This window comes from Mixophyes fleayi, chromosome 5, assembly GCF_038048845.1.
Source record: "Mixophyes fleayi isolate aMixFle1 chromosome 5, aMixFle1.hap1, whole genome shotgun sequence".
Classification (NCBI taxonomy): Eukaryota; Metazoa; Chordata; class Amphibia; order Anura; family Limnodynastidae; genus Mixophyes; species Mixophyes fleayi.
In genome coordinates, this window is record NC_134406.1 from 165,171,176 (window position 1) to 165,228,182 (window position 57,007).

The 57,007-nt window shown below is 39.1% G+C and overlaps 1 protein-coding gene across 3 annotated transcripts; it reads right to left on the reverse strand.

Annotated features, from left to right (window-relative positions):
* Positions 1-20,967: 20,967 nt before the first annotated feature.
* KDSR (3-ketodihydrosphingosine reductase) lies at positions 20,968-45,480 on the reverse strand. Of its 3 annotated transcripts, none has more exons than XM_075212963.1 (11): positions 45,420-45,480; positions 44,801-44,933; positions 42,923-43,012; positions 39,201-39,257; positions 37,420-37,485; positions 34,668-34,763; positions 31,008-31,199; positions 29,661-29,744; positions 27,883-27,966; positions 26,706-26,807; positions 20,968-26,303 (listed from the first exon to the last, which is right to left on the reverse strand). In XM_075212963.1, exons 2-11 carry the CDS (start codon positions 44,906-44,908, stop codon positions 26,184-26,186), a joined length of 999 nt encoding a protein of 332 aa, XP_075069064.1. In that variant the 5' UTR covers positions 44,909-44,933; positions 45,420-45,480; the 3' UTR covers positions 20,968-26,183. The 3 variants fall into 3 exon arrangements, with proteins under 3 accessions (XP_075069064.1, XP_075069063.1, XP_075069065.1); XM_075212962.1 differs by having other exon boundaries at positions 45,334-45,470; XM_075212964.1 differs by lacking the exon at positions 45,420-45,480 and adding an exon at positions 45,395-45,413.
* Positions 45,481-57,007: the final 11,527 nt, after the last annotated feature.

The window sequence follows — 57,007 nt, forward strand, 5'->3', positions numbered from 1 at the left end:
GGAGAAGAAGTGATATGTATTTGTACTGCCTTTTAACAAGGACTGTATAATTGTATATATCTGTTTAATATTCAAATGCCTCTGTATGATATGTGTTAGTAAAGTTGAAGCAAATATGATAGAGCTTAAGGTATAATGCTAGTGATAATTATTGTGGGTAGAGAGATATTACAAGACAGTCATAAGAAGGGCTAGAGGCAGGGGTGGGCTGGGCCGGATAGACAAAGCCTATTTTGGGCCGGTGCAAAGACCGGCCCAAGTCTCTTTTGCTTGGTGGCTGGCCCCTCCTCCAGGACCAGCCATCTTACATTATATGTCCGCCTCGGATCTGGAGATCCGTCCCTCCCCTATGCATGGCTCGAGACACTGGAATCACATGGGACGTGCACCACGTGACAGGTGCCGTCCCATGTGTGAGGAGAATATCGAGCGAATGGAAGTAGGTAAGTGGTGGGGAGCATTATATGTGTGTGTGAGTGTGAAGGGAGCATACCAGTATTATGTGTGTGTGTGTCTGAGGGGGGGAGCATGGCAGCATTATGTGTGTGTGGGGGGGGCATGGCAGCATTATGTGTGTGTGTGGGGGGCATGGCAGCATTATGTGTGTGAGGGGTGGAGCATAGCAGCATTGTGTGTGTGTGTGTGGGGGGGGGGGGGGAGCATGGCAGCATTGTGTGTGTGTGTGTGTGTGTGAGGGGGGGGCATGGCAGCATTGTGTGTGTGTAAGGGGGGGAATGGCAGCATTATGTGTGTGTGAGGGGGGAGCATGGCAGCATTGTGTGTGTGTGAGAGGGGGGCATGGCAACATTATGTGTGTGTGTGAGGGGGGGAGCATGGCAGCATTATGTGTGTGTGTGTGTGTGTGTGTGTGTGTGAGGGGAGGGAGCATGGCAGCATTATGTGTGTGTGTGAGGGGAGGGAGCATGGCAGCATTATGTGTGTGGGGGGGAGCATGGTAGCATTGTGTGTGTGTGTGTGAGGGGGGAGCATGTCAACATAATGTGTGTGCGGGGGAGCATGGCAGCATTATGTGTGTGTGGGGGGGAGCATGTCAGCATAGTGTGTGTGTGCGAGGGGGGAGCATGCCAGCATAATGTGTTTGTGGAGGGGGCGAGTATGTTAATATAATGTGTGAAGGAAGGGGATCTTAATATTGTGTCGGAGGTTGGCTATTTAATGGTGAGGATTAATTATTTAATGGGTTCTATTTTATTTGTGGGGTGATGGTAGGGCTATTTAATAGTGAGGTCTATTCATTTAAGGTGAGGTGATGGGACCTTTAATTTAATGCTGGGGTGGTTTGGGCTATTATTTGAATATGTGGCTGAGTTTGGTGAGGAGGGCTATTTATTAAATGTGAATATGAATTATTTAATGCCGGGAAAGGTTGTGGGAAATGGTTATATTTATTAAACATAAAAATAGGTTTATATATTAAATGGGCATACTATTAATTTAATGATGGGGCTTATTGGAGGGAAATAGGTCTATTAATTAAATGTGTTTGTTATTAATTTAATGTCAATGTTGTTTTGAAGGAAATAGATCTATTTAGCAAATGTGAATATTATTATTCTAATGTTAAGGCTGGGCGGAGTCTTCTAAATTTTATGTACCTATTTTATTTCTAAATAGGGCCTCCAACATTCCAGGATCCAGACAAGCAGTAAATGAACCAAAGAAACCAGCAGCCACAAGTGGTGACAGTGACAAGAACAAGTAAGAGAGAGAAGGACAGTCTGCCAAATGTCATGAGTCTGGTGGGACAGTCCTGTCCCACCAGACTCATGACAGTCTGCCAAATGTCATGAGTCTGGTGGGACAGTCCTGTCTTGCTTAGTCAGGATTTGGTCCGACTGCAAGAACAGTTGGTAGGTATGTCCCGGTTCACAGTGTACTGTTTGTGAAGGCAGAACTGCATGCGCCTAACAGTAGTGCACACAGTATTGTCTGTGCATTTGCCTAAAATGATAACCATGTTACATCATAGGACCCCCCCCCCTCCTGTTTAAAGTGCACTGAGACCTCCACAGCCTTAATCCAGCTCTGGGACAGGGTGTCAGATTGACACCTAGTGCTCTGCTTCTCCTCCTAGTATCACCCCTAATATTATTTGGCTTGGGTTTGCCCTAAAACAATTAATAACCCTGTTAGTATGTAGGGCAAAGCAAAAACAAGTGCTTTTGCTGACAAAAACACCAGGTTTTTAAAGCAAACAGGCTTTTAGCATTTTGATAAAAGTGCTGTAGGGAGAAGGAACATATAAAATGCAATATAAAGTGAGGTTTGTTTTTTGTTGTTTATTTATTTAATTTAAGATTTATCATTTATACTAATAAAGTATCGCTGGATTAAGCAACACTAAAATAGGCTCTATTTATATTGATGACTATATATTGTACCAAAAACCACCCTTTAAGGTTGGGCTGCTACTTATGGGCCAGTGTTTTATGCTTGCCCCCCGGGCTAAGGTCTGCCAGCCAGCCCCTGGCTAGCAGTATAGAACAATTTAGGCCTGTATAAAATGCGGATTAGATATCAGTTAGTCTTGTTCTCAAGATACCTTGGAAAAGTTTAAACTTAGATTGTTGGGTACTTACAGGGCCTGAGTAACTAAGGAGAGCAAAGCAAAAAAAGAGTAAGTTTTGCACCTGGGCAAAACGATGTTGCATTGGAGGGGGAGGTAAATTTAAAATGTGGGGACAGATTTATAGTTTTGATAGGGCATGGTCAACTAGATCCTAGATCAAATTCAAATTTCAGTGTAAAAAAAGCTATGAAATATTTGTGTACTACATGAAAAAACAGCCAGTATTTAACTTATGTGCAAAATAATAAACTAGTTTGCATCCCTTGTATTGTAACATGGTTTGTCTAGGAGCAAACTTACTCATTTTTTACTTTGCTCTCCTTAATGACTAGTCCCACAGTGTTTACTGCGGTGTTTACTGCATTCAATTATATCCTTAACTATTGTTTGAAACAAAAAGATATATTTTTGATATATAAAACTTAAAAAAAAACCTTTGGGAGCCTGCGCCACACTAATAAACGTGCTGGTGTGGCTTCTAGAGATCAGCCTGGTGCATTACTATTTTATTTGTGTGTGCCTATGGTTCTAAATAGGGTGACAGAGGGTTCCCTAGTCTACCTCTGGTATTGTTCATTTCCAGAACAATACCCTAAGAAGATCCTACCATAAGTTTACTTAAATACACACAAATCCGTAGACACACCCGCACAGAAAAAAGGGGTGTTACACATATAAAAAAATATAAATAAGATAGAAACGTGAATCATAAACCACCTGTCAAATATTTTCTCCAGGTTAGATCTCCAAGCAGCGTAAAACTTTTTTTGTTATATTATTACTAAAGCCAGTGTACAATTGTTTATTCTATTAGTATATAAGTCTTTTAAGTCTCAAATTATAGAAGTGTTTAGACCAGACTTTTCAGTTAAAAATCAGAAAGCTCACAAAAGGGAACTTTCATACACTACTCCTAGATTTATATGTATCTTCTCTTCTGTTTTGAGACAAACAGTTTTATTCACAGCCCATGATTTAAAACTGGCAGGTTATCCAGATTTTCATGAAATACTGCAAATTGTGGTGTATTCAGTGGCCTATGTCCAGAACAGATGTTGTTATTTGTGCTAGATGAAAGAACACTGGTCAGTTGATTACTTTGTCTATTCTTTTAGATCCCTGGGCACATCTTTTAACGGATTGGAAATGAGACCATGCTTTCTCCAAGGGTCATTCTGTAATTTGGTTAACACTGAACATACTTACAAAATTAATCATTCTGTCCCTTTGCTCATTTACCCACTGTACTTCATATTATCAAATACCAGGGGATATATTTACTAAACTCCGGGTTTGAAAAAGTGGAGATGTTGCCTATAGCAACCAATTAGATTCTAGCTGTCATTTTGTAGAATGCACTAAACAAATGATAACTAGAATCTGATTGGTTTTTATAGGCAACATCTCCACTTTTTCAAACCCACAGTTTAGTAAATATACCACCAAGACATTCCTACAAATATAATCTCAAAGGCTACTAATACATTTTCTGGTTCTGGAGTTTTTCTTTCATTTGTCTTTTATTCACAAACTAATTGCCAGACTGAGATAACACATAATCATTCACAACAATAGTTAAAGCTGCACTACCACCAAATTGATTATTTTTACTTGCCTATTTCCTCCCCTAGCCGGAGCCTTGTGGTCTTCTCCATGCAGCTGATTTTTTTGGGTCTCCAGATCTGTGATATAATTTGTCCACCACTTGAAAATTGTAGCGGAGGTGATGTGAATGAAACGACCAATCACAAGCTGTAATATCTTGTGTAGATGGTAATTCAACTTTAAGATCTTATTCTTATTCTATGTAGGCCTCTTTAGAAAGAGGGGATTTATGTCTGTCCTTGAGATCATTCATTTTTAAAGAGTAAGGATTCTTTTCATGCTTCTCATTTTTTAGAAGGAATCCATTTGAAAGCATTTATATCACATCACACATTTATGGGCTTCCCATATTATCTTTGAGGCTTCAGAAGAGTTGTTAAAGGTAATGTATTCATCAATTGTGCTCTCTACATTGGATTTACAATGAATATCCTGAAACAGGAACGTATTTTTACACCACAACCACTATCTGGGGTTATGAAACACATCTTACCATGCAGTGTTCATGTATGTGACACAACCTCACAGTACCAGACTGTTAAGTGCTACAGTGCATAGGTTATAAAAATCATCTGTCCTCGGTTGCAACACACATTACTGGGTTCCAAACTGCCTTTGGAAGCAACATCAGCACAAGAACTGTTAGTTGGAAGCTTCATGGATTGGGTTTCCATGGCCGAGCAGCCGCAAACAAACCTCAGATCACCATGCACAATGCCAAACATAAACTGGAGTGGTATCAAGCACACCACCATTGGACTCTGGAGCAGTGGAAATGTATTATCTGAATCACGCCTCAACACCTGGCAGTCTTATGGATGAATCTGATTTTGGTGGATACCAGGAGAACACTTCCTGCCCGAATGCATACTGCCAACTGTGAAGTCTGGGGAAGAAAGAATAATGGTTTGGGACTGCTTTTCAATATTTGGTCTGGGCCCCTTCGTTCCAGTGAAGAAATCTTACAGCATACAATGACATCTACAGAATTGTGTGCTTCCAACTTTGTGGCAAGAGTTTGAGGAAAGGCCTTTCCTGTTTCATTATGATAATGCCACTGTACACAAAGTGAGGTATGTCAAAAAAAGGTTTGCCAAGTTTGGTGTGGAAGAACATGACTAGACTGTGCAGAACCCTGACCTCTACCCAATGGAACACCTTTGGGAGAAATTGGAACGCCGACTTCAAGCCAGACCTTATCGTCCAAACACCAAACATCAATGCCTGACCTCACTAATGCTCTTGTGACTGACTGGATCAAATCCCTGCAGCCAGCACCCAAACATAGTAGAAAGCCTTTCCAGCCTATACGTTGCAATGACACATAGTAATGTGCTTCTTGCTCACTTTTAATCTATATCAATGGGTCCTGAAGTTTTCAATATACTTCCACTGATCAGTACTTCAGTGCACATTACACTGACATGCATATTCAATGAGGTTTCCTTGCCCCCCCTCTCTCAGGTAGTCCTTGGTGTCTTACAGGGTGAGGGTTGTGAGGCTCCTGGCACTTTGTCTTGACAAGCATGCAAAATTAGACCCTTTACTACCATGCATTCTATCTCAAGTCTGTTGAGCGTCAATTTGTTCCCTATATATTTGTATAGCGACACATCTTTTGTTTCTTGCTATAAAAAAAACAGGGCATCATTTTTCATAGAATATTAAATGAGTAGCTACTTCTAGTTCTTGGCACAGTGGTTAATATTGCTTACTCACAGCGCTGGGGTCATGAGTTCAATTCCGACCTGTGTGAAGTTTGCATGTTCTCACCATGTTTGTGTGGACTTCTTGCCACAGTCCAAAAACATGTTGGTAGGTTAAATGGCTTCTGACTAATTGGACCCTAGTCTGTGTGTGTGTGGTTGGGAATTTAAATTGTAAGCTTCAAAGGGACAGGGACTGATGTGAATGACTACACATTCTCCATATAGAACTGTGTTATATGGTTGGTGCTATATAGACAAATCATAGTACTTTCTGTAGCTTTAGTATTTAAATTGTATTTTAGGTTTCCCTATTGTTCACAGAGAATGCTAATCAATAGATTCATTATTTCCCTCATTATTGGCTTAAATTTAAAAGATGTTGACTCCAACATCTTGAAACCTGGTGTCAAATGGCTTTTGTCCAGCACACTACAAAGAAACTACATTCCCAAAAGTAGCCAATGATCTCCTCACAAAATATAAAAAATTCCAACTTTTCCTTGAGCCCTCATTGATTCTCAATAAACCCAGCTTCTCCACACTCCATACTTGTGGAATCCGCGATACTGCGGTCTCCTGGTTTTAACCAGTAATATGTTGCTTTTTCAACGGAACCTCATCATTTACCAGACCTCTTCCACCGAAAGCCCAGTACTGTTTTTTTTTATATATAGTCTTTATTTACCATTTTTCAAACAAAGGTTACAAAATAAGTGAAAAACAGCAAGTAAAATACTCGAGGTAAAGGACCAAAACAAACAATTTCCATCTCTTATGTGCCTTTCTGCATACACACCTGAGACTGGAGATAATATGATATCGTGCACCTCAGTCTGGAGAAATTGTTTGGTGCATTTCTTTGGAAAATGAAAATCAATTTGTTAGCTAGTGCCAAGGCGGTCAAGAATTAGATATACAGTGGGATTTATAAGTGGAAGTGTTTTTGAACTCCAGCCATTGAAACCAAATGGCAGAAAACTTATGAAATTTATCTACCAACGCCAGGGATAGATAAAAAATCTATATGGTCAAACCATTTCTTAAGGGTAGGAGGTGAGGGAGACTTCCAATGCACCGCAATGAGTGCCTTAGCGCAATTATTAGAAGATTTAGGAATTCAAAAGGGATGAATTACAAAGAGAAAGAAGCCAAAAGTGTGGATCTACGGGTACATCTGTCCTAGTTACCTCCCTTGAAAAACTAAAAACTGTGTCAATATGCAGTGAGCTTGTGGCAATCCCACCATATATGGAAAAAAAGTCCCTGTAGCCGAATTGCATCTACAGCAGGGAGCCGATACAGCCGGTCAGGATTTGTGTAGCAGACTAGATATCATATACCATCTCGACAAAATTTTAAATTGTGTCCCCACAAATGAGATATTGAGGTCACACACATGGGTCATTTGAAATATTTTTGTCCATTCAGTGTCCATTAAAAGTCAAGGTAGATCTCTGTTCCAAGCACCAACAAATCGGAGTGTGGCTTGAGAAAGATCTTCCTGAAGCAGTTTATAACAAATACCAATGGTATCCCTCGAGGCTGAAGCAACCGAGCCTAATGACTCAACAAGTGTGAGATCCCTCTTAAATTGAGATCGTTGGACAGGATTTGATAAAAAATGTCTAATTTGCAGATAGACCCAATGTACCTGAGGTGTTAGAGAAGATTCCTCACAAATCCCAGAGAATGAAAGTATGCACCTTTCTACCCCCCAGCTGGCCAACACGTCTTTGTCCATGATTCTAATGTCACGGGAGGGAGGGAAATGTCGGTTGTGTATGATGGTGGTAGTGATAGGGGACAATGGAGAATAGAGCTTGCTGCGACTAAAGAGCTGTTTCCAACACCCAAATGTGGGCCTAATTTTGGGTGCGAGATTTCAGGATGCGTAGAGAGCCAAGGTAGTATATGAAAGGGAGTTTGAGATTATAAGGTTTCTATCTTTGTCTGTTGCTTTGAATCCCCAAATTGAGTCCATTCTAATATTCTCCTAAGCAATATTGCCTTGTGGTAGCATGAAGAGAGGGACAATTTTAATCCATCTCTATCTTTGCATCTATATAATAAGTCATCTACATATGGGTTTTTTACCTCACCAGACAAAGTCATGGACTATAGTTTGGAGATATACTAGAAATTTTTGGGGAACCTTAATTGGAACCGACTGTCAGACGTAAATAATCCTCGGGAGAATGTACATTTTTACAATAATAACTCCCCCTAGCCAGGAGAATTTCTGAGTTTTCCATTGTTTGAGATCTTTCTGGACCTTGTCTAAGAGAAGACAGACCTGAAGCCTTCTTTTCAGGAATGTTCATGTAACATTCTTTTTTTGCTTGGGTGTGTCTACAGATTTGTGTGTCCTGTCTTTAAGTAAACTGTTTATCTTGTTTCATTTGTGGCGCAGTGCTTGCACCTTAGTATGAGCCTGGAAATGAGCAACACCAGAGGGAGACTAAGGAATCCTCCGCTCCCCTACTTAGAAGCATAGGCACATACAAATTAAATAGTAATACACCAGGCTGGTCTCTCAAAGCCACACTGGCACATTTATTAGTGAGGCGCAGGCTCCCAAAGGTTTTTTGTAAGTTTTATATATCGAAAATACATCTCTTTGTTTCAAACAATAGTTAAGGGTAACTTTAAATAGAGTAAATACTGTAAGTAAACGGAAATCTAAGTGTAAACATTTCCAAGGTATCGTGAGAACAAGAATAACTGATATCTAATGCATGATTAATACAGGCCTCAATAATTCTATACTGCTAAAAAGAACCTCTAGCCTTCTTATGACTATATTGCAATATCTCTCTAACCACAATAACTATCACAGCAATATCATAATAATATTATTAATAATAATAATAATAATAATAATAATAATAATAATAACAATAATACAATAATCTCTATTGTAGTTGCTTCAACTTTGCTAACACATATCACACAATGGCATTTGAATATTAAACAATTATGCCGTCCATGTTAAAATTCAGTACAAATACAGATCACTTTTCCTCCTTCACAGGTCAGACAGAAATTACGGTTGAAAATAGCATGGAGCAAAGTCACAGTTTACTGTATTCCTCATAACTGGCTTACCACCGACAATTCCACACAGCAGCAATCTACAGTCTTACTATTCTCCAATAAACAGTTACTTTCTCCAGTCAATTTGATACAACATACTCCCTTGTCTGTCTTTCCTCCTATTTGACATGAATGTAGAATACAATTTACACCCTCCCTGTTCCCTCTATTCCTATTAGGCGTGAACATAAAGTCACTTTAGTACAAGCTGGCTCCTCATCACACAGTTAGGGCTTTCCCACAGATAATAAATAATGTTAAAGTGTTTGGTGCAATTTTCCTCCGTTTTATAGTCAGTATCTATCCCCAAACTATCTTTCCCTAGAATTCACCCTTGCTACTAAATCACAGTCCCACAAAAGGGTATTATAAAAATTCTTCAGGTATTTCCACCTGTTCCTTGACCAGTAACAAAAATACTCAGTCCAAGTAGATTAGTAACAAGGTAAACATGGGCTCTTCTCTGCTCAGGTATCTGGTAAGCTCTTCCACTCTCCACTGTAAAGTCTTCTCTACTCTCTCAGGGTTTCTCTCTCACCTTAATCATTCTGTCTCTCAGATTTCCCAGACTCCTGTTACTCTCACAGGATGCAGCGGATTCCCTCAGGATATCAATCTCCCTCAGTGCCTCTCAGAATCTCCAACTGCTATTTGTAACGGATCTTTCACACACACCTCCTCCCCTCTGCATGCTGGGAGATCTAGTTCTCTGCTGGCAGGGGAGGTATGTAAAGTGTATGTGCAGCCCGCTTGCGTCGCTGTTGCTACGTTCATACCGTAAACCACTGATTTAGTACATTTTATTTTTAAGTTAGAGAGAAGTCGAAATCTCCTAAATTCAGCTACACGGATCAGTTGGGTGTTGACTGGACATGTTGTGATGGTGAGAAGATCATCTGCAAACAATGCTAATTTAAATTCTTCTGTGCCCAAACATATAACCTTAATATCTGTGTCAAGGTGAACAGATCTAGTGAAGGCCTCCATACATAATACACACATTAGACAATGTACAGCCCTGTCTAGTGCCATTAGAGATATGAACAAGTTCCGAAAGACCACCATTAATTCTGATTCTGGCGGACAGAGATCTGTAGAGGACACACATTTTTTGTAGGCAGGAAGGTCCCAGGCCCATGTGCTCCAATACCCCAGTTATGAATTTCCAATCTACTTGGTCAAAGGCATTTTCTGCATCAGTAGATAAAAGCAGAGTCTGGGCCTTATGATCTGAGATATAGTTGATAAGCTCAATTCGTAGGCCCGGGACAAAACCCACCTGGTCACTATGGACAAAATCTGGTAAGAGAGGCTTACATCTACCTGTGATTCATTTTGAATACAGTTTAACATCAATATTTAGTAAAGATTTGGATCTGTATCTAGAGTGCTGGGAGGGATTCTTCCCATCTTTAGGGATTACAGTGATGTAGGCTTCTTTAAGACTGCTTAGAGAAATTAGATTCATTGACCTCGTTGAAAGCCTGGAGTATAAAAGCGACTAATTTGTCTTTGAAAGTTCTATAATAGGCGTGAGAGAATCCATCAGGACCAGGGATCCAATTTTTGGATAATAAATTGTTATTCTAAAAAACTTTGTGTCTCTTCTGAGGTCTGAGGGAAGCCACCGTTTTGGAGATATTGAGTGATATTGATGTTTTTCCTCGATGTTAAAATGTTATATAGCTTTGTATAATAGCATGCCTTAAAAATCTCCCTGTCCAAATAATGAACTCCAGCATTATGAAAATATCATCAGCAGCAGCTATTTATATAGCACCACTAAACTCTGCAGCGCTGTACAGAGAACTCACTCACACCAGTCCCTGCCCCTTTGGAGCTTACAGTCTAAATTCCCTAACACACACACACTCACACACAGCCCGAGAGAGACTAAGGTAAATTTAATCGCAGCCAATTAGCCTACTATGTATGTTATTGGAATGTGGAAGGAAACCGGAGCACCCAGAGGAAACCCGATCTCTGGGCTCCGTGAGCTTGAGCTAACAATTTGCCTGGTTTATAACACCATCAAAAATATCTATTTCTACATTTACAAAAGGGCAATTTCAGTCTGTCATCCAATAGCTTGTTCAAGGCTGCCCTTGTCTCCTTCTATTTCTCACACACTGACTGGGACATGTTGCACTTTATGCCCATTTCTATATTTTACATTTTTAGGAGAAGAGCATCTTTCTGGGCCTTTTTTTGTTTTTTTTTTTATTAATGTTCCCAAATGAATACACTTCCCCTGTATTAGACATTTATGGGCCTCCAATTCAGTGACTTTGGAAGTATCAACATTGTGATTAAGGGAGGTGTATTCTGTAAGGGCCTCTTCCAATTGGTACCTACAATAAATTCCGTAGCTCTTTACAATTGGGAACAAACAATAATAAAACAATACTGGATAATTCATACAGAGAGGTAAGAGGGTCCTGCTCGCAAGCTTACATTCTATGGGACAATGGTTTGATACACAAGGGTAAGTGCTACATCATATTGCATATTTGTGAAGCTAGAATGCAAAGGTTCCAAAGTATTTAGTGGGCTGTATGCTCAGTCACACAACTATGTTGGTCAGAGGGTTGTTTTCTTGTGTTAGCTGTGTAGAGGGTGGTAATAAAGTAAACTAGGGAGATTAAGAGGGTGGTTGAAGAATGTTATAAGCTTGTCTGAACAGGTGGGTTTTCAGAGAACGCTTGAAGGTTTTGAAGACTAGAGGAAAGTCTTGTGGTGCGAGGGAGTTAATTCAATAAAGTGGGTGCAGCTCGACAAAAGTCCTGTAACCGAGAATGGGAGGAAGTGAGAGTGAAAGAGAGACGCAGATCTTGTACAAAATGTAGGTGTCAAGTTGGGAAATATTTTGAGGCAAGTGAGGAGATGCATGTTGCTACAATTTTGTTGATAGCCTTGTAAGTTAGTAGAAGAATTTTATATTGTATTCGTTGAAAAAACAGGCAACCAATGCAGAGACTGACAGAGTGATTTAGCAGATGAAAAACGATTTGCAAGGAAAATCAATCTAGCCTCTGCGTACAAAATAGATTGTAGGGGCTCGATTTTGGGAAGACCAATAAAGAGGGAATTGCAATAGTCGAAGCGGGAGATGATGAGTACATGAATTAAAGTTTTTGCAGTGTCTTGTGTGAGACATGTATGTATTCTGGAAATGGTTTTAGATGAATGCAGCATGATGTAAATATAGAGTTGATGTGGGGAACAAAGGATAGTTGTGAGTCAAGGATTACACCTAGGCAGAGAGCTTGCAGGGTGGAATTTATGGTCATGTTGTCAACAGAAATAGAAATGTGAGGCAGGAAGCTTCCATTGTTGGGTGGGAATATTATTAATTCTGTTTTTGAAAAATTGAGTTTGAGATGGCGAGAGGACATCCAAAGCAAATCTTTAACTTATCTATAGGCCATCAAGGAGGAGCGTTCTTTGCTTTAGTTCCTTTAGAGGATCAGGATTCTTGCTTATCCAGACTGTTTTGTGACATCCAAGGATCTGGTGAGGAGGTAAAGACAAAAGGGACAGGGGGGAAAAGGGAAAAAGAAGAAAGGAGGTGGAAAACAAAGGGAAAGGAAATCAAACAGAACAAACATGCACTGTATAAACCAAATTAAATGGTGGGGCTAGAGGAGAAACTCTCTGCTTGTTGTATCCTGGCGTTCAACATAGGTTGGGTGAGTGGATTCGGTACGAGGGGTAAGGTGAAAGGAGAATTCATCAGAGGCCACAAGGTATTCATAAAAAGAGAGTAAAAGTAACTGGATTAAGTCGAAACCAAGATTAATTTAAGCAATTAAAGGAAACAAGATGAGCACGGAATGCTTCCTTAATATATGGTCAGGGCTCACTATGTATCTAAGTATATATCTAAAATGAGCTAGAAACACAATGGGGAATTTCAATAAGAACTAATTCCAGTAGTATAATACTAAAAGCTAGAAAACACATAAATATTAGATGATACTTGGGTTCTCGAGGCTAGCTGCTGCATTTAACTGTCTTTTGTTTCTTCTAACGGATTGCCATTCTCCCCGTTGAGGAAGCAGAGGAGGGTCGAGATAGACACCTGCTTTGATTCGGTCTGGGAGGGAAATCTTCTGCAGGCCAGGGTGTATATTTACTAAACTGCCGGTTTGAAAAAGTGGAGATGTTGCCTATAGTAACCAATCAGATTCTAGCTGTCATTTTGTATAATGTACTAAATAAATGACAGCTAGAATCTGATTGGTTGCTATAGGCAACATCTCCACTTTTTCAAACCCGCAGTTTAGTAAATATACCCCCAAGTGTCTTGCAAAACATACAGATACGCTGGAGTTTGCAGTGTTGCTGATTTGCCTTTGTGCAAAGTCTGAATGCTTAGAGGAAAGCCCCACCAGAACCTAATATTCTTTTTTAAGTTCATCGGTTAGCGACTGTAAAAGGCGATGTTGTTGGAATTTTATGACTGATGCCCTCGAGCCTTCTAGCTTTTTGCATAATATCTTCCTTAACTTTTAGAGTAATGGAGGCGACAGATAATATCCCGTCACTGTCCAGTCTGAGCTCTGTGTGCCCTGTAAAACATTAATATGATGTTAGGGTCAATGTCCAGTTTCTTGTTATTTTCATGTGAGCATTGACGACATCCTTCGGGATTCCTATGAAACTCAGGTTGTGTCTACCTCTATTAGCTAGGTCATCTAAGAGTCTTTGTACTTCACACATGTCCTTTGCCTGGTTGTGTACTGTAGTGTTCCTCCTGGGTATTCTCTAGTGTTGAGACCCTGATTGAAACTTGGAAGAGATCTGATTGGACATTCACAAGTTGAGAATTGACGCCTTCTTGAAGACTCTGTTCAAGATCCTGCATCTTGTTTCATTGGCAAGGTGCCGAGATGTCGAAGAATTTCTCCCAAAAAGTCATTGTTTGAAGGGGGAGAGACTCTTTGTTGGAAGATGATGTATCTGACATGGTGGGTGAACCAGGAGTCTCAAAAGGTGTGTTTGTGTATGCTGACAAAGCACTTGGGCTAGTGAGAAAATGAAGCAGGTCTGACTGTAGGAGGGTCTGTTGATTTTTTGGTGGCTTTCTTAGTTGACTCCTTTTTGTCTTTCCTAATTGAGAAAACACAGATGTGGCACCTTTCATTGTGTATTAGATCAGGGGGTAAATGTATGAAGCTCCAGGTTCTTCAACACCCGCGAGTTCGGCGTCTTCAGTGCTTAAATTTAAAGCGGCACTGCCTTGTAAAGGGAAACTTCCCTTTACAAGGCAGCGCCGCTTTAAATTTAATCGCCGAAGATGCTGAACTCGCGGGTGTTGAAGAACCTGGAGCTTCATACATTTACCGGGAGGTCTAGTTAGTGTGATGAAGTTAGATACTGGAAGTCACTGTCCCCATTAGAGTAGAAGTCTTATTTCATGGAAGTATTAAAAAGTCTTTTTTTCATGGAAGTATTAAAAATAAGTCATACATTATGCCATGAGTTGCTCCTATTAATTGAAGAATGCACAAACTCAAATCCAGGAACTGTTAGATCTATCCTTTGTTATGGCAACCAGTGCGGCATAAACTTGTAGAACTATAGAAGTAGAGGTCTTCACCTATAGTAACCGCCTTTCCCGTAGAGACAGGTTATGCTCACAGGTACTCAGATGCCCCCAGGACTTACACTCAGTTTAGTACATGTTTATGTTGACATGGCAGCGCACAGATACAGGAGGTAATACACGGAGTAGGGACCGCCCAGAGATCTGCGGAGTGGCAGAGCACAGGTGGAGATGACAGGTTCTAACTGGATAAGGGCCACAGGCAAAGGTTCTGAGTCTGGGTACAGGCAGAAGGTCAGGGTCACAGGCAAATATTCAGAATCCAGGCATGGGCATACACAGGAGAACAATCTAAGGTTAAACACCAACACAGCACAGAAGCAGGCAGCAATACTGAAAACAGAACGCTATAACCGACAGTGAGGCACAGTCCTCACTGTCCTAAATAGTGCTAAGGACCAATCAGGGCAGAGCACTGCAAGTGCTCCCAGGTTTTGTATAATGAATTATTGGCACTGCTTCCAATGAAAAAGCAGAGTGCCCAGCTGTGTTAACCTAATCAGCCATAATTGGCTGAACTTGAACAGCCCTGCGAGCTTGCGGCTGTTTGACAGCTGGCCGGGCAGGGCGGCAAGGAGCCCGATGCGTCCCAGTTGTTGCCTAGGCAACCAGGACGCAAGAACCGGAAGGGACAACTCGGTCATCATGGAGACGGCCACCAGCAGGGCACGGAGAGTCGCTACGGTGCCTGCGGCCACCAAGACTGCTGCCATCCTTAATGAGAAATATGTGTTCAGAAAAGTTGAAATATAAGTTTATATATAATAGGGTCTCTCTGAAGTAATACTGGTGAGGATAATTGCATATAGATTTCATCAGAATCTCACAATAATCATGCACCATCAGGCATCACTGTCTGAGAGTCACAGGAATTAGAAAGTGTGTCAGCACTGTTACCAAAAGTCACAAGATGGTGTCCCAAGCTGATCAGTGATGATACAAGAAAGGGAGGATGAATAATGTGGATGATTGTGCTGTATTTTAGTTTCTCCCTCTTTTACATGTTGATAAGCAGTGGTGGGTGAATTGCAGTTATACACTGAGTTATCAGTGAGAGAAGTACCCAGTAACCAGGAACAACCTGGAACAAGAGTATGGTACCTAAATGGAAGTTTTTGGTCTGCAAAACTCACTCAGAAGAGCTATGTTGGTGGGGAAGGGGGGGGGGTAGAACTGGTCCCCAAACAGTGGATCCAGAAGCCATCTAGCTCAGGGAACAGTGGAGTGGCAATCTAGTGTGAATCCCATGGCAGCAGAGGAAAAGTCAAATGGCGCCAGTCAGTGGAGAGACACACCAAGAATCACCAATAGATTGGTGTACTAGGGGTCCTTCACTCTATTGGGCACAATCCAGTGCACCCACCCGCTGACTCTGCGATCCGGAGAGGTCAGGCAAGACACAGAAGGGAGGTTGGACACCTGCCCACAGGCCAGAGGAAGAACCGGGTGACCAAAGATGGAGGAAGGTTGCAATGAGCCTGAATGGTTGCAGATAACGCAATGCAGAGGATACTCCAGAGGCACAAGGAATCACTGAGGTTTCAGTTGCCAGTCTATGATAAGTCACTTTAAGTAGCAGACTGTGGCCTGAAAGGCCTTGTGGCCCGTACTGGAGAACCGTAAATCCAGTCCAGGGTCAAGTTTGTGCGACAATTCCTCGTACAGTGTGACCTAAGTCAAAAGACTGGATGCCATGCAGTCTCTCAGGACAGCTGTAGAGGTCACTGTGTGAGCAATGAAAACTCACAGATGAAGGAAGATTGATCACCCCAATGGCAGAGAGCTATGAGCACACATCCATCTTGGTTGGTTGATTAGCTATGCTAACCGGTCTCAGTTTATACTATCTCTCTTGGTAAAATCATAACTTGCTTCAGGCACCAATACCACCTATATTCAGATGACACTGTTTTCTCTCTCTTCAACTATCTTTCAGCCATCTGTTCATAGACATCACAAAGGCACCCAACAGTAAAACAGAAAAGATACTATGTCCGCCATCATAAACTTCTTTACCTAAGATATCCCTAACAGTTATTTTCACCACTATTTTACCTTTGCAGTCTGGCTGGGCCAAGATGCAAAATGTATACTTAACCTCAATCTCCCATTGTCCCATAGATTGTAAGCTTGCGAGCAGGGCCTTCTCACCTCTTTGTCTGTTTTACCCAGTTTGTTTATTAGTTTATTGTTTGTTCCCAATTGTAAAGCGCTACGGAATATGTTGGCGCTATATAAATAAGTGATGATGATGATGATATTCCACTCTTCTTCCAACTTCACAAGTTCACTATCTCACACACTTAGAGTATGAATAGAGATGGGTACCAGGCATCATTAAAAAAAAGTTACCTGCATCCGGGATCCTATCCAGCTGATTCAGAAGCAGGCACAATCTGTGTTACCTTGCAGGTTTTTGCTCTGGTGTGTGCCCACCTAAAGTGAGGTAACCTGAGCTGAGTGACTGCTTTTTTTCATTATGGCAGAATCAAATGCAACTTTCACGGTGAGCAGCAAGAACAAGTACCGGTAAAGCTTCTCTCGTGTCGTGTGTAAACTCTTGGTATATCAGCAGAGCATGGTATGATTGCTCTATAGAACTCTTGTCCACATATATGTCTGGCCTCTCCAATAAAATACTCTCCCAGGCATTGTCTGCATTCCTCCTGTAGTGACCTACTAATGTCGTCCTTGGTCATAACCCCTTTCTAAGTTTTCTGCTGCAATATTGAAATTCCTTTTTCTCCCTATTCACTATATTTAGAGGCTCCGTTAAGACCCATATGTCTGTGTTTTCCAGACACAGTACCTTTCCTTTTTTTTTTATAAACCTATTTTTCCATAACTGAAATCCCTGATGAACTTGCATTCCCAGGATAAGTAGGAGGAGTTCTTGCAAAAATGTAACCTTATTTAGGACCCAATATGAAGTGAATTTTTTCTTGCACAAGCAAACTTCATATCACAGGGGTGTCCCAGTTTTTCATTTCAAAAGTATGGGAGCTCGATTTCTATTTTCCCTAAAACTAGCCACTCCAACCTACAGCAACCATTATTATTCCCCCTTTACCTTATATATCATGTGTAACCCTAAATCTTTTAGATTTTACACTCATTTGGACCTTTAACATCGGATTAAAAAGAATAACATCAACATTAATAAAAAGGATTGATCACAGGGAGGCCTTTTCCTATGCATATTAGACATCCAGTCAGTACATGTATTCAAGAACATTACAAAGAGTGCTAGAAAGTGTAATAAAGCCAATAACAGATGTTAATTTGTTGTATTCAAAAACAGCCACTGTAAACAAAATGTCAAATGTGTCAGGATCTATCATAAGGTGATGTTATAAGATCATTTTCCCAAACTGCCCAGCATTCCCTTAGATTGCAAGCTTGTGAGCAGGGCCTTCTTACCTCTCTGTCTGTATACCAAGTATTGTTTTTATACTGTGTTTGTTTTCATTTCTAAAGCACTAAGGAATGTCTATCTAAATAAATTATGATGATTTGAAAGGGTCACAGGGAAATATACAAATTAAGCAAAAGTATTTTTGCTTCCTTTCCTACATACGCTTACTTGACTTATGATATTTTCAGATATAAAAGTTGCATCGAACACAGCATAGCATACACTGCTACAAACCTCTAACTGTATAAAAATACAGTCTCTGTGCAAGTATACTGAATGTAGAAGGCAGTAAAAACAGTCAATAAGTAAACTCAACCAATAGCTGAAAAAAGGGTCTACTTTGTAGGAAAAAGGCTAGGGGACTATGGTCATAACTGGTGAATTTGTATTGAATCATCCAGTATTTCAGGTTTAAGACCCCTTTAACAGTTGTTATTCCCACCTCTTTTGCCTAACCTTTAGCATATATGTACTATTGTGCCAATTCTACCAAATATAATTATTTGTATATGATTTACTTTTTGCATATAGCCCAGATAGAAGTGCCCTAACACACAGCTAAGAAAAAAATACATTGACAAGAGTAAATACGTTCCAATTCTGAAACAGATCAGGTTCCAAGCTCCCAATTTCAACAGTACATAGTGCAAAGGACATCCTTGCAGTTTAAAGAACAAAGCTTCCAAATGTCCTGTTAGTACATGTAGCTGCATTTTGTTATTGACTTTGTAAACCCACTAACCACTTTGCAAAGCTATTATGTTTCAGACTGGGTTTTTCAGGCACATAAATTTACAGCTAAGTATTACTGGGAGAAAAAGGTGATTTCCAACAATATCTAAATAACCTATAACAACAACTAAATAACTGGATACAATGGATATAAAAAGTCTACACACCTTTATTGAAATTGCAAAGGTTTGTGATGTAAAGCCTGAAATAAAGATAAATCATGTCAGATTTTTCCTCCTTTAATGTGACCTTGCAAACAAAAAACATGTGAAAAACAGACACTTTAATACAAAAAAAAAAAAAAGTAAAAATAAAAAACAAACAAACCTACAACCACCACGTCACACAAAGGAAATAGCCACGTGTGCTCCAAGCTGAAATGCACACTGGCTCACTGGACCTTACATATACAGTGCTTCTCCTCATCAACAGCTGCGGCAAGGTTACACAGACAACGAATCTAGGAGGAATTTCCTGAGCTACTTAACGCAAGTATTCGGAGGGTATCCCAACAAGTCTCGTGTCTCATTTTGAAACTTTTTGTTATGTGCAATCTAACTATAGACTCTTGAATCAAGGACATTACTATTGAGTTAATTTCCTCTTATGAGCGATTTGTAGATCTCATCCATGCTCAAGTTCTCCCTAGTTATGGGTACAATGACGGCACACCTACGTATTCATTTGATGTGTTTATACAATATTTATGTTGCAATGTTGTTTTCAATAAATTGTTTTACTTTTTCTCAGAAAGTTGGTAATCATCCAGGAGAGAAATTATTGATAGGGGGTACACATCATAGTTCTGTTGTAATAGGGAGTGCTGAATCTACAGTATGATTGTTATTGTTTAAGATGTGGACTATCTTTTGAATTGATTCTTGGATGCTGCATTACAATTCATTGAAATCATTGCCCTGCTATAGGCCAGCTGTGCACATCTCACTTTCCATCTCCTTGGTTTTCTTTGGTTGATGAGCTGTGTTGTCTTTGTCTCAACATATCTTTTGGAATGATGCCTAATAGTTCAACTTTGGTCTCTTTAGACCAGGAGACATTTTCTCACATGGTTTGGGGTGACCGAATGTTTGTTTTTGTGCAAAATTTAGACAAGCTTGGATATTATTATTTATTTTTTTTACAAACAGCTGTCCCAGCTGAACTGAGGCGATCCAAAAGCATGTTTAGATCCTGCCACCCCACTCTATACATGGGCAGATCCACATGCAGGGAGTGACCAGTCCCTGCCAGAAACTGCAACTCCATTAATGTTGCCATGGGCCTCTTGGTAGCCTCACTGATGAGCGTTTTTCTCCTTGTCCAGTCAACAACTTTGGGGTGATGTCCTAACTTTGGCCCTGTTGTGCCACATTTTCATTTATTGATGATAGTATGCCAGTGTTCCATGGTACATGTAATGACTTTGAAGTTCTTTTACCCACCTCACCTTTCACCAATGAAATCCTGTAGAAGTTTTGAAAGCTCCTTCTGGACAGTGCCTACCTCTGTAGAATGCAACCAAGAAAACAGAAAGGAAATCCAACAGGAACAGCTGATCTTTATTTGGGGTTAGCCATAAATCAATTTAATTGCTGGTAGATGTATGCTAATTATCTTTTTTGTGATAGTTAACACTGAACACAGCTACAGAAAGGGTATGCACACATATTTTTCCTAAAATATGTCCCTTTTATCTATTGAATTTTGTTGGTTACAAGGTCACATTAAAAAGGTAAAAAAAAAAAAGTCTGACATTTATATTGACTTCTAGCTTTATATCACAATCATCTGCAATTTCAAAAAGGGTGTGTAGACTTTTTACATGAACTGTATGACTAAATAACATGGTGCCTTCTAATCTCACACTCATGAATGTAGAACCTCAATATGTATGTACAGACTCTTCAGCATAACCTGTTTTAGTAACCACTTAAAGTTGTCTTTTATAGTTTACTGCAGAAAAAAAAATAAAAAAAATCAATTTGCACTACAATATAGGGATGTAAAAAAATATATAATTTGCAGAAAATATTTATAAGGTAAAAATAATAGCAAGGCTTTATTTTTTAGAACTTTAGTGAAATTTTTATTTTTTATTTTTTTGCTGTTCCATATGTATTAGTTCTTCACTAAAAGTATTAGGGGTCCGGTCTTTGATTGTCATGTTTCTGGCAGGAACATCATACCATTTTGTTTCTCAATTAAACTCATAAGGCAAGTGACAATAGTATTTTATTTTGTTTATCCAAAATTACAAAACATGGTTCTGTTACAGAAAGTATGGCACACACAAGCAAAGCAGGACAGACTCAAGGTATAATGTAAAAAAAATAATAAGAAAAAAATAAAATTGTAATTTTATGGACATTATCTCAAAAAGTTTGTACCATATGTCTGGTTATTGACCGTGATTTACTCTACCTGTCTGAAGCCATTTTGGTATTTGTATATCCAGCATTTAATGCTTATGCCGTCTTAAAAGGGACCAATTGCCAATGCACAGTGAGGGCAGCTAATGAGACATGTATTCTCATTAACATTGGTTCAATTCACAAAATGGCTGCTTGTTTTAACTAGCAAGAAAAAAAAATAGTTTAACTGCACAGCTTTTATCCATTCTTTGGTATGAGAACATGTGCAGCCATATAATGTCATGTACTAATAGATTATGATTAGATTATCTGCATCCATGGTCAAACATGAGTGATGGTAAGGAGGAGGTAGCAACAACATCTACTAATGGGCAATTGTAAAAATGTTCCTATATGCAAGAAGAATAAAGTGCATGGGACAAAAAAATAAATAATGAAGAAGGTGGGGAGTAGGTAGTGGTGGGAGCACAAAATTTAATAATGAACCAAGCTTCATTGCTATTCGCTTGATTGCAAGCAAATAATGTCAAGACAAAAAATGTCCCTTTTAGATGTATTTTATGGGTGGAGTTACACCAGTGATTTTTAATTGCGGAAAAGTGTTGTCATTGTGGTATATCACGCAGTTCCACACTTAATCACTTAAATAACTTAATCTAGCTGCAGTGATTCATTGCCTCCATAGGAATAAAAAACAGCCAATTAATTGCTGCAGCAAGAGATTTTCTTGTCAAGAAGTGCGCTGTTGACCTTTGTAGTGAAGCATGCTGGAAGGACTTTTTGTGGGGCAAGTTGTTCCTTTCAATTAATCCATGCAGAGTTTTCTACACGATTGATCCCTTGAGATTAATTTCAGAGACTAAAAATCTCCCATGTAGATAAGGCCTAAAGGAAAAATATTGTACAGTAATATTTCTGCATTTTAAAATGTGCACATTTCCCGCTTTATACTGAACATAATTTATATTAATTATACTGCATGTGCATTAAAAACTAAATTCACATCAATATATGTTAAAATATAGATTGTCTTATAGAATATTACTTTCTTGGCTTTTTTTTCTTTATGCGTTTGTTAGTGAAAATCTCATAAACTCTATTTCTTTAAATAAATTACACACAATGCTTCACTACAGTAATTGAATATATAGAATATAATACAGTCAAAAGGGGTAAAAACATACCTGAAACCTGGCTAATACAGTTTAGAGAAGAGGGAAATTGTAGCGATAATGTGCAGATAATTTCCTATACATTCAGGGCAAACATTTTCGTCAAATTTGTAGAATTGGGATGTGTGATGGGTATACATTTTATTCAGCAAGAACCTGTGGTAATATTTATAAACATGCTCGCTCCTGTGACCTAGGATGGATTACATTATGAGAAGCATCTGCCTTTATCACACCACATATAATTAGGTAGGTCACTAAATAGAACCATTTGGAAATTAAATGTACTAAAATAACAATGTACAGAATATGAATAAGCAAAAGCATTTATCTTTACAATGCTACAGTAATCAATATACCTGAAAGAAAAAGTGCTTAGAAGTCTGCATATAAAGCCATCAGTCTAATACGCTTGAAAGCAAATAGGTTTCATGCTGTCAGAATAGGTGATATGGGGTTACTATTTAAAGGACCAATAAACAAATGCTAAATTTTAGATATGGACCATTAAGTTAAAATATATTGCTGAATATTAACCTGAAATTTAACTGCATCTCTGATAAAAGAATAAGTAAGGTACTGCCTTCCCACTCCATTACAGTTGCAATGTCTACCACATTTTTAAGACCATGTCCTGGTGGGATCTTTTATAAGCCAAAAAGGTCCAGAATGCAGTCATCTGAGTTATTTTAACATCACTGGCTCTAAACTATGAATCCACACAGTGCATTTCTGCATAGCTGTCAGTTACCTGCCGGCTTAGTTAGAGGACATACCTCCCAACATTAATGATTTAAAACTTGACAGAGTGCGCCGTCGCTTAGCAGTGCACACGAGAAGGGGGCATGGACACGCTAGAGGGGGGCATGCCAAGTCACATTTGGGTGTGTCCAGTATTTTGGAGGCAGGGAGCCATCCCCCAGGCCTTTTCCCTCACAGCATTGAAGGGGCATCACTCAGTGGGACATATCTTCCAACTGTTCACAAATTGGAACAAAGTCCTGATAATCGGAACGGCAGGACAGCCCTCTCCAATCGGGACTCTCACACATAAATCAGGACAGTTGGGAGGTACAGAAACACCTTCTTAAAATAGCAAACTGCTGCATAGAAATTACAGAGATCATGTTGGACTAATTTATAAAAGTATAAAAACACCAGTTCTTATTCCATGTATATCGTTTGGCTTAATTACACAGATAGATATAGCTGTGTCAAATACATGCTTTACTTCCCCTTTAAGGCTAGGATGTGTGCAAAACAGAGTAGCCAAAACATGACAGATTTGAAAGATTAGCATTCAGCCTCCTAGATAATGGAACGTGCTACTGCAGATTTGGAAATGAATAAGTTGGCTGCACAACAAGCTGTGTCATCATTTCTGATAAGAGTTGAGTGATGAACAAATCGGATCTATAAGCAACATATTATTGAAACATGCAGTCAACAAAGTAAATCCAGTATAAGACCAAAACCTATCTATAACTAGATTCCCCATCCTTGCGTAAATCACTAATGCCCTCTTTTCCTCAGTATTAATATAATTTGAATGTCAAACTGCAAAAACCCACAAGGAAAAGGAGAAGAATGTGTTTTTTAAAAAATATTTTTTATTCACAATTATATGTTTTTTTCCCCATATGTTTTTGTGTGGTAATCCTTAAAAATTTAATGAAAGGAGCATGAAGGTTGAAATTGAGAAATTAGACCATCACTGTCTGAGCAAAGGATGTTTGTTCTGAAGTCTTGGAGGATTCTTAACTGGAATACTAGTAGCATAAGCATAGTCTGCAGGTCAGTTAGAAACAGACAATGGCTGAGGTGTTGGCAGTATAACCAATATACATCTGTTGGTTATCCCCCCCCCCCCCTCGCATTTTGGGCAATGACTGCAGAATTTTAGCCACTGGTTGCAAGGTGTGAAATATATCAATTTTAAAAAAGGAGTTTCAATTCACTTTTTAAAAAGAAAATGCACTTGAAATATTTACACAAAAGTTATCCTCAGAAGTGCTTGAGTGACATGTTCAATCTAAAATTAGACTTCCTAACCTGTGCATATAAAAGTCATGGATTCAGAAGCATACTGTGCCATATTCATAAAACAAAAGTCAGTCAGGTATTAAAGAGGAATCCCTTCCATTAAATTAGCCATTTTACCACTTAGTAAATGCTGCTCAATACCCATCCTCTGAAAACAAAATACCTACCACCCTACAATGGGCAATCCAGCTCTCTGATATTAAGCACACTGCAAATTTACTGTGATTAAGACACGATACACTGCAACCTGGTTCCCCTAGCAAGAATCACTACCTTACACATACTCATGATTTATACCCAATTGCTTTATCTTTGTTTATCAACTAGGAAACCTCTTGGGCCTGCCTCTCTTATGTGTTCTTTATTCAGACAACGAAGATAAAGGAAACCTAGCTGAAGATTCAGGTGATTAATTGCAATTTCCTTGATCCCCTCTATATTCTGGATAGGTCATTCCTAGGCATTCAAAGGATGCGCTAACCATCTATTAGTTCAAACAGGATGGATTTAGTGGTGGCTTGATTACTGCCCCCACATATTCCAATATTGCCTCTATTTGAAACTTTCCATTTCTCATCTAATGGAGCCTCCTGTCCCCTAACTCCTCTCCAAGTCCCTCTTCAGAAATTGATTTTTAACATCATGAATGCAAAAAAATAAAATAAAGACATTTTCTGGTTTAGTTCATTTCAAGGCATATATGGAATAAACTATAACTACCACATTGTAGTGCTGGGTACACACTGTACCTTCTCAGTGTCCGTGATACACCAACATTCAGACACTTGCTGAAAAGTGCAGTGTGTGCAATCTATTTCTTTTTTTTTTTTTGCACATTAAATATGAATACTTCAGTGAATGACTGCTAAATTGGTAATTTAGCAACTAATTGAGAAAGTGATCTCTGCAAATAAAGAAACCAAAAGACTAGAGAGAATGCAGCTTGTCTCATAGTTTATGTCCTACTTCACAATGACAGACTTCAAAAACACAGGTGTACTCTGCTTCCATGTGAAATCACAAAATGCCATTGGCAAACTGGAAGTATGCTACATATCGCTTATATTCTCTAATACAAAGGGTTTTTTCTTGCACGTGACCAATAACATTTTCACAGCAAATTAGAAAAGGCACATTTCATCCTGGTGAGGACAACACCACAAACACTGCTGTGTACAAGCAACTAACACTTTTTCATTGACTCTTTTGTTCTAGTTTTAGGACAAATATCAGAAGTATCACTTTTCACTAATTTGTTGCATAGTCTCACATTAATTGAATCAATTTAAGAGAACAAAACCGCTGTTTGGAAAAGTGCTGAAACTGCACAAATCTGTGAAATATGCAGCTTACTCTGAACTCACATAAAACTACAATTTGGTACAGTTTCAGGTTTTTCACATTCTGATAGCAGTAGCCCAGGGTTAATTTTAGAAATCTGCAGCTTCCACTGATTTCAACACCTGAGCAGTTACTCCATTAGTTAGTTGGACCAGCCAGGGTTTCATCACAGGAAAGAAAAAAGGATATTCGAAGACTGGATGAACACAAGGAGGAGCGGGAGGGGCAAAATGTTAAATGAAGCAGCACACAGGTCGGTGTCCTTATGCAACATTTCCAGTGTCTTATAACCAAATCATAATTAGGAATTAAAATATAAACCTCTCAAGGTTGCATAGTATCCTGCTGGTGAACAGCATAATAATCATGCGCTTTCCTTATCTTTGCAGATGTGTAGTGCCATGTTGGGCATTTTAGATAAACTAGTCTTATGGTTGGATTATCTTCAGGTCATGTGCTCTCTAGCAGCAAGCAGTTGAATAAAGTTCTTGGCATTTCCAGACTCAGTCTGTTTTATTGGCCTTCTCACAGTTCTCCCTCTGCATCATGCAGCGGCGGACAATGCTGTCAAAACTGCCAAGGTAGAATAATGCAATTGTGCGAAACAGTCCCATTGTGACGACCTAGAATGAAAGTCTGATTAATGACTCAGAGAAAAATTGATATTCACTAGAATCATTGGGAGAGGAAGCTGTAATCATGGGTGATTATTTATTGCACACCAGCAAATGTTCACCTTGGGGGTCATTTACAAAGTGCAAAACAATCACTGCACAGTGCAAAATAAGCTATGGCCCAGCCATGCAACTCAATTTGCATCAGGATTTCCACCACAGTGCATAGGTATTCAGAGTACGATGGTAACATTTGAGGGGGAGCAGCAGTTTACTTTGCACAGTACAGGTCACTATACGAATATCAAGCAACACAAACTAAACAAAATATATGCAAAATCCTAATATTTGTAGAGGGGGATTGGCTTGGGGATTTAGTTATTGGAAAGGAAAAGTTAAGTTGTTTCTTACTTGTTGAAGCCCCTCTGTGATCGTGGTGACAGGTGACATCCCACATGTTAATGATGATAGCATATAACCATCAGAGCCAACTGAACTGTTGAAATTACCTTGCTGCAAAAAGGAAGTTATAAAAAATAAAATGATTGTAGCACACAAGGCATTATTAAGAATAAACGTGTGGATTAGAAGTGGTGAAAACAGTTACATCAATTTCACAGGTAAAAGTAGCCGTCGTGTGGTCAATTACGTAAACACTTCTAAAAATAAACACTAACCATTTTGTATGTGTCTACACTGATCAGTCACATTTGAATACTTTGCGGGATTTTGTATATTAAACCTCAAAACGCCCTGACATTTTTTAAATGCATTTTTAATGCATGCAAATGTGTCCGACACTAGAAACCATTGTTTCAAGTGTTACTGTATCACTTGGCTTTGTGCTGAAGAGTTTTCCTTTGGAATGCTACATTGTTCCACAGATAAAACATTTCAGAAAACCCACAAGTGAGCTCTAGAAATACTAGTGGGATGAGTTTTTGCTCGTAAAAAAAGGTTTTTAAGTAAAAGTCATCTATGTTATAATTTTAGAACAGAGTTTTCTGTGAATAAGTTGTCATTTTTTTGTTGAAATTAGTTTCAACCTAAATCTTAGTCAGGCTTTAAAGTATAGACCTCAGAAGACAGTTTGCATGGTATCAGCATGTAAAACCTACGCTTTCCTCATCTTGGCAGTATAGGGCCATGTTGGGTACATCAGATAAGATAGTCAGATGGTGGGGTTATCTTCAGGTCTTGTGCTTTCTGTATGAAACATTCTTGTCATTTCAGGACAGTTGGTTTTCTTAGCTCACAGTTTTTCTTCCTCAGTATCCGTGTGTTGGACAATGCTGATTATTTTTATAAAGTCTTCTACGCAACATTCTATTTGCCTTTGAATATTTAGGTTACTACTTCAACTTCTTAACTAATTATATGTAGAGTGCATACACTCAAAATTGCAGATGGAATTTGAATTCTATATAGTTGGTTCTATACAGTCTTGTTCCCCCCCATATCTAGATTACCCAAAATGAATTGTGGCTACAAAGCGATAAGTGACAAATAAAACTGTATAGTATGTATTGTATAAGAACAATCAAAACAGTAAAGGTCATAGAATACAGAGAGCTTGTCGCATACTTACTACAGCATCTTTAACAATCACTTTGGCAACTTGGTCGGCTTGGCAAAGGCTTGAGGACTCTGAAATCAGCTTGGTTTCTAAAGGCTTGTAAATAAACACATACAGGGCATTGTAAGACTCTTCATAAAAGAATAAGAGTGGGATCTATAAACAATGTGTGTGTACAGATGAATGCATTCAAAGATGAAGTGCCCGTCATAAGACTCATTGTAATAAATAAAAAAGCTCCACAAATAATCAACCCACAACTATAATATTGGCAGCCAACAATACAAATGTTTAAGTCCTGTCAGTAAGAGGCAAGTGGAGAGAGCTCGCTTGGCATGTATTATGGCTCTTTACACAAGATAATATTTAGCATGATTAGATGCAAGATTACACACAATGTTAAGTACCTTGCATCAATATGCATCACATGGGATCATTTCATAAAATCTGCTAGCAGCAGTTTATATCAAAATCAGGTTTTTTTTTTATGTCTTTACATATTTGTTTCATTCCTAGGCAACCACAGTAAAACATATTGGTTTTTATAAAAATATTTCTTACTCTCATAATATAGAGCTCCAATCTGAGGATGATGCTAGTTAGTATATATTTTTATAATTTTCACATTTAAAAAACAGACAAACTTCACAGAACTTTAAAATAAGAGCATTTTTTTTTTTTTGTTTCAGTTTCATTTCATAAATATAGAAGAACAGTGCTTCGCAATCATAGGAACAGGTACAATCTAACAGAAACAGACCTCAATGAAAGTACTGACGCATAGCAATGTTGGACGTAAAATCCAACATCCATGTTGGATAGGCCGTAAGCAATCCCTGTCCAGATCTGCAGGTCATTATTAGATGCCACAATGCCCTTATGGGCAAGAAAGAAGGTATTAAAGTCAATATGAAAAAGTCAGGGCGAACATACAAAAATGTGCAAGCGCACAGAGGAAATCTAACAGCAAGTGAGTGACAGGGAAGAGATCACCATCTCTAATAGCAACAACGCCTGAAACAGTCCCAGAAATCTTTCTACGTCAAATGTTTGGGCCCGAGCATACCCTAAGGCAGGGTTAGGCAACCTGCGGCTCTCCAGGTGTTGTGAAACTACAAGTCCCAGCATGCTTTGCCAATAGATGACCAGCAAATAGGTGGCAAGGCATGCTGGGATTTGTAATTTCACAACACCTGGAGAGCCGCAGGTTGCCTACCCCTGCCCTAAGGGATGGGAAAAATCACCCCTACACCCCCATGAAAGGAGGGACCTTTAGAGCAACTGACACTAAGGAAATATTTGCATACTCAGATTCCCTAATGCATATTAATACACAGCACAACAAAAGTCTACCTCTAATAATTTGTAACTTATTTTGTTGCACCAATATTTAAAAAAATAAAAATAAAATAAAAAAAACCCCCAGCACAATCTATTGAACCAGATGACTCTAGTAAAAGTATTGTAGGCAAGAAATATTTACAAAATTAAATTGCCACACAAGTGCAAATCCTATGTGGTCTTTTAACATTCTGTACTGATGTCTATCATGGAAGTTATAATTAAATCACGATAATTGCTACACGATTATTTCTTAATTATGAAGACAGTGTCCTGTAGCTGAGTTTATAGGTAGATATGATAATTACAATATGACAAGTGCTGACATTGCTGAGCAAGAGCTGCATTCACTTAAATATTTGATATGAGAAGGTGACAGTGTCAATATGACTTAATTTGTTTCAATCCATGGACTTAGTGGAACAAGGAGAGATATATACAAACCATACCTTTGATTTGTTCTCCTCAGCAAAACCGGGTGTGTCGGTATCAGGAGGATAGGCAACAGTCACATAAACATTATATGGCTTTACCTGGATACACAATTGAAATATGTATTATTGGTAGTGGAGGCAATGTAACACACTTCTTTAGAAAATATTAAAAACAATTTTGAGGGGATTCTATTCAATGCAACAATAAATTCAACAAGTTATGTTTCAAAGTAAATGTTTTTTCCCCTTCTAATTTCTGTGCAACTTTACTGGCATGTATAACTAAATAGTGGCGCTGTACCCAATCAACGCACAATCCCTTCCAGCACATACCCAAATTACAAGTTTGTTTTTCCAAGCAAAGACTGCAGGCGAGACAATAAGGTAAAGAAGGTAGAGAAGAGCTGCATTTTAAAAGCTTGCTTGATAACCTGCTGACAGCACTATATGCTGACAGCACAATGACAGCACAATATGTCAGGCTTTCTAGATGTAATATTCCCATACAAGGATGTTCCCAGTTGACAAAAAACCCCCAAAAAAACAAAAAAAAAAAAAGCACTCTGGAGGGAAGTCTATAGAAATGTCAGTTAGACTGGACTATACATTTCAAAGTAGGGGCTTTGACCACTCAATCGTAGTCCTTCTGCTGGGGTCCCCCAGAACTTCCACCAGTAATTGGCTGCTGGTCCAACGCATGCAGAGAGCAGGAAGTGGACAGCATTATTAGATTAAGTAGACTTGTATGTGGCAGCTTCTGTCCAATTACATGGGACTTACAGGACATACATACATAGCTAGGAACTCAAACTTCCCATTCAGATGGCATAAATTAAGCTAGGCCAAATCCAGGTAACAGGACACCAAAAGAGGGTAGGAGGTGGACTCCACAGAAGGACTACATGGAAGTGGGGTAGCTAATTGGCAGGACATAGTTTAAAACGCCTTAAAGTCCCTAAAGGCCATGTAATATATAACTGATATATAAAATCAGTTATTGAAGTTTTTGCCATGTTCACTATAAAGTAGCTATCTTATGTGTCACAGTGCTGGGACCATGCGTTTGTTTCCAAACAGGGTACTTTCTGTGTGGAGTCTGTATATTTGCAATGTGTTTGAGTGGACTGAGGTGCTTCAATTTCCTCTCACACTCCAAAAGCTTACTGGTAGTTGAACTGGCTTCAGACAAAATTATATTTAGTGTGTGTTCATGTGGTGGGAAATATAGATTATAAACTCCACTGGGGCAGGGACTAATGTGAATGATAAAATATACTCCGAAAAGCGCTGCATCATTTTGTCCAAAAAAAACAACAAAAAAACAACACAAGTTAATAATGTGTCCGACTGCATTTATTATACCTCCATTTGTAGAGCTTCTGCCAGTCCTCTGAGAGCAAACTTTGTTGGAGAATAAGCAGTGTAACCAAATAATCCCACCTGTCCTGCCTGTGAAGAGACAAATACAATTCTTCCCATCCGCCTCTCCTTCATGGTTGAAATTACTGCGCGACTGGGGTAAACGCTGCCCAGATAATTCACCTCCATGAGTTTCTACAAAAGGAAATGTGAATGAGAGACAACTACTGATGAACAATCTAGTACTGGGGTACAATGAAATACTGAACAAGATTTCACTACTTTTAACCCTTTAAGTTCAGGGTTATTGCACATAAAACAAACGCACGCTGCAAAACGGTAATTTGTCTTTTAACCCTTTTCACCACCAGATGTCTGTGCCAAAATTACACCTCAGGCTGTCCCACCATTCTTTGCATGGATGTGTTGCATCAGTTTTACTGGGAATAACTCTTAAATTCTAGTTACATGAATTTTATTCAAGACAGATAGTGTTTGTGTGCCTGTTTTAAACACTATTTTCTGTAGACTTTTTTTTACAGCATGTATTAACCTGCAATACTATATTGGACAGCTATGATGCTCTAACTCTTAGGATGTTGTGAGATATAAGATCGGAGTCTTACAAGATCGTGTCAGAGCTTCCCGACAATCAAAATGGGCAGCACGGTGGCTTAGTGGTTAGTACTTCTGCCTCACAGCACTGGGGTCATAAGTTTGATTCCTGACCATGGCCTTATCTGTGTGGAGTTTGTATGTTCTCCCGTGTTTGTGTGGTTTTCATCCGGGTGCTCCGGTTTCCTCCCACACTTCAAAAACATACTAGTAGGTTAATTGGTGTGTTTGTGTGTGTGTGTGTATATGTTAGGGGATTTAAATTGTAAGATCCAATGAGGCAGGGACTGATGTGAATGAGTTCTCTGTACAGCGCAAAGGAATAAGTGGTGCTATATAAACAAACAGATGATGATATATCACATGAAAGTAAGAATCTTAGGAGATTACTTCCTAGACACACGGAGAAAGCAATTGGGTGTACAAAGGGTAATTAGCAGAAGAAGTGTGTGCCAGCTGATGCAGAATTTTATTTGATATGCAAAATAAAATATCTATTATTATTAATAATAATAATAATAATAATAATAATAATAATACTACTAGCAGGGGGGTTTCGTGAAGAGCTGAGAGTTGTAAAAGTTGATTCTTTATGGTTGACGTTTGCAACCTTTTATTTATAAATGGAGATCATAGAATGTCAGTCCGTAACATCAGGTGTACCCCTGAGAGTGAGCGGCAAATGTAAAAATATAGATTTCAGTTTATGTTCACGATAACTATAATCAAACTTTGCATGATGTACACATATTTTGTATCCCTGTACTAGCGAGAGATAGCCAATAAATATATAACAAAAAGATACTTATTTCTATATGGTTCCAAAAAAGCCTTTACCCGTACAGGCTAAAACATGGGCAATATACAGGTGTATTAGTAGTACTGAATTGTTTGTGACTTATTACAACATAAAAATAACCCGTTTAAAAACGAACGCATTTCAGGTAACTGCAGAACATTATCTAACAATTGACCCTAGTCTGTGTGTGTGTTAGAGAATTAGGACTGTAAGCTCCAATGGGGCAGGGACTGATGTGAATGAGTTCTCTGTACAGCGCTGCGGAATCAGTGGCGCGATATAAATAAATGATGATGATGATGAACGGTACCATTGCCATCAACACCGTTTGACAAGAGCGTCAAATACCCCAAAATCTATGATAGAGCTGCTTTTGCTAAAAAAAGTGATAAAGCTTTTGTAGTGACCACCAGAATTGGACATCTGATGAATGAAAAATTATTGTATTGCCAGATAAATCATACATCCGTTTCCAGAACATCTGGCAGTTTATGTTTGGAAGAGGCCCAAAAAAAGATTACAGTCTTGAGTCCTAATACAGTCCGATAAACACAGACGAGAACCTGTAATTGTGTAGGCAGCATTTATAGCATTCATTAGGTCTTATTATCACCAAGTATGGTGGAATTAAAGCTAGTGACCATTTTGACATTTTAGGTGACCAGATTACATTTTTCAATATAACCCACACAGTCAGTGTTCAGTCTTGAGTATGAAAACTAAATTGAACATCTCCTGTGGCTAGCTCATTTAACAGATTTGAATACAATTGAACCATTATTATGATCATTGATTTGTAAGGTGCCAAAGTGCTCTGCAGCATCGGATAGTGGGAAAAACTGGGCATACATAAAACAGGGACATAGAAAGCAAACAAAATAAATGCAGAGATGAAAACTATGGGCTTACAGTTTAGTGAGAAAAGGACACAGCTGAAACAAGAGGAGATTGGGATAGTTGCGAGGGTAAACCCTCTAAATACTGCCACTGGTACAAAGCAGTGGTCAGGGAACAGGGGTAAATTACCCCAAATGGGGTAAAAATGAAATTCCTGGGGGTAATGCTGCAGATTCACATGCTGTCAGTTAGATTGTAGACCCCTTTAAAATGTGAAATTGCTGTTGTACCAGAAGAGCCTCCAGGGTTGACAGAGGCACTTCATGAGCTTCGATGCAATAATGAAGCACGTATTGCATTTGCAAACAAAGCAGATCTGTCATATTTTTGGATGTCAACAGCTGCAAAGGCATTCAAAATTGCACGAGGAGGCAGTCAAAAAGTTGCTGCCTTTTGCAACAACCTACCTTTGCGAACAAGGATTTTCCACTCTAACGAACATAAAAACAAAGCAGAGAAATCGATTGGACGCTGAAAATTGTATCCAAATTGTTCTGACATCAAAATGCCCCAATATTGATGCTCTCACAATAAAATTGAAGCAACATCATTTCTCCAAAACCTGAAGTTTTGAAGTTGAAGCTTTCAATGAAATTTTGAATTCCAATAATTAATATATGATTTCCTTCCTTTCAAATCAAGGGGTAACGTCGTCGTATCTAAATATATTTGGGGGTAAAAGGTAAAAAAGTTCCCTGACCCTTGGTTTAAAGAGTTGAAGACTGGGGAAGAGCGGCCATTCTAGGGAATTCCATAGATGGATAGCAGAAAAGTCTTGTTGGCGGGAGTGAGAAGGGTTTATCAGGGAAGAGGCGAAGCATGAGGCTGATCTAAGATATGAGGGAAAGTATTTTAGATGAGGTTTGAGGTGTATGAAGGGTGGTATTGTCAAGGGCTTTGTTATTGAGGGTATTTTAAATCGGATTCTGGAGAGAACGGGGAACCAGCGTAGGGATTTGCAAAGTGGTACAGCAGATGAGGAAGTTCTTTATGGTCATTATGTTTATGAAACAGTGAATGGAACAACATTCCCCTTGGGATTTATTAGAGTCTCTTCTGCATGGAATACAGGCTATATTAAAGGCAAGTGGCAGTTCAACACTAGATCAATAAATTTTGTTGAAGTCCATAAATTTTTTCTTATTTTGTTCACCATCTGTAAGCGTCTCATAATATTTTAATGTAGTCTCATCACAAAGATATAAAACACTTCTGTCATGAAAAGGTTAAATGAGAAAAAAAATCTGTCCCAAAAGGAGGACATCTGCAGAGAAGCGGTTGTGTGATTAGGGCTTGCTGAACATTTATGGAAAAATGGTTCTAAAGACAATATTTAAGAAGATAAAACTTACTGCAAAATGTTCTATTTCTATCTCTTCAAATTTTCCTGGAATTGACATCCCAGCACAATTTACCAACATGTCAACTGGGCCAAGCTTTTCCTGAGCCTAAAATACAATTAGATATAAATTAGTTCAGCATTTCATATTTCTGTCGAGATATCGTACACTCATTTTAGAAGAAGAACATAAACACAATATTCATCATAACCTCTCTCTTCAATACTGCCAAAATACCAGGTGCCTTTGAAAGAATGGTAAGTTACTTAGCTAGAAAATTAGCATATTTGGTTTTAAATGCCTTTAATAACAAATGATCCATTTTGGACAAGGTATAGGCTGGGCTTTATAAAGAGCCATAGGATTTGGCACAAAATGAAAATCTTTTACTGAGACACAAAGGCATAATTATTACATTCATAAAAAATTCCAAACCTGAGATGTAAAGGAATGGATAATGTAATCAGGTCAAATGCTTTAATTTATATAAAAAAAGAACTGTATAATTTCAAAGACAAACAAAAACATGAACTTGCAAATGATGAAATTCAGAGGTAGCAAGAAGATAGAATGTTTTTCTAATAATGCACAAATTAGAGAAGCAATTACATTGCTGCTTTATTGGCATATGAGAGAATATGTATGAAGATTAGTGCATAAAGGTCTCTGAACCCATACTAACAAGACATTTGCTTTTATTTGCTTTATTGTAATAGAAAATGATAGTTAGAATCTGATGGATTACATTTCAAATTCACCTCAAACTGGAAGATGACAGTGTAAAAATTATTATATATTAAATATATTTATCAGATTTAAACCTATGCTTGTACATATGTTCAAAAAGGCACACACAACACATTGTCATGTTCTTTTTATTTGACAGAATATGATAAATCTGGTGGACTATTGTTAAGCCTGGACTGGCTAATCAACATGATGGATTATATAAATTATAGCCATAATTTAGCATATGTGATGTGCAAATTTAAACAAATTAAACACTTGTTTTAGTATATCTTGCTATTCTTTATGTTGTTAAAGCATCATGTACCATACCAATATTTCCAATAAATACGGTTTTGTTTTGAAGAAAAGAAAATTGGAATTGGCTTACAATGCAGATGTATCTAAAGCTCATATGATGCAAACACAGCAATAGTAGAAAGCTATTTGTGTTTTGAAACTATAACCACGAGAACACTACCTATATACACCAATCAGCCACAACATTAAAACCACCTGCCTAATATTGTGTACGTCCCCCTCGTGCTGCCAAAACAGCTCTGACTCGTCGAGACTTGGACTTCACAAGACCTCTGAAGATGTCCTGTGGTATCTGGCACCAAGATGTTAGCAACAGATCCTTTAAATCCTGTAACTTGCGAGGTGGGGCCTCCATGGCTTGAAATTGTTGTTTTTCCAGCACATTCCACAGATGCTCGTTCAGATTGATATCTGGGGAATTTGGAGGCCAAGGCAACACCTTAAACGCTTTGTCATGTCATGTACAATTTTTGCAGGGCTCATTATCCTGCTGAATGAGGCCACTGTCAATAGGGAATACCATTCCCATGAAGGAGCATACTTGGTCTACAACAATGTTCAGGTAGGTGGTACTTGTCAAGGTAACATCCACATGAATGTCAGCCTCCCCCGACTTGTCTTCTTCCCATATTGCATCCTGATGCCATCTCTTCCCCAGGTAAATGACACACATGCACCCAGCCATCCACATAATGTAAAAGAAAACGTGATACATCAGACCAGATCATCTTCTTCCATTACTCCACATCCCAGTTCTGGTGCTCACGTGCCCATTGCAGAAACTTTCGGTGTTGGACAGGGGTCAGCATGGGCACTCTGCCTGGTCTGTGGCTACGCAGCAAGCTGCGATGCACTGTGTGCTCGAACACCTATCTATCATAGCCAGCATTAACTTTTTCAGTAATTTGTGCTACAGTAGCTGTTCTGTGGGATTGGACCAGGCAGGCTAGTCTTCACTTCTCACACACATCAACGAGTCTTGGGCACCCATGACCCTGTCGCCTGTTGTCCTTCTTTGGACCACTTATTGTAACCACTGCATATCGGGAATACCCCACAAGACCTGCTGTTTTGTAGATGCTCGGACCCAGTCATCTAGCCATTACAATTTGGCCCTTTTCAAAGTCACTCAGATTCTTATGCTTGCCTATTTTTGCTATTTCCAACACATCAACTTCAAGAACTGACTGTTCACTTGCTGCCTAATATATCCCACCGCTTGACCGGTGCCATATTAACAAGATAGATCAATATTATTCACTTGACTTGTCAGTAGTTTTAATGTTGTGGCTGAATATTAGTTATTGAGTGCTTCAGTGGTGTCTGTATGCCTCTCAGAGTTTGTGGGATTCTGCCAGATGCTTGGCTTTTTCCCTACAGTCCAAAACATACTGGTAGGTTACTTCAGATGAAACACACCCTAGTGTTTGTGTGGGACATAGTTCAGACTGTAACTGGGGCAGGGACTGATCTGAATGATTAAACATTTGCCTGCAAAGTGCTGTGTAACATATTGCTGTGATAAAAAGGATAATAAAATAGTTTTACACGCCACATAATTGCCGTTTTCACTGTGTGAAGGCAACAGGCATATTTTAGTATTGTTCCTATGCTATGGCTATTGCTAGAAAACCACTAAAGTAAATGCTGATTAGTAATACAGATTCATACAAATGCCACTTACCAAATTAACTGTATCTAGTAACCTGTATCTCACCTGTTTTATGACACTTTCGACTTGTCTATAATCTTTGGAGATATCTACAGAGATACACAACACTACCTAGCAAGAGGAAGGAAAATTAGCTTTTAGTATGGCATTAAACACATTACAAAATGCATTGAAATGAGCATAAAATATTCTGCTTCACTAAGTTAATAAACTGCAGCCTAGTTGTCTCACGTGTCTGCTGGGTTAAGCTACATCTACAGACTTTTTTTTCCAGGCTTACTGGGTGTACTGAGTCTGAGGGACAGCAAAAGAAAATGTTTGCTGCTACCAGCAATGCATCTCCATCCAAACCCCACCACAAAACAAAGTAAAGGAAAAAGTGGTCAATGTAGAGATAAAGTCTTATGAACAGGAGACTTTCCAAAACTGTAAGACATTTCCTGTTGGTGAAGATCCCCAGCTTGATTCTCTAATTAGTGGAAGACTTCTCTGGGTCTACATACATTTTAGTAGTGGTTACGTATAACATAAATACAAGGGGCCTGAGTCATTAAGGAGAGCAAAGCATAAAAAAGGAGTAACTTTGAATCTGGGCAAAACCATGTTGCATTGGAGGGGGAGGTAAATTTAAAATGTGGGGACAGATTTATATTTGGGATAGGGAATGTACTAGATTAACTTTAAATTTCAGTATAAAAATAAATCTATCAAGTATTTGTCTGCTAGATGAAAAAACAGCCAGTATTTATCTTATGTGCAAAATAATAAAGTAATTTGCATCCCTTCCATTGTAACATGGTTTGTCCCGGAGAACATTTACTCCTTTTTCCTGCCTTACTTTCCTTAATGACTCAGGCCCAAGGTGTTCCCACTACCTTACTAGCTGGTAAAATGACCTGTTACAGAATTTAGAAAAAAAAATAATAATACATAAGGCAACAACCACTAGAATCTTAGTCCATGAATGTCATGAAAAGGACTATTCACCCCCTGCTTATCTAGGACCCGCACCTACACAGAGTGGAGGCATCTATTATGTGAGCTTAACTGACTGTCTGACTAACATTAATGTGGCCAATCATATTCTTAATTACTAGTATTGAAAGGATACACTCTTAGAAATATTAATTTAGCCCATAAAATGACTGTCTCCATTGTGTGTAGACAACAGTTCCACTGTAATATCCATTTACACTTGTGTCTGTGCTGTCTCAATTCACGACCTCAACATGCAGTAAAACTCAATAGAGCATTTAGAAATTTTTAGGGTTCATCCTAAAATTGTGCAAGCACTGGGATGACTGATGATGGTGCCTGTGCAACCCACTGGTAAAAGCAGAGCTTTATATCATGGGTAAAAATACAGAAAATAGTGCATTTGGTCTGACCTTCGGGGTTACACTGTTGCCCGTGTGAACAGCAAATGCATGCATGCACCAGGATTAATGTTACCAATGCCTGCCCGAATTTTGGAGCAGTTTGCTCCCCACAAGTTCCCACTAGAACATGGTATGAGCAAAGTTAGCAAAAACCCTCCTGTAAAATGGTCATTATTATTAAAATGAATCCATGTTAAGTCAGCTTTGAAATTACTATGAAAAAACACAGTGAAGTACTATGTCCACAGAAATACGGTTAATGTTGGCAGGGTATGCTATATATGCAATCTACAGTTTGACTGCACAACAGAAACAGTATCGCTCACTTTCATTAATGACATTAAAAATAGGGTCATCAGGTATAGAAACTGAAATGCATGAATGAGCCCTAAATTAACTGAACACACACACACGCACACACACACAGTTATGTCTTCAGAGCCTTACCTGTTTGTCATTTATTGCATGCTTTTCAATCTCTTTTTTGGCCTGAACTAGTTTGCCCTGCAATTAGAAACAATCCAGTCAACATACAGTGAATGACTAAACTAAAACATATGTTAAGAAGATATTCAGCGCTAGCGTTACCTCAAATTCCGAATAAATATAAATAATGATTTATACTTAGTTAATGCAGTGTTGTTTTGGGATACCAAATGTTGTGTCCCGGGATTCTGCTGGTAGATAACCCATATGTTACTTCAACATGTTAATCTAGCAGTAGAATCCTGGGACACTAGCATCTGAAAGCTGCATGTACAATGCTCATTTGATGCCTCTTTCTGGTAGGTATACCTATGTATATCTCTATGGAATTTTATTTTATATGGGAGTATATTTTCAAATTGGAATAAATTATATTTTAGAAAAAATAAAATAAATATCACGCTAGGATCCTTCCTTCTGATTTTATTTTTAGGGTATGATATGAAAAACAACTTTGAGGAAAGATACCTCTAATACAAGATTGTTGAGCTATCTATATAAAAGAAATCATTATGGGCATGGTTCAAGATTTATTCTAGTAAGTGTTTGACCACGAGGGGAACACGTGTGAACATTATTTCTTCACCTGCACGTCTATAAGGCTAGTAAGAAAAGAACCTCTAGTAAGCTTCTATTTCACAAGGATTTCTGAAGATTGAGATTGTCAATCAATATATACTTCACTTTATTTATGTAATTTAGTATACACAGGTTACACTGTTTTGTTTTGGTTCTTATATATTACTTCCGGAATCATGAATGAAGACCAAGGGTAAGTTTAAGTGATTTGGTATCACAAAACAACACTGCAATAACCAAGTATAAATCTTTTATTCTTTATTTTTTTCTAGGTAGAGAACATTTGAGATATTGGAACGCAGATAGTGCTTACAATTTTCTACTATACAGAGAATGACTGTCATCCACCTAGATTTAACGTGGATATCTGGCTGACAGACAAGAGTTAAATGTAGTTTTTGTTAGGACAGGTTGAAGTTCAGCTAGGCACATATTAATCCATTTCACGAAGATCAAAAGTTAACTTTACTGGGCTGTAGTAACCCTGCATGAAACAGAAGCATGTGTTTAAATATTCCTGTCATACACTGAAAAACAATGTAAACACCTACTTAAAAGAATATGAAAACCTTTGCATTTGTTTTACTTTTATTGAAAACCATCATAAGTTTAATTTACTTAAAAAAAGCAAAGTTTGACATCACAAATTCAGCCACAAAGGAGGAGTTATTCTATCAGCAGAACAAAATGATCACTATGGTGTTAAATACCATTACCTTCCCTACACAACACTTGTTACAATTGTAGTAGATATCATAAATATAAATTAGAAAGGTATGCATACAATAGATAACATGCACATTAAAAGCTTTACAAGGTTTAAGAAATCCAACGTCATTTGCCAATAGAATTTAAATCCCTATGAAGGAAAAAAAAAAAAAGCAAGCAGAGGGTTTATAAAACTGGCTTAAACAAGTACCGACATGTAGTTTCAATGTAGCTTTAATGAAATAACTGTGGTACTGCATCTTGATATTAACCAGTATTAATAAACGCACACATTATTTTCCTACCCTTGTACAATTCGTTAAAATCATTAACAATACAGGTCTTCTTATTGTAAATGAGCATAAAAACATCATTTGGAATACTGTGGCATCATAATAGTTTGAGTCAATCTGGTTGCCTTGTCCAAAAGGCATAGACGTTCATTGGTAAAAATCTATACTTTCTATTAAACCTGAGAGAACGGTCAGATTTAAGAAACACTCCGCTCAAGAAAGGGAAAGAACCTGTCACTTCAATGTGTAGTTACCCGACAACCCCCCTAACCCCATTTTCTGAGCCCTGCCAGCTCTGAAGTCTGTGGGGCACTGAATAATTGTAGATAGTATCAGATTGGAGAGTTAATACAGTCATCTCAGGTGCAACCATTGCTCCACAGCTAACTTTGACAACTGATCCATGTACTGTCAGAGCCTTCAGGACTTAAGAGAATGCTGTGGACTCCAGTGGCAATCATTAGGTACGTGTGCATCCCAAGTGGAGATACCTAGCTACAAGGGGTGGGCTACTTAGGGGGGATAACTTATGTGTCAAATGTGATTGCACTTGACATACGCTGGGGACAGTGCTTGCGGTCGGGAAAAAATGGAAGTGGGACCTGGAAATTGTAGTCATTTCAGAAAATAGATTTTCTGTATCATTTTAATATATTAGATAAACACCACAGTTTAAATATGAAAATATTTTGGCAATATATCTTGTTTTTTTCTCCCATCCATTCTATATGGCCATGCACACAAAATACTGTAGACTTGTGACTAGAGCTCCGCATATGAATTTGTATGAAGAGAAATGGTTAAAAATAGTTCAATTCATTAGAGAATCATGAAACCGATGGAATCTAAAATGAACATGAACTCTCCCAGACTATTGCACAATATATTCAAATCCAGACATACTGTAAGTATTTACAGCTCATGTTCAATTTAGATGAAAGTTCATCTGGCTACAGATTTTACTGTGCATGGACTAAATATTCCTTCATATGAAGACTTCAAAATAAATTCATAAATACAAATGCCTAATTCTTACCCGATCAAATAAGAATGGTTTCATTAAGGCACTTAATTAAAATAACATTTTTTTACCCCCACATCTCAGACTGGCAGTGCAGATTTGCATGATTCTGACCAGAGCATGTACGTGCAATTGCGGACAGGTTGCAGTCTGGGAAAAAGACTGAATTGCCATTGTGATTGGCTGTGTGCAATTAGACTGCTGACACCGATTGGTTCTTTCTTCGCCGCTCTGGCATGTATCATGCTTTTGTGTTGTTGTCTTTCTTGGCAAGGGGTAGGGAGGGGGGGGGGGGGGTCAGGCTGTGTTTGACCACAATACCAGAAGTTGTTTCTGCTGCTGTATTAGAGTTTTATTGATGCCCAATAGTGAATGCATTCGTTACACATAACACAAATGAATACAAACATAGACAAAACTGAGATGTAAGAGTCTGTGTTGTGTCCCTGGCATAAACCAGAAGCATATACAACTGGGTTTGACCCCAAGCAGAGAGTTCTATGTGTGGGGTTTGTCTTTTCTCCTTGTGATTCAGTGCTTCCTACTCATGCCCATTGACCTACTAGCAGGTTAATTGGCTTTTGATTATATTCACCTTAGTGAGTTGTGTGTGTCTGTAGTAGGGAAATTAGATTGTAAATCCACTGGGGAAGAGAATTAAGTGCATAAACAAGACACTCTGTACATGCTACTGTGCTGAGGAAAATGTTGATGCTGCAAATAAAACATAATAGAAATAGTAACTACTGTGCATACCGCTGACATGAGTTGGCCGATACGGTGTATACTGCTCCAGCATTGCGCTGTATGTAATGGCTCCTCTCCCCATATTCAGAATATAATCCCTGCCTCTGACACCACTGTCTGGAGCTGTGTCACTGGGTGTGCTTTAGCTGTGTTTGCAGTAGAACTCAAACAGTCAAGTGGAGTGAGAAACAAATGACAATGCATGTTGAAGTGCCACTGAGCACTGCCAACCATTGCCGTGTGAGCTTGGAGAAGAGACCTCACTGCAATTCTGGTGACCTAGAGTTGGTCCCTTTAGAACAATTTTAATTCAAACGCTCTTCTAAAATTCTTACCTCATCACGAGCTACCAAAGTAATGAACGCACCGTGTCTGACGCACTCAATAGCAACACATTTTCCAATGCCGCTGGACCCACCAGTCACCTAATTAAAAATAAAAATACAGTTAAATCCCCATTATACATTGCCTAAGTGTACACTTTGCTGAACTTTTTCCAATGGTCCTCCCATTCCCTAAAGCATTTCAATAGAGCCCATTTCTCTGATTTTACACTACAAAAATACCAAGGAACAGGGTAGTTTTTGTACACTAATGCATGCGTTAAGTACAGTAATTTGAGTTTTAGTAACACATACGTTACAAAATACTGTACAGTATACAGGACTGGAATGTTGAGAGAAAGGTTAATTACTGTACAGATGTCTATTATGGATGTGTAGGCATTTTAAATACCAAAGCAAGCCATGTGATCAGAATACTACTGAGTGGTCAAATGTAAAATACCTTGTGTCCCCCCCCCCCCCCATTATTTTACTTGACTGTTGGGATATTTTTAGACCTCATTTTACAGTTTCATGCATTTTTAATATACTTTTCCCCCCCCAATTACTTTCTGCCCTACAAAAAAAGTTAAATGGGGATTTGACACACACATTATATTATAATGAATGGAAACGTCTTGGAGCAACAAATGCTCAGCAGCCAAGCGGTGGGCCACACAAGTTCACAGAACAAGACCATCGAGTTCTGAAGCATGTAATGCATAAAAAATACCCAAACATCTGTCCTCGGTTGTAACACGGACTTCAGCGTTTCAACCTGCCCCTGGAAGCAACGTCAGCACAAGAACTGTTGGCCATGTAGTATATGTACAAATAAGATACATACACACACCTTTTTATTTTTTAAATGGATCAGTTATATGCCAATATGTATAAATTATCTTCAAGGTTTTCAGATATTGTCACCAGGCAAATGTTACAGGGTGACCAGCTCACAGAAATTGTTAAAAGGTAAAGTAAATTCAAAGAGAAGGCTGACTTAAGGACAAGGAATCTGAGGTAATTGCTTTAGGCACCAAGGTATTAATGGATCCAATTCACTTATACATTGGTAATGCCCATGAAACAACAGTTTCTATGTTATTTACAAATTGTTCCCAGCCACCACATTTGAAAGAGTAGAAGCATTACAGGAACCTGGCAGGACTTCTCTGCACAGTGACTCAAGTAAAACTTAACCACGTGATAAAATTGACAGTTCTTGTCCTGTTACTGCAGCGGAGCAGCTACAAATATACAATGTAATACAGGTACTCCTCACTTAACGACCGAGTTCCGTTCCTACGACTAGGTCGTTAAGCGAATTGGTCGCTAAGTGAGTACAGTACTGTTATATGCTCCTACATGTATTGTAATCATTTTTTATTGATTCTGAATGAAGAAATAGACTAAAGAAAACTGTATTTTGTTAGTTTACATTACATAACACTGCATAACAGAAAATAAACATGTGTACAGTAAAGCTCTACAAACAGCAGCAATTATAACAATGAGGACCCAGGGAGAACCTGGTCGTAACTCCGAGTGGTCATTAAATGGGTAGGTTGTTAAGTGAGGAGTACCTGTATACATTTTGCTTTGTATCCAACATGATTAAAAATCGGACTAAATAAATTGTCAAATGATGCAAGTACAGTAATCATGTCTTTTGAGGTCATAAATTAGTTTAACACCATAGACAAAGTGAACACAACAAATAATATGCCAGTTTTGCACACTGTCCCTGACATATGAATAATTTAGGTCTCAAATTTCACAGATTAATAAGTTTATGCAGTTATACTATCACACTGATGGGGTAAAGTACAATATCAGATATAAAGACATTCTCACACATAAAGTGGTAACCAAAGCAAATACAGGACTCACCACTACATGGGCACCAGCCAGCTTGAGGGGTTTGGGACTGATCAGCGGGGACACCATGTACAGGAGCAGCACAAATGCCACTATGGAGGCAGCGGCCAGCAGCAGCATGACCGACTGAGTAAGGGTGTCCAGCCTGAAGAGATGAGGGGACACAGGGAGAGGAAATGGGGTGCTCAGTCTTATGATTGAGGGCACTCTGGGGCTTGTTAGCAGGCAAGCCACCAGGTACTGTAGGAAGGAGCTGCACCTACTAAATGGCTGAGATACCCAGACTACAGGTATACATAGACAGACACAGGCATGTGGATGTAAAACAAGGGTTCAGCAAGGTTGACCCCGAACAATTATGAACTTAAAAATAAAGCATAGAAAACATAAATATGGTTCATTCAGAGGACAGGCACATGATGGTGACAGATTAAAGATGTAAACAAGTGATTCATATTAAAGGTAACAGGATAGAAGCAACAGAATCAGCCACAGTGCGCAAAGCTACTTGTGAACAGCAGGGCTGAAATCAAGTTAGAGTCTACTTGAAAGCTTCTCGAACAAGAGGTCACTGGAGACAGAAATGGCAGCTCGCTGACAACCCACGATTGGTGTATGTGACAGCATGCACCTCTTCCAGAGCTGTGTCCCTGTTCAGGCGCCTCCTCCCTGAGCTGCTCTTCCTGTTTACATTCACTTTCTGTAGTCAAGAGGGCTCTGTGCAGTGTTTAGTGTGTGGCACATCTGATGTCGCCACCCAGTGGCAATACTCAAAAATGCAAGTCGTTGTGCATTTATTTAACGGCGTTTTTTTGTTTGTTTGTTTGTTTGTTTGTTTTTAATGATTGAATGAACAATTGCAATCATGCACAATTGTGGTAAACAAAATTACTTAACATCAGCACGCAAATAATTTCTGTACAAGTACAGGGAAATAAGAATTATAAATCACAGAACACCTGTAAGCAGTAGGAGCACCAGGTAGAGCATTTGCTAAATTAGGTAATGGAGAATCCAAGAACCGTACGGCAGTGGACTGGTATATGAAAGAGGATGCAGTTGAATCACAACATACTTTCTTGAGGGGCATGTTTGAGAGGCTGATGGGCATAGACAAAAAGAAAGAAAAAGAAAAAATATACTACCTATGGAAGGCACAACTTGTATGTCTGGCTTATGTTACTAACCCTACTGGGCAAATAACCAAAATAAAGGTATTACCTTGGAGCCTATCATTTTTGTCCTCAGTATTAGATCTGAAATAATAAGCAGACATAAATAAATTTATTGATATTAATTAAAATCTTTAAAAGAGACATATTAAAAACATATGAGAAATAGTGGAAAGAGCTCAGGAGTATATTCAAACCTCCTATCAAAAGTTCAGCATAATCTCTTGAACTCAATCTTTAATAGATACATTTCAATTGCTAGGTACTGCTCTCTTAGGTGCAACTTGACACTTAAATGGTACATGTTGCAGTATTGTTGCAGCTGTTAGTATAATGGTAATTTCTATGTATCAATTCATGTGGTAATTATACTGCTGCTATAAGAAATCCTCAGAAACATGCAGAAAACAACATGCTGATTATAGTTTGTTCATTAAGCTGAGATTTTATTTTATTACACTAATTGTTTCTCACATAATTCAGGACTCCTCAAGTAAAAGTAACCCTATTTCATCCTGTTAAATGTATATATGTTGGACTGGATCATTTAACTTGAGATTTATGAGAGCTGCTGCAATAATTTATGTAGATGTAAAAGAGGTCTTATGCAGGCAGTACTAATATTAATAATTATACAGTCAGCTGCATATGTCCATATTCAAATCGTTTCATACACGCTCTCAACATCTATCATCCACAGTATTTACTGTGGTGATAGATAAGAATCTTGGACAAATATAAGTAACGGCATCTGTGGGGGCATGTTGAATTTAAATCCCTCAGATGCTAATAGAGAGGTTTTCCCCACGTTAAAAGTGAAAGATGATGTGTCTAATAAGACTGAAGTTATGTCCTGCTCTGTAAAGATAACAGATTACTGATGTTCCAGCTGTTGAAAAGATCTGTATTGTCTCTCTCTGATTCGGAAGATTAACCCTGCACATACCACTTTCTCCCTTTAAGCAGTTTACATTTCAAATAGTCACATTGTTGGATTTCAGCTAACATTATCTTATCATTAGTCTCTGATTTGTTAAATTGTCCCACTATCCCCACTCTTTTAGACTTATAGGTCCATGAGGCATACATAGGATTATTAACCATGAATTCATGAGAGCGGCAGTGGTCTATATTGCATAAATATGTGAGATCAGGTTGAATAAATAGCGAGTAGTGTTTGATAACATATAATAGGTGTATACCTCTATTATTCTCAGATTATTTAGCTGATCAATGTTCAATCATAGTTCCATAATTATAAATCAAGTCTAAGGTGATTGTCCTAACTGTAAATACATAGGATTGCTTTTTGCAAAAGCGCTTTAAATTACAAATAGTTTGATGATCTATACGCTTTGAGCGAATATCTAACTGAGAGCAGAATCCGACTGCAAAGTTCAAATGAGAGTCCTAAACCTAATTCTCCTGAGTTTTTCTAACTCACTTGTTCTCTAAAAACCTGGCGTATGTTTCTGCCTTATGTAGTATCTTTTTTCTTTCTTTTTGTCTATTAGATTATTATACTATAGGAAGTAGCACCCTTTTTTGATACAAATATCGATATCCTGTTAGGATAAAGAAATGAGATATCAACAAATGGATAAACATGTGAATCTAAATGGGACACCATAGTTGACATTAGAAATTTTCTAGTGCGGAGGGTTCAATAACTACTTTAACATATAAGGCTATGTCTGCCTTTTTTCGAGGGGCTCAGCTCCAGTTGTTGTCTTGCCCCATCAGTCCCACTAGCTTATATCTGGTATTCACCTACCTTACTTTAGGGCCTACTGGACTGCACTCGCTCCTGGCCCTCCTTCAGTAATTTCCTTTTCTAAGATACACACCCCCAGGCAATGTCTCCTGATTACGTGATTGTCTCCTTAAGTTTGACTTATGTGGGAGGCAGTCTCGGGATGCTGGTGCTCCGCACAGTGCTGATGTCACTACTGTAGCTCTGCAACTACCTCCCAAATGCAGCCCAAGCATCCTGCGTAGCGGTAGCGGGAGCCCTGACATGGAAGAGAGAGAAGTATGACAGAGAGCAGAACTTCGCAAGCTATCAATTATGTTATGTGTGTACTTTTATTCACCTGTGAAATGGTGACGGGTCTAGAAAAATAAGTATATAGTGTGTTCATGTAATCCATAAATATGAAAAATAATATAGTTTGCTGTTCTCTAAATATAAAATAGGTTTTATACTTGATTTATTTCTATAGAGCTACTGCCATTTAACAGGCTGGATTGTTACTGACTCTAGCCTGTACACTCTCGCTTACTACTCTTCGTGTCACAGTGCTGCATCCTGAGGCAGTCCAGGGGACAGCGACCTGCGAGATCTCAGGAGCAAAGTCCATCCTGCTTTGCGGTGGTTCTTGATAAATACCGGGGAACTCATTAAACTCTGCAACCTTGATCTGCCAGTTTCAATCTGAATTAGCACAGGCACTCTTCTACCTGCTACGGTTGTAACATGCAGACCCTACTAAGCCCTACATCCTGCATGTGGATGCATCATTTGAAGGACTTGGGAAAATACTGTATTGGGAGCATCAGAAGAGGTTGCAATACTCAGCACTCAAGTGGGCCATAGTAAATAAAGTCCATGGAAGTAAAGATTGAAGTACATATAGACAATACTTCACTTACGTATGCGCAGGCTACAGCAAAGTTAGATGCCATGGGCATCACTGGTTAGCTCCCCTAGCAGTGTACAGTCGTGGCCAATAGTTTTGAGAATGACACAAATATTGGTTTTCACAAAGTTTTCTGCTTCAGTGTTTTTTGACCTTTTTGTCAGATGTTGCTATGGTATACTGAAGTAAAATTACAAGCATTTCATAAGTGTCAAAGACTTTTATTGACAATTACATTAAGTTTATGCAAAGAGTCAATATTTGCAGAGTTGAGCCTTTTTTTTTAAGACCTCTGCAATTCGCCCTGGCATGATGTCAGTCAACTTCTGGGCCACACACTGACTGATGGCTGCCCATTCTTGCCTTATTAATGCTTGGAGTTTGTCAGAATTTGTGGGTTTTTGTTTGTCCACTCGCCTCTTGAGAATTGACCACAAGTTCTCAATGGGATTAAGGTCTGGGGAGTTTCGTGGCCATGGACCCAAAATTTCGATGTTTAGATCCCCGAGCCACTTAGTTATCACTTTTGCCTTATGGCAAGGTCCTCCATCATGCTGGAAAAAGGCATTGTTCATCACCAAACTGTTCTTGGATGGTTGGGAGAAGTTGCTCTTGGAGGATGTTTTGGTACCATTCTTCATTCATGTGAATTTACGAAGCCAAATGAGGCTCATGCTACAGGAGTATGTGATTTAAGTGTGTAATATTAATAAGTGGTTTTGGTGAACGCAAGGACTCCATAGTAAATTCTTTGTGGTGGCGGAAAATATGTATTTATTGGTAAGTGACCAAGGTAACTCCAGTCACAGCCAGCTGTTTCAGATTGCTGTATCTGAGACAGGCTGGGCGTTCGTGACAATGGTGTTGAAAACGAACCACTAAAAGAGATGGCACAATCCAGGTGCAGCTGGTACTGCTTGAACGACATTGTGGGATGGCCATGAAGGCTCTGCATGATGACAATGGACATATGGGGTTACAGAAGGCCATATTTTTGGTAGCATATTTTTTGTACTGGCCCAAAATGTATAATGATGTGGAGAAGTATTGCAGTTTGTGAGGGACCAGTATACTGAGAAAGATTCTGACAGAGAGCACAGTGCCGCTGCTGAATATCTCCAGCAGCAGACCACTGGAGATAGCGTATATCGATTTTCTTTCCATAAAACCTGATGATGGAAACGTGAGCATCGTGTTCATGGTGATACACCCTTATGTCAGTTTTGACCAAATTTATACCAATAGAGATCATTGTGCTTCCACTGTGGCAAAGACTTTGTGGGAGAGATTATTCATTCATTACAGTTTCCCTACCAGAATACACTCCTATCAGAGAAGAGACTTTGGGCCTGATTCATCAAGGAACGCAAAGGGAACGCAATTTGTGTTTTTTAAAAAGGACAGGAATTACACGCACATACTCACCTGTGTGTGCACTACATACACAGTTCCTCCACCTGGTAACCCTAGAAAAGGTTATACTTATCTGTCCGTAGTCGTGCAGTGCTGTTTGTAGTGGGTTGACCTTGTATTAGGATCTGTAGTCCGTAGAGGTTGGGTGTGGGGATGCGAGCATGGTCCGCGAGGCTGGATGAGTCTGTGGTTGCCAGTTTTTCTCGGTGGTGATGGAGATGAATTTAATTAAAAGAATTGATTAGGGTATTAGTTAATATTGGATTCGGAAGGGCTGTCGGTGTATGAAAAAGTGACTGAGAATGTGGGTAAAGACAGCAATTATGGTATCTGTTAGCTTGAAATTAAAATTAGAAGAGGGGGTGCTTAGAATATGAAAGAGGTAAAGCTGTAGGTAGATGGATAGCTTAGTGAAACATAAGATATGACAGGGAAACAATGGATGGGTATGTGTATCAATATTATATATGGATGGATAAATAGAATACAGTATAAAAGATGCAAAAACAGGCAAACACAAATACTTTGCATAAGAGGGATAAATAATGAATGAAGAAATAGGCAAATGGGAAAATAAAAGATAGAAAATAGCAAGATAAAAAATAGAAAATGCAAAATCAATAAAGTGATGAAAAATAAATAATAACTAAAGTATAAATAATAAATGGAAAATAAAAAATAAATAAGGGGTCAAGAATTTGATTCCTGAACAGAGCCTTCCTTATCTGTGTGGAGTTTGTATATTTTCCCCGTGTTTGTATGGGTTTCCTCCCACACTTCAAAAACATACTAGTAGGTTAATTGGCTGCTGACAAAATTAACCCTAGACTGTTTGTGTGTGTGTGTGTTTGTGTGTGTGTGTGCGTATGTGTTAGGGAATTTAGACTGTAAGCTGCAATAGAAGCTGATGTGAATGACAAATATTATCTGTACAGCGTTAAAGAAGTGGTGGCACTATATACATAAATAAATGATAATGATCAAAACCTCTCCAGGTTGGCCAGCTGGTGGGTACTTAGGGAATATGTTCATACCAGACCTAGCTCTCCCTAAAAATGAATTCTGGGCATATACTCTGAAACATGAAAAACTACCTAGGGAAATTAATAGGAATAATATTCTTGGAAAGGATCTAACCCTGTTTGAACTACTATGGATTATCTGACAGGACCTCAAACATTCAGTGTCGGATATCTATAAATTACTTCTCTCCCAAAGTTCACAACTGTATGGGAACGCAATTTGGGGGGTACATTTTCAATATACATGGTGTTTTTTTCAAAGCATAATGGTCCTATAAACTCAATATAACATTATTACTCACTGGTCCAGAGGCCCTAGTGTTTTATGCAAAATGTTTCCTGGTGTATCCGATAAGTGTTGGAAATCACTGGCATATTTGGTGAGATTGCCCTAATTTTGGAGATTTTGGAAAGGTGTAGTAAATATATCTAAAGAGATACTGACAGGAGGTGTGCTGGTTGGTCCTGAGTTTTGGCTTTTAAACTTGACTAATATTCCTATCTCTAGATGTAAAATGTCTCTTTTTAGACATTTTAACAATACAATGAAAGCCGTTTTCTTTTTCCTACACCCTTACAATGGCTGTTTTGGACCTTTTACATTTTACCTGCAAGGAGTTCATCTCCTCTCCCTACCAGGATTGCAGCACTTGGTTTCATGTTTTTTATACCTAGCTCTCACTCTGCCTGGTGGATATCATTGCATTGTTACTTGTGAATAGTCCACAGTCTGCAATCCTGCAACCCTGCTAGATGGACATTTGACTAACCTGGAATGTGCTTTCTTTGCTCTTGGTATCCTGTATAGGACTTTTACACTGTGTACCATCATTGCTGTGTTAACCATTCAGCTTTAAAGGCTCTGCTTTCTTGTTTTCATCTGTATGTTGTACAATAAACGTCTTCAATATTTCATCAACTTTAACTCCTGGTCAGCTTTCAGCTAGTACAATATACTGTAAATCATAAGAGACAGGAAATTGAGCAATCCTGGATTTTTTATTTTTTTTAGCTAGCAGTTCTTATTTTCTTTTTGTGGGCTAAGTTCATCCTGGAGTACCAGGTGCTTACTGGCAAATTTTAGTCCCTTGGGCAGGTGGAAGGCTGGGCAAGACTTGGCTCAGCAGCACATAAGGAACAATTTAAGGGAATAAAAATGCAGGCAACCCAGAAAGCAGCCCAAGGTAGCCCACTGTGAGACAGGCCCATGGGGCAGATGCCCCCCCTGCCCAGCCAACCCCTACAGAGTACCACAGGGTCCCTGTAGCACATTTGGTTAGTGCAAGCAGGGACAAGAAGCTTTCCTAGGATGCTTCTGCATATCTTGGTAGCAAATCGGGGCATTCTTCTTGAAAGGTCAGAAGCAGGAGTCTGTTTCTCCTTCCGGATCGCCTGTGTACTGGACGCATTAGCTTTATGTCTGGTGGGTGCATGTGTATACTGTTTTTATTTAAATCAAGTAATTTGTTTATTAAAGTTTTTCAAGACATACATGACATATTTACTCCAGTCTAGTAAATAGGTATACAAACATTAGCAAACAAAAAGAAAAATTTTACCGTTTTAGCAAGGGGAGAATTACAAGGTTATCAATATCACAACAATTAAGTTACACTGGTAGAATGAGTCATTAAGTATATGCAGAGGGTTGGCATCACATGCAATAAACAGATTGTGGTTAGTAATATAGTCCTCATTGCTCAGAGAGGAGCAGAGTTGGTGCGGTCATCCTGCGTCAAGAGCTAAAATGAACCACGAGTATCAGTAAGAGGGTAGGGGGTGGGGAGTGAGAGGGGGACATTCAGGGAGTAGGGGGTAGGCTGTGACCTCGTTTTAGTGCGTGCATATTTTATGATATTTGCGCTTCGACCCGTCTTTCAGTATACATGTACCTCTTGTGATGCATAGTGTCATTTACCAAGCCTTTCCATTTAAAAAAATCTGGGTATTCCACTGCAAGCCACATACGGAATATGATAACTTTGTCCAGGGTGGTAAGGATGAAAATATATTTGTAGAGAGGTCTATCTAAACTGTCTTCCAGGGAGATACCAAATAAATATATTTTGGGAGTTAAAGGGGGAACCACGGGTACCGTATCTCACAAGCCCACACACTTGTCCAGAAGGTATGCACCCCCTGGCACTCCCACAGCAGGTGCCAGAAGTTCCAACCCGACAATCCACATTTAGGGCATTCAGTATTAGACCTCCCCCCAATATTAGCCAAAGAGCTTGGGGAATGATATACTCTATGCAGTATGTAAAGGTGTATCTGTTGGAAACGGATACTCGAGGTAGCGTGTTGTATGGTTTTCAGAATGTGACTCCATTCCTTCTCCAAGAGTATTCCCAGATCAGATTCCCATTTGGCCTTAAGGGGTAGTGGGAATCTGATCTGGGAATACTTTGATATGGGAATAAGCTGCTAATTGTGATAATTGAGCTCGGTATACCGTGGAGATGACTCTGCATCCACGCATTCTTCTCAGAAGTGTTCTGATGGGAGAGACTAATACAGTGTGTATTCAGGGATGGGATAAATGTCTATTTTAACATAGTCTGTTGCTTTGGGGGTGATTCAGATACTGAGGTACTTGAAGCGCAGAGTCCATTTGAGGGAATGATCACAGTGTGGAAGAGAGGGGAGAGTGCCATGGACTGAAAAAATGTTGGACTTATCCCAGTTTATTTTTAGCCCAGAATATCTGCCAAAGTTGTTAAGTGTCTTTAAAAGGTTGTTCAGGGACTCATCTATGTCTGAAAGAAACAACAGCATGTCACCTGTATCTAAGGCTATAGTATCTGTGGCCCCACCAGCGGGAGACCCCGTATACCATCATGGGAACAGATCAAACAGGCAAGTGGATCGATAGCTATCACAAGTAACGCTGGGGACAAAGGTGAACCCTGTCGGATACCTCTCCCCAGACCAAACGGAGCCAACGCATACCCATTCACACACACCCATGCCGAAGGGGCAAGGTATAACAGCTGAACCCAGTGAATAAATACAGGGCCGAAGCCAAACCTATGCATCACCTCCCAGCGATAGACCCACTCCACCGAGTTGAAGGCTTTGGAGGCATCAAGGGATACCACCGCAGCCCCCAGCTCAGTAACGTGTGCCATCTGTAAGTGCATATATAAGAGGCGCAGGTTAGTGGTACACGATTTGCCCGGAATGAATTCTGTCTGGTCCAGGTGTATAATTTGAGTACTGACTGAGTTAAGCCAGATAGCCAAAATTTTAGCAAGGATTTTGACATCAGTCCCCAGTAACGAAATTGGCAGCACGGTGGCTAAGTGATTAGCACTTCTGCCTCACAGCACTGGGGTCATGAGTTCCTGAACTGTGTGGAGTTTGTATGTTCTCCCCGTGTTTGCGTGGGTTTCCTCCGGGTGCTCTGGTTTCCTCCCACACTCCAAAAACATACTGGTAGGTTAATTGGCTGCTATCAGAATTGACCCTGGTCTCTCTCTGTCTTTCTGTCTGTGTGTGTATGTTGGGGAATTTAGACTGTAAGCTCTAATGGGGGCAGGGACTGATGTGAATGAGTTCTCTGTACAGCGCTGCGGAATCAGTGGCGCTATATAAATAAATGGTGATGATGATGATGATGATGATGATGACTATAGGAGTCAGGGTATAAGGGGTCTTTCCCGGGTTTGGGTACAACAACAATTAAAGCCTCGGACATTGAGGAAGGCATAGTGTCGGATTCCAATAATCTAGTATAGTGAGTGAGGAGTTGTGGGACAAAGAACTTATTACATTTCTTGTATAATTCTAGAAAGTGATTGCCAAATCCACTTATTCCAGTTTAAGAAGGGCGTCCAAAAGTGCAACTGAATCACTGGGCCGGCTGGGGAGACTAATAGAATCCAAATACATATGCAGTTGTGTATCTATAAAACACACCTTAGACCCATACAGAAAAGTGTTGGCAGTACCCATACCCATAAAGTGTTTCTGCCCTGTAGGATCTAGGATGGCTGTAACTGCCCTGTTAGCCTGTTCCGCCTGGGCCAGGCAAGTCAGGTAGCTACCACCCATATCCGCCTCCGAGTACTGCGAGTGTCTGGCAAACAGAAGTCTCCGTTTTGATTTATTAAATAGAAACTCTAACCACTTGCGTTGCGCACCAAGCCAACAAATCCTATCCTCCAGGTGTCTGGAAATCAGGTACATTGACTCTAAGGGGTAAATGTATCACCTTAGGGTTTTCCGGCGGGTTTGAAAACGTGAGATGTTGCCTATAGCAACCAATCAGATTCTGGCTGTCATTTCGTAGAATGTACTAAATAAATGATAGCTAGAATCTGATTGGTTTTTCAAGCCCGCCGGAAAACTCTCAGCTTGATAAAGTTACCCCTACGTGTCTACAGGATTGTTCTAATTCTAATTTCTTGCACCAGTTAACTTTTTTGGTGTCAGCTAACTTTTTAATAAGAGTTCCCCTCAGAAAGGCTTTAAAAGCGTCCCATAAAAGAGCTGGGTTATCATGGTAATTATCTCCAAAGTAACCCTCCCACAAGGAAATGAGGTCAGCACCGCTAGCCATCGGCTGTTACCAGACTGGATGCAGTTTCCAGAAGCATATTCCCTTATCTGTTGTTATGTTAATCTGGGCCAGTACCCGAGAGTGATCAAAGATGCGGTCGGACCAGGGTCGCCTGCACTATGAATGGTGCAATCCGGGTTTTTGCATAGGAGAGAGAGAGAGAGAGAGAGAGAGAGATTTTTTTCATATTCCAGCTTTCAGCCAATGAAAACTGCTCTGGTGATGACTCCCACAAATTGCCAGGGCACAGACTTGTGCAGTATGAATGGGGGTCAACCCGGGAAATTCCCGGGTCCGAGGTGCAGTATGAATGGTGTTTCTGAGCTGGGATGCTCCGAGACCCTGCAAAAACCCGGCTTCAAAAACCCGGGATATTGCAGGGGCAGCAGTATGAAAGTGGTATTAGTTAGCTATTATTTTTCTCTCTTTCTAGTACTCTTCTGCAGCCTGTAATAAAGAAATGTAGCAAGTCTCACAACTTAGTATGTGGCACATGTGATAATCCTTTACTTGATGGTTATGTTGGAGTTTACTCTACAACATGTAATCCTGAGACTGATAATACTCAAACCTGTGAACATATTAAAGAAATCATTAGCTGGATGATGAAATGAATGAAAGCAGGGCCGGTGCTAGGGTCCATGGCGCCCTAGGCATTTTTACAGAACGCCCAGCCTGTCTCAGATACAGCAATCTGAGACAGCTGGCTGTGACTGGAGTTACCTTGGTCACTTACCAATAAATACATATTTTCCGCCACCACAAAGAATTTACTATGGAGTCCTTGCGTTCACCAAAACCACTTATTAATATTACACACTTAAATCACATACTCCTGTAGCATGAGCCTCATTTGGCTTCGTAAATTCACATGAATGAAGAATGGTACCAAAACATCCTTCAAGAGCAACTTCTCCCAACCATCCAAGAACAGTTTGGTGACGAACAATGCCTTTTTCCAGCATGATGAAGCACCTTGCCATAAGGCAAAAGTGATAACTAAGTGGCTCGGGGATCTAAACATCAAAATTTTGGGTCCATGGCCATGAAACTCCCCAGACCTTAATCCCATTGAGAACTTGTGGTCAATCCTCAAGAGACGGGTGGACAAACAAAAACCCACAAATTCTGAAAAACTCCAAGCATTGATTAGGCAAGAATGGGCGGCCATCAGTCAGTATGTGGCCCAGAAGTTGATTGACAGTATGCCAGGGTAAATTACAGAGGTCTTCAAGAAGAAGGGTCAACACTGCAAATATTGACTCTTTGCATAAACTTAATGTAATTATCTAAAAAATACTTTGACACTTATGAAATGCTTGTAATTTTATTTCAGTATACCATAGCAACATCTGACAAAAAGGTCTAAAAACACTGCAAACTTTGGGAAAACCAATACTTGTGTCATT

What these genes read in the sequence shown, in the direction of transcription:
- KDSR (XM_075212963.1), bottom strand. Translation starts at nt 44,908, where the DNA reads ATGCTGCTGCTGGCCGCTGCCTCCATAGTGGCATTTGTGCTGCTCCTG. An exon ending in CTTTGGTAGCTCGTGATGAG is followed by an intron (nt 39,258 to 42,922) that starts GTAAGAATTTTA and finishes TTCTAATTGCAG; the next exon opens with GGCAAACTAGTTCAGGCCAA. An exon ending in ATGCAATAAATGACAAACAG is followed by an intron (nt 37,486 to 39,200) that starts GTAAGGCTCTGA and finishes TCCTCTTGCTAG; the next exon opens with GTAGTGTTGTGTATCTCTGT.